Raw genomic sequence first — 72089 nt, forward strand, 5'->3', positions numbered from 1 at the left:
AACCTCGCTAACATCCAGTTTTCCTATCTATAAAATGTAGATTATCATGGTACCTACTTTATAAGATTATTGTGAGAAATATATGAAATATCAAATCTATTTAGCATAGTACCTAGCACATATTAGGAATTCAGTAATTAATTGCTGTTGTTTCATTCTGCTCTTCCCTGCATCTCACTTTTCTAAGTTGCAAACTAAATAGTTGTAGATTGATTAACAAATCAAGAAAGCCCTATGACTGTGTCTAGATCTATGCCTCTCCCCCACCAGATTCCAGGGATATATATGGAGGTGGGATGGGGAGTGGAATAAAGGGGTAAACGTAAAATTGCCCAGTTTGGCACTATCCTGAATATTGTCTCCAGAGAATGAGGCAAACCCAAGCACAGCTGATGAGTTAACCAGATATGATGTAGAAAACATTTCCTTCTGCTTTTTGATTTCACGTCTATTTTTGAAGCCATAGAGCTCTCAAGACCAGTCAGTTTCTGGAGGCAATGAGGGAGATGCCTACTCCCATGAAAGGCCCTGCCCTGATGTGGATAGTTTTGCTGCTATTCAGTAAGTAGAGGTCCAGTTACCCCTGCTGGAGGGTCCAAAATGAATCTGAGGGATACCTGGGGTAGGAATGTTTACAGTTTTGGTGGTGGCTTTTTCTAGGACATGTGCAAATCATGTGGCATTTCCCAGGCACTCTGTAGTGGAGACAAGCTGGAAAACAGAGGAAACTGGGCTGAGCAACACCTATGGGGAAGCCTGACTAAAAGCCTAGTTCTTTGCAGTCACTCTGGCATCTCCCAGAGTGCAAGATTCCTCTCAAGGCGGGGAGGATAGAGGAAGGGGAGAAGCTCCCTCTCCCCCTGGGCCAGATTCTTGAGAAGGTGGTTGGTCCTTAAAATTCTGTGGATGTAGATCTCATCCCCATACCCAGATCCCAGTTCCCTGAAATTCCGGAAGACTGGGCATAGACACTAACTTACCCCCTCTGGACTTTTGCAGCTCTGGATGGCATGTCAACGGGTGAGTCCTCTGTGTTTGTTCCCTCAGTGTTTCAGTGTGTCTTGGCATTGCTTTCTTCATCCCATCACTCCTGTTCTCTAATGACTATGAATCTAGTCCTCCTTGGCCAACCTACTTCCCAGCCCTACCTTGCCTTGTCTTCCCTTTTTTCTCCAATTCAAAAGTTTCTCACATGTATAATTTTTGCAAGTTAGCCCCTCCTCTGTTTAAGTCCACATTCATGTCTGTTGCACATATACATGTCTCAGCCTCTCTCCTAGACACGTTCACCTAATCTCATTAAATTCTTGCATTATTATTATTATTACTATTTTACAGTTGAGGGTGCTGAAACTCAGATTAGTGGTTTGCTGGATGTTACACAGCTAACAAGGGACTGGATTCCAACACAAATCCTTTGGATTCAAATCTGGTTCCTTTTTGGCTATACCAAAAGTCACTCTTTTGTCATCACCATCTAAACACTTCTTTGGTCTCTGTTCAAATTTGTACCACATCCTTTTGTTACTAGAAGCCATTCAAGAATAATTCTCTTGGTGGTTCTGACTGCCTTCCAGAATTGACATATATTTTGCATTTCATGTACACTCACAATTAAATAGTCCTAAATATTTAGAGCTTGGAAAGACCTCATATTTCATCTAGTTCAATACCTTTATCCATGCATAATTCACTCATTCATTTACTCAACAAATATTTAATGAACACTTACTACATACCAGCCATTGTTATTAGCAATGGTTGAGCATGACAGACATTGTCACTGCCTGAAAAGAGATTGCAGTCCTCATTTACAGATACTGAAATTGAAGTTGAGAGAATTAGAGTGAGTTGTCCCAAATCATATAGTAAATTAGTTTGTTTTTGTTTAAATCTCCCGCATTTGTGTCCTGTCTTTTTCCCTAGGTTGGGAGCTCCCTGGGGCCACAATGATGTTTTGTTCATCCTTTAATCCTTCCCCTAGGAATCAGGACAGGGTCTTATCACCAGTATTACAAGGATAGACTGACCATTGATTGTATAAATATTGGTATGTTTGTACTTTTGAACCTGGACTGCTTTCAATGATTTTTTTTCCTTCCACATCTCTTTCCATAATTTTATCTTCAGAAATCATCCAGAAATCTTCATTGTCCATGAAGCCCCAGTGGAATAGAATATTTAAAGGAGAAAATGTGACTCTTTTATGTAGTAGTAACAGTCTCTTTAATGTCAGCTTCACCAAGTGGATACACAATGGCACAATTTCACCAGTGACAACTTCAAATTGGAACATTGTGAATGCCAGCTTTGAGGACAGTGGGAAATATACATGTCAGCATGGAAGATTTAAGCAGAGTAAAACTGTGAACCTGGAAGTCTTCAGTGGTAAGTTCCAGAGATATGGAAATACAGATATCCCATGTGAGGAATGGCTCATCTGAAGGTGGGAAGAAAGCAGATTATTCCAAGGATTAGGACACCAGGATGGGACTCAAGGCCTCTCATTCAAGACCTCTCCACCTCTCTTCTTGTACCCCACTTCTGCCTACATATATGCCTTCTTTCAATATTCTGGTCATCTCTCAATATTATTCCTCTATTCTATTTTTCTCTATCTTTTCTTCCTGTAGACAGTTGTATATTATGTGATCAAATGGCATGATAGATATGTGAACACTTCAAAGTACACCTGGAATAGGATCAAAAGGTTTGATTTAAAGATTTGCTATTCATAATTCATGTGCTATGACCTGAATATTAGGTTGTACTCTTCATTTTGAAAGATATCTGTGTACATTCCTTGTGACATCTATTGTTACTTAAGAACAAATCTTATGTTTGTTTCATCTTTATCCCTCTCCTACAGCCCAAAATTAGCACAGCATGCTTAGGCCATATTGTGGGTTAATCAGTAAATGCTGAATAAACAAGCTAATGATTTCCCATAGTGACCAAGAGGTCACTGTTATACTTTATATTTTTCTCTTGAGTGAAAAGAGATGTTTCAACATCCATGTGCAAATTCCAAATACAAAATAAAGCAATAGAGAATAGCTTCTTTATCCTCAAGGATTGGTCCTAAATAAAATATGCTTGCCATATAAGTTAGTCGTATTTCCATTCAAAATTCTCATTTTGTGACTGCTTTTCAATTTTTACAATGACATTAACCATAGAAGCTGATTCTTGTCTTTTATGGATTCATTATTGACAAATATTTCCTGAATACCTACCAACTCCTAGGTATTATGTGAGGCACTGGGAATGTAATGTAGAATCAAACGGGACTCCTGACCTCCTGGAACATAGAGAAGGGAGGAGGGTAGAGGGAAGAGGATAGTAAATTAAGAATTACACAGTTAATTAAAATAATTAATTTAATTAACTTCAATTGTGAGACATGTCTTGAGGAAGTTTTTGAGCCAAATATGAGTGACAGTAGAACTGGGAAGGTCCTGTGAAGAGAGGACAACATAGACACTCTCTTGAGTAGAGTATATTTATTTTCTCATTAGTGGCTAGAACTAGCAAGAATAGATCTGAAAAGAATTCTGGGTTTCAGGTCTTCCCTGTATGAGCTCAGCGGAAAGGTCCAAGAGACTTTATGGCTCCAGATGGACTTTTCGGGAGAAGTACTTATCAATATAGAAGACAGGCTCTAAGCATTATTTTGCATTTCCTTTTTATTGACCTTATGAGCCAAGAAGTGGGTTAATGATAATTCATGGTTTCTGACACATACTCTATGCATTACCCCTTTTATTTTAATTTTATCTATCCATCCCCCCCATCCCCATTGATTGTTAAATAACATAATTAATGCTTTTCAGACTGGCTGCTCCTTCAGACCTCTGGAGAGGCTATAGAGGGTAAGCCCCTCGTCCTCAGGTGTCACGGTTGGAAGGATCGGAATGTCTACAAGGTGACCTACTACAAGAATGGCAAAGCTCTCAAGTACTGGTATGAGAACCACAACATCTCCATTCCAAGTGTTACCACTGAAGACAGTGGCACCTATCACTGCAACGGCATCCTTTGGAGACTTAATTATACCTCTGAGCCCCTCAATATTACAGTTATAAAAGGTGAGTTGGCAAATGAAAGAGGAAAAGTCCATATCGGGGGAAGGAAAAGAGGACATCTCAGCCTTAAGTGGCTGTAGCTTGTAGAATAGGGATATGTAATATGCTGGAAAGGCTACTACATTTGCCAGAGGGAAGACCTGGGTTATAGTACCTATCTCAATCTCTGTCTTAGGGTCCTTATTTGTTTATTTGATGGTGACAGTAATACCTGCTCACACTATAAAATTTTTATGAAGATTAATGTGGCAATATTTGTGGGATGGCTTTGTGAACTGTTAAGCACTACTCAAGCATAGCAGATTGTGATGACTATTTTGATCCCAAAGTCTTCTGTTCATCCTGGGGAGAATACTTATATTTATCAAATTAAAAGAAAGTTTTAGAGTTGAAGGAACCAAGTATGTGAACAGCTGGAATGGTCCATTCCAGCTTAGGAGGGCTGGGAAAGGAAACCAAGTCAGTTAGCTGAGTGCCAGTGTATTGGGGGATGAGGAAATGGGATTGATCAGGAGAGGGCAGGCCTCTATGGCCTATTAAAAAACCTGTTCTTTCCAAACACCAGGCAAGAGAGGGAGACTTTGTAATATTTGCTTTGCAAGGAGAAAATCAGACATTTTCCTTGGCTCACTTTGTTCATACTAATGTTTAAAATTTAGAATTGAGCCCTAAATGGCAGTTTTCTGTTAATTAATTTGAGACCAAAATGCTACTTAATTTTCTTTAGACCTCTAGTATCTTCATCTATAAAACAGAGAGTTTGGTCTAGACTCCATCAGAATCACTGGAGGAACTTAACAAACTATTGATGTCCATGTCTCATCTCTTGAAATTCTGATATAATTGGTTTGGAGCATGGCCTGATCATCAGTGTTTTTTAAAAGCTCTTTCAGGTAATGGTAATGTATAGCCGGTGTGAGAACCACTGGTCTAGGTGATCCTAAGTGATTTCGAGTTGTAATATTCTGGTGCTTTATAATTCTAGAATACTCACAAAAACCAGTACAGTATAAATAAAATAACAGAATCACAAAATATTAGAACTGAAAGGCAACTTAGCTAGTCTAACATCTTCATATCACCTAGTATGCATGCAAGAAATGATGATTGTTTGAGAAAGAAGCCACTGGTGACCCCCTCACTCTGTCTCCTTCCCACACCCAAATCATATGTAGATGCTGGTCTTGTTAGCTTCAAGAAGGGGGTCATCTTCCCTATGACCTTCACCCTTGGGCACACTGGATAGAGTAACTGTTAGACAGGGGTTATGGGGGAATGCTCAGGACTCCCCAGGGCTCCAGGGAGTTCTGACTGAGGAACTCAATCTGAGTGCTCCTGGTTGCCACATAATGCTACAAATGGAGGACACTTGGTCCTTCTCTTAGGGAGGATGAAGCTCTAAAAATCATTCTTCAATTACTAATATGAATTATGTTTCTTGTTGTATTTGTGTTCCACTGTAGCTCCCCAAAGCGAGTACTACCAGCTGCAATACGTTATCCCATTGTTGGTGGTGATTCTGTTTGCCATGGACACATGGTTATTTATCTCAACCCAGCGGCAGTTCGCATTTCTCTTGAAGATTAAGAAGATTAAAGAAGAAAAGGCAAAAAATTTCTGAACCCACATCCTAAGCCCAGATCCCAAAAAGGACTGATGTCATTACTCAAGAAACATTTGCAACATCAATTTTTTTTCCAGCATCAGCAATTACTCCTCAATTGTCAAACACAGCTTACAATGTACGTAGAAAATCCTGTGCTCAAGGATTTATAGAACTGCTTCATTAAACCAACCGGAACTGGTTAAGTGGCATGTAATAGTAAGTGCTCAATAAACATTGGTTGAATAAATGAAAGATCAAATAGATTCATTTAGCAGCTTTTGTAAAAGAGAAGTTCAATTTGAATAAAATAAGTATGAAACCATATAACAGGACGTGTCTGCAAATTCAAGGGCTAGTTTGTTGTTTTCTTCTAGAGGCATGAACATGAAGTTCTAGATTAGAAATGTCTTCTCTTGATTCTTGTAAGTATTATAGGAATGAGAAGACATGGTAAGGTACCAGTGAGGTTGATAATTTTTATGCTCTCTCTTCACCTTACTATGAGCTTTTGGTTCTTAGCAGAATCAGAGGCAATCTTGAACCACAGGACTCTAAAAATGAAGTCTATTCTAGAATTTCCCTATGATTGTTTCTTCCCTCTAATATCTCCCAAACTTACATCTTGGGCTTATACCTTGTATCTCAATATAGCATTGAAGTAAGCATTTTAGAGAAATTCCAAAAAATTATAATAATCAGATCCTTCATCTGTGAAAAGAGTCCAGGACAGAATAAGATCTCAGGCAAAAGAGCTAGACAATTTTGGTTTGTGTATTTTCCCTTTCATTTTATATTTTCACCACATTTAGGCTTCTATCATGGAGTAAATGGGATTAAGTTTCTCCTATTATAAAGCCATATATTAGAAAGAGACTCAACCATACAGAAGAATACATAAACTCAAATCCTGACTCTCCAACTTCCAAAGTTTGTGATTTGGAAGACTCTTCCTAAACATCCATTGGCTTTAGTATTCCATTTGTAAAATTAAGAATGACAGTACTCATCCTGTCTACCTCCTAAGGTTCTTGTAAGAACAAGTAAGAGGCTGTATCTAAAAGTTCTTTAACAGTTGCAAAGATTTATAAAAATTTATAAACTTTTAGCACCAATATGAGACACAGTCTTTGCTACTACTGCCCCCCCATGCCCCTGCCAATGGAGATAGTCATACTGGGGGCTTAGATAAAGCCTAGAGAAGAGAGGGAACATATTACCAGTGCTGACTATGACCTTGTGGTAGCCAATGAGAGATCAGAGTGCCCATGCTTTAGAAGAGTTAATAACCTGAGGAAGTATATCTGGGGAGAAAATTTGTAAATATCCATGAGTCTTATTTTATCCAAGGAATTTTTCTGGGCCACAAAGCAGAAATAAAAAGTTTCTTTTTATTTTATTGTTTTCTTTTCTTTTTGATTTTTAAAAATTTAAACAGGTATCTGGTATGACCCTTCTTCACACTCTCCTAAATTAAAAAAAAAAAATATTTCAAGGAGATGAGAAATGGCCTCATTCCGAGTGAACAGTCTTGTCACTTACCTTCACGTAGTAAATAAGTCTAATGAATGAAGAGATTTCTTCAGCAACAGCAGTCCAGAAAAAGTTTCCATAGGAGGCTCCCTGGTGGTGTTCCAGGACACTTCCTCTGCCATCTCCCCAACACCTACTTTAGGTTACAGCCTTGGGACCAGTCCTGCCACCATGTAAATTAATCAGACTTCACTCCACACACAATGATACAGTGTGTCAGCATCACAGGCATTGGGCTAGAGAGCAAGTTTGTCCCTTACTTTAGACAAGGGTCTGAGGCCAAATGACACAGAATGAAGAACAGGTACTTGGCATGGGTAGAAAGTCCAGGCTTTATCAGCTTGAGACGCATTTTCTGAGAGATTTTCTAGTTTCTTGAGTACCACAAGTCACTTTTACCTCCCCATTTATCCTCACTCCAAGCTTGAGGAAGCTACAGATAGAACACAGATCTTGGAGTTCAAGCTTCTAACTAGCTGTGTGATTGAGCCAAGTTACTTGCCAGTCTCTGAGATTCTATTTCTCAGGTCCCTTGGAGCCCAGGCATTTTGTCATTTATTACCTTGTCATTCTGTTTCTATGTGGTGATTACCCAGGCACAAAGGCTCAGAATGCATTCCCCAAGAAGCTCCAGTGTGACTGTTTCCTTCATCCTCCATGCATTGGTCTCTCCCTTCACTGTGTTCTTCCATCTTCCATACATCTAAATTCCACTTTTTTTTTTTAGACAGAGTCTCACTCTGTCACCCTGGCTAGAGTGCAGTGGCCTCAGCATAGCTCACTGCAATGTCAAACTCCTGGGCTCAAGTGATCCTCCTGCCTCAGCCTCCTAAGTAGCTGGGATTACAGTTGTGCACTACCACGTCTGGCTAGTTTTCTTCTCTTATTTTTTGTAGTGATGGAGCCTGCAACTCTTGCTCAGGTGGGTCTTGAACTCCTGGCCTCAAGCAATCCTCCCACCTCGGCCTCCCAGAGTGTTAGGATTACAGGCGTGAGCCACCACACCCGGCCCACATTTTCTTTTTGATAGTTATACATCCCCTGCTCCCAAAGGAATGGGGAACATGAAGTTGGAGCCTGAATATTTTGTGGATCCCAAAAATATGGTATTTATAAAGATGTCTTTATATATTAATGTATGTGAAATATTTTCTACTATGCCAAAGATGGAATATATACATTATAAAGATGATTCATCCTAGATGTACCTATGGGGATGCCTCCATCACCTCTGATCTCTTACCAAATTGGTCTAGGCCAGCTCATAGAGCAGATTTTTCTCTAGGCAGACACAAATCATCATGAATTTACAATAGTTAGGGATCGGTTTTCTGAATATCAAGTTAGTAGCTCCCTATTGACTTGACCAAGTCCCATGGCCACCTCTAAAGTGAAGACTCAGATAAATGATCCACCTTGTCAGTATACTGGGGAATTGAGACTTGAAGAAAGGCTCTACTCTTTCCCTCTTCTCATTAAATGGGAAATGGACAACAGGAGTTGTTCCTTGAACATAGAGATGGAAGCTTTATGTTGAAGATGGCAGAGGCACCTCCAGCCTAGGTCCCTAGACAACCTCTGAGAGTGGAACTGTCTTCCTGCCATAGATCATCTGACTAGCTCTGGACAGTCCCTTACTGAGCCCAAGTCCCCATCTGGTGCTTTCACTTCCACAACATTCCCACCATGAACATTTAACTCTATAAATGGACCCAGGATAGCAATCAAATTCACTTGTATATTTCACTTATGGCACCTATTCTCTTTCCTTCCATGAAAATTGGAATGACATAGTCCCACTTTCAGTCTTTCCTGTTATTTTCAATTTTTCAAATACCACTGACAGTTATCAGCAATCTCACTGCAAGGTAGTGGCATCAGGCTGCAATGAAACTGAAATTGCTCACAGAGAATTTTTTGAAGAGAGAAAAAGTGACGTCTTGCGGATTCTGAGAGAAATTCAGATTTTAATTTTTTAACCAGTTTCCAAGAAGATAATACTACACTTCTGCCAAGTAAATTGAGTCACAGTAAATACAGCTCAATAAGTAGGATGAAATTAATTTTTAAAGTAAAATATAGGCCACTGATCTGCCTTTATTAGAATGTATCAAGGGTGAAAATTTGGGTTCTCTGCTATGTGACTTGCAGTTCCACAAATGGGATCTTAAAATGTGGCAGGTTAGATTCCCCAGAAAACAGACTCTGAGACAGAGATTTGGACACAGTAAGTTTATTAAGGAGTGATCTCAGCATCTACACCTGTGAGGGAGTGAAGGAAGTAGGATTAGGCAGAGAGACAAGTCGAAATGTGATGTAGTCACAGCAAAAACTGTGACCATCTCACAAATGAGAGCTAGGAAGCTGGGAGAGGCCTTCATAATTATCTTAAAGTGACACAATAACCTGAAATAGACAAATCATTGGAGGCTTTGTATCCCTGGAAAGGGAATGTGACCTTTCCTTTGGAAGAAGCAGCTCTTTATAAGGACAATTCCTGAAGAGGGACTCAGCTGAGAGCTGTCAGCCCAAGGCACTCCCAGAAGCTGGGGGAATGGATGTGGGGTCCGGAAGGGGTGCCATCCAGTGATGTGCCACAGACCCATGAAATACAACTTCAGATAAAAGACAGGATGTTACTGGCTGCCAGACATTTACATAACAGCTTTTACCTAGAACTGCTAAGCACATTTTCTAAATTTTTTTTTTTTTCCAACTTCACGGAAATGCACTGTCACTATCATTTCTAGAAATCTGGACACTAAAGCAAAGATATCTTTTATCCCCAGACTTCACATGACAGTGTTTTTTGCAAAGCAAGACATGTTAACTTGACTTGAAGGATGTGTTCATTTCCACTGACTTGCCCCACCCTTCAGCCCCCAGCAGACTTCATGACACTCTCGCAAGTGATATCTTGCCTTTGAAGGATCACTCAATTGGATCGGATGGATTCTGGATACTGCAGGAACTAGGTTTGAGACTCATGACATGCTTGTTCCTCACTATTGAAGGCCAGAGTGGAGTGAAAAGGATGAGAGAGAGGGGATCCTTCCTTGCTCCAGAGCATGCACTTTTACCTTTTGTGATGCTCAGTCATGCAGTGCTGTTTTAAAGTCAGGTTTAAGTTGGGAGTATACAAGAAGAAATTTCTAAAAATTTAGTCCAACAGCCTTAGAAGCTCACTGGAAAATTTTTAAGTCATTCTTCAGACTTCTGTTCATTAAAAATTTTTTCAGAAGTTGTAGTTAAAGTGCTTATGTTTATAACACTATTTCAGAGAATTTTACGTCTACCCTGCAAAATAAACTATACTTTTGCTTGGCCCCTTCCAACATCCGTCCTCTTCATCTTGTGTTGAATGTATGAAATGTTTTGAGCTTTTCATCATGATGTCTTTTTCAATCTGAGTTTTCTCATCTGGGCATGTAAGAACTGTGGACAACACACCTCTGTGTTCTCTGTAGCTGATGCTTTTTTGCTTTCCCACCTTTGCATTTCTTATTCCCAACTCAGGTGGGGCAGTTCAATTGACTTGCAAGGTGTTACTCCAGCCTTTTAAAGATCCCCCAAGCTGTGATGAGATATTAACAAGCAGAAAATACAGATTACAAGAAATCCTTCAGTGTTAACAGAAATGTATATGCATGTGTATCTCCTCACTAACTTGTAAAAAGTTGAACAAATCACTCCACAACCCTTAATAACAACGGAAAAGTTTTTCCGAGCTGGTTCCCAAACCCTTTGTTCATTAGCTTTTTAGAACCCTGCTGGACTTTGTGTCTCAATGGATTTGTGTAACTCAAAATATTCTAAGAATGTGTGTACCTGGGTGCACCTATGTGCAAGTGCACCGGGTATGCATAAGCCAGACACTTACATTTTTTCTCTACATTCTTAAGTATATGCCAAGTCAGTTTCTAACTGCTCTGGAGGAAGGCACAGAGAAGCACGACTACCTCAAAAGGAAACCTCCAGTTTTATCACCCAATTTAATTTAGTATAGTATTCTTGATCCCATATTTAAAGGTATTATTGAAATTGCATTAAAAAGTAATACATATTTATAAACTCAAAGAAAAAGCTTTCACAACCTCTCTTCATTAAGGGAAGAGGGGCTTTTGCCCCATGGCTCTTTGCAGAGCATCCTTGACCTCCTTGTTCCTCAGGCTGTACACGGCAGGGTTCAGCAGGGAAGTGATGATGGTGTAGGTCACTGAGATGAGTCTGTCCTGCTCCAGGGAAGCCTGGGACTTGGGCTTAAGGTAGATGATGGAGGCACAGCCATAGTGGATGATGACCACTGTGAGATGGGATGTACAGGTGGCAAAGGCCTTCTTCTGACCCTCAGCTGAAGCAATCTTAAGGATGGTGGAGATAATGAGGACATAGGAGATAAAGACCAGACCCATTGGTAGGACAAGGACACAGACACTGACAACGAAGTTGATGATCTCATTGACAGTGGTGTCTGTGCAGGCCAGTTTCAGCAGGGGTCTCACATCACAGAAGAAGTGGGAGATGACAAAGCCATCACAAAACAGAAGGCCAAACACAGATGTTACTTGGACAATGGCCATGCCCAGGCCAATTCCCAGTGATCCAGATGCCAGTTGGACACAGGTATTCTTACTCATGATTACTGAATACCATAGGGGGTTGCAGATGGCCACATAGCGATCATATCCCATGGCTGTGAGCAGGAAGCAGTTGTTGATGCCAAAGGTGAGACAGAAGAAGAGCTGAGTGGCACAGCTTTGGGTGGCAATGGGCTGGTGAGGATTCAAGAGGCCAGAAAGCATACGAGGAATGATGGCCACAGTGTAGCAGGTCTCAGAGATGGATAACATGCTCAGGAAGAAGTACATGAGGGTGTGGAGGTGACGGTCCAGGTGAATAATGGTCACAATAATCACATTTCCAGAGAAAGTCAGCAGGTACAAAGTTAGAAAGACAACAAAGAAGATAAGTCTTTGGTGCCACTCAAAACCAGAGAAACCTTCAAAGAGGAACTCAGTCACAAAAGTGGAATTTGGCTTTGACATTGAGGTAAGTCTAGGTTTGAAAGAGCTGGGCAAAGGAAAGGAAGATATGATGAGTCAACCATGAAACAAAGTAGGCTGGACCAAGACCTTCAGTAAAGAGTGTGTCCATCCTCTGAGCAAGGCCCAGACCCCAGGGGTCACCAGTGTTCAGCTCTTGGACAATTGTTCAGAGTCCTCACCTTGGCCCACCCTCTTCTTTGGTATTATAGAAGGTTACCTTAGGATACTGGGATTGAGAACAGAAGGAGATGAGAGGGAAAGTAGAAACATATTAAAAGGGATTTGTAGGTAAACTACCTGATTTTAATTTTTTGATTATACACCCAGAAGTGTGATTGCTGGATCATATGCCAGTTCTATTTTTAACTTTTTGAGAAACCTTTTGTTAGCTTTTAATAATAGTTTTTTTTGACACTAGCCATTCTAATATTGTGAGGTGATGTCTCATTGTGGTTATGATTTGTGTTTCCCTGATAATTAGTGATGTTGTGCATCTGTTCATCTACCTGAATGAAATTAGAATCTCAAAGACATATTTGCACTTCTATGTTCATTGCAGCACTATTCACAATAGCCAAGTTATGAAAATAGCCAATACCCATTGAAAGATGAATGGATAAAGATGTGATATATACGTAGAATGAAGTATAATTGAGCCTTAAAAAAGAAGGAAATACTGCCATTTGCAGAAACGCTGATGAACACGGAGGACATTATGCTAAGTGAAATAATCCAGTCATAGAAGGACAAATACTATATGATTTTCACTTATATGAGATAACTAAAATAGTCAAATTCACAGAAGCAGACAATAGAATGGTGGTTACCAGGGGCCAGGGAGGGGAAAATGGAGAGTTGTTGTGCAACTGGTATAAAGTTTCAATTATGCTAGATGAATGAGTTCTAGAGATCTGCTGTACAGCATGATGCCTATAGTCAATGTTACTGTATTATGCACTTGAACACTTGTTAATTTTTAACAGAGTAGATCTCATGTTAAGTGTCTTACCACAAAACAAAACAAAACACAAAAGGACACACGGAAACTTATAAAGGTAATAGATATGTCTATTACCTTAATTGTGGTGATGGTTTCATTAATGAAGGTGACGATGTATGCATATGGCCAAACTCATCAAATTGTATATATTATATATATATATATATATATTATATATATATATATATATATATATATATATATATGCAGTGGATTGCATATAAATTCTATTTCCATAAAGCTGTTTAAAGAAAGAAAGAAACAACTACCTGGCCATTGAAGAGATGGGTCTAGTTCAGGGAAGAAGCAGGTGATACATGGAGTGTGCCCAGCTCTATAGTTCCTCCTCAATACACTCTTGGATTAGTCCCCAAGGATCCATTGAGGAACAGTGACCTAATGAAAGACAAAAGATCTGAGACTGATATCCTTTCGATACTGTCAGCAGCATTCAATACTGAATACCCTGTGAGAGTCCTTAGAATGAATTCTCCTCCCCAGAACACTAGGTCCTAGTCTTTACTTCTCTAAGCCCTGTATCCCTGTGATCATGAAAGACTAGAAAAGGGAGCACTTCTACTGTCTATTCTTCCCAGAGTTTCTGCAACATATATCCTCTAAGATCATGAAAATGGATTTGATAAAGCCCTACAGTAGTTAGCTTATCTCCTTGAATCTTAGCTAAAGGCAGGAAAGATGACAAAATGAATCTGAAGCTGTCTGTTCAAACAGGGAATAGGTTTTCCTAGTGTGAGAGCAAAGATAAAATTCATTTAAACAGAGAAGGACCAAACATCCTATTTTTTACTTCCATCATGCATATTCCAAGCTGTGTTGAAGATAGAAATGAGCTGGCCCACCTTTTTGTCTTATGCCAAGTGAGCCCAGCATGGGAGACCATACTGGGGCAGATTTAACCTTGTCCCTTAAGCCCATGTCTACCCCTGATAATAGCCATCACATTTAACCATAACCTACATTCAGAAAACTAAGAGCCATGCTAATTACCTCCCTTCCCTTTTCTACCCAACGACAATGCCTCCCAAAATTCTCTCTTCTCTATCCCTACTCTCCATGCTTTCTACTAACGCCCAGCTTCTGACCACCATCACCATCCTCTATGATCACTGCAGTGGCCTCCTAAATAATCTCCCTCATTTTGAATGACTTTAGTCTAAGACTTCCTTCTAGATGTTGTCATTATACTCTTTCTAAAATACTGCTCATGAGGAGCTCTCCTGTGTAAATTCCATCAGTTCTTCCTCAGAATTTTAAGCATAATATTCAAACTCATTTGTAAATTGACTATGGTAATATTCCATAGAGTTGCCATGAGAATTAAATGAATTAATGTATTTGAACAGTTCAATCTAGCACTCGGCTCATAGCAAATAATAAAGAATAATTTTATTGATAGTTATTCCTTTTTATTTTTCACAAATGAGCCAGTTTAAATTGCTAAGAGGAGAAGGGTAGGGATGGAGGTGCTTCAGTTTAACATTCCTAGATTTGTAAACAAAGGTGTGATTATCCCAGCTTTGACTTTATATGTTATTCTTTCCCTTCCAATTGCTCACATGGACTTTTTACTCTCTTTAAAAATATTTCCTTTTTTTATTTCAGCTTATTATGGGGGTACGAAAGTTCAGGTTATATATATTGCCCATGTCCTGCCCATCCCCCCAAGTCAGAACTTCAAGTGTGTCCATTCACCAGACACTGTGCATTGCACTCATCATGGAGACACCTTAAACAGATTCAAGTAGACCTACCATTAGATCCAGCAATCCCGTTATTGGGCATCTACCCAAAGGAACAAAAGTCATTCTATAAAAAAGACACGTGTACCTGAATGTTTATAGCAGTACAATTCACAATTGCAAAGATGTGGAAACAACCCAAATGCCCATCAATTCATGAGTGGATTAGTAAATTGTGGTAAAAATATTTCTTGAAGTGTATTGACCACACCCATGCACTGCTGCATGTCATGTGTTACCATAACACAGGTGTGGATTAGGTAGAATATGATTTTCAGTTTTGTTTCTAATGCCCTCACTGAAGATGCATAAGATTTTACTTCTCCATTGGGTCATAGTAGCTCATCCAACTAATATATCTAGGAACAATCTGCAATGACATCTAGATCCCTTGTCTGGGCTATAATTGATAGTATGAAGCCCATCACTATAAAATCGCAGTTTCCATTACATAATTACTTGCATATATTAAAATTCATCTATGTTATTCTTATAACTTAATTTCACTTTATTAACCAGAAGACCTTACTCATTCCTGTGGCCTAGAATATTTGCTTCCTTCCTCCTCCAAACCATTAATCAACTCTAAATTGCTAATGCCCAAAAAACTCTATGGTAATACCATTTTACAGGAGGCTCTAACAGAATAATCTACTGAGTGGGATGGGGAAATTTAAAACATAAACAAGAGGAGGATTACTCCTCCAGGGTCTAGGAAATGTAGGTGAGATGGGAAAGGTGAGAAATAAAAAAGTAGAGAGGATACAGATGGACAGAAATCTCAAAATTCAGATAATGTTTTTGACCTTGGAGATTCTATTGCCTTTCCTTTCTTTCAGAAAAATGATAAAATAAGTGAAACAAGGTTTGTCTCTGACCCAATCCTAGATTAGTGTACTGTTTACATTTTTTCCCTATAGAAGAAAACTTATGTATCTTGTTGTCTCCTGAATTTTTAAAAATGTCTTCTACATTTTCATTCTATGCATGCATCAAATATCACATGTACCTCATAAATATGTACAAATATTATGCATCAATTTAATAAAAGAAATAAGCTGAGCACAGAAAGACAAATATCATATGTTCTCACTCATATGTGGTAGCTAAAAGAGTTAATGTCATGAGGTAGAGAGTATAATAATGGTTACCAGAGGCTGGGAAGTAGGGGATGAATGAAGAGAAGAAGGTTAATAGGTACAAATATACAGTTAGATAGAAGGAATAAATTCTAGTGTTCAATAGCACAGTCGGGTGACTATAGTTAATAATAATTTATTGTATTTCAAAATAGCTAGAAAAGAAGTTTTGAAATGTTCTCAACAGAAAGAAATGATAAACATTTGAGGAGATGGATATCCTCATTACCCTGATTTGATCATTACACATTGTACACATGCATCAAAAATCACATGCACCCCATAAGTGTGTACAATTTTTATGTATCAGTAAAGCAGCTTTTGAAATCTCAAAAAGAAAAAATCCCCCATGGATTTTGTTTTGCTTAACCAGTAGTTCAATGTATTGGGTAATCACAATGTATAAGTATTGTGTCAACTCTAGGGAGACAAAGATGACCAAGATGGTCTTTGCTCTCATGGAGCTTAGATTCTTGAGCAGCCTTTGGTATAGGACCTAATTATAGGCCTTTCAAGTATTGTATGTCTCTCTTTTCTAGCCTATTCATCCACGTTTCCAAAATCTTAGAAATCACATCCTTCTTTATGAGAGTCCATGTCCCCACTACGTCTACAGACTATCACTGGCTATGTGATAACAATATATTCTATAATAAGCATTCTCATCCCAACATGTACTGAAGTGAAACTCACCAAGTAGCCCATTTGTTGAGTGTTGTAGAGAGATGTGTTCATATCCTGAATCACATTCACCACTCTGGAAATTTGACTGACTGCAACAATAGAGTATGGATTTCTACTAATAGTTATAAAATATTTTCCAAATTTTTCATCAATGCCTTTCCTAAAATCACTTAAAACACATCAGTTATTTAACTTTAGATAACTTTATAGAAGTATGCTATTTTACTGAATAGTCTATGAATTTCCTTATCAGAGGGTCACTAATGTCATATTGAGCAGAACTATGGTTTAATAGGAATTCCCCTTTCACTGACAAATCTTTAGACACCATATAGAATGCAATACCTAAAAGAAACCATTTAGAAGGGAAGGAAACAATGCCTTTCTCAGTCTCCCTGTGTCTGAGACCAAAAATGAAAGAGAAAAAGTCTTATCAGGTTTCCCTAGATTCTCATAGCCTTACCCACTGGAAGAAGATCGTCTTTGGATCACAAAGCAGTAACTCTGCCTTGCGTGTTCTTAATAAGGGACTATATTGGCTGTCCCAAATGTTGGGTATTTTTCTTCCCAAAATAGTACTTACTACTCCCAAGTGATCAATGGCAGAAGACACAATCCAAACAGCAGAGTGCCTGGAGACCTCGTTAGGTAACTCATTTCCTAATTCTGAGAATAACACCTTGGAGAGCAAAGTTGACTTGGCTGTTAGGAACAATCTCTGGGGTGAAATGACTGATTTCCCTTGTTAGGGTGGGCCATTGCCCTGCTAAGATCCATATTATATTTTCTGTCCATTTCTCTGGTGCCAAGGGAGAGGAGCTTAAGGAACCTTATGGAATGACTCTTCGTATTTGAGAGAGTAGAAGCAACAGTTGTGAAGTAGGGTTTACACACGGATCCCTGCTGTCAGGTACAGAGAGAGCTGACCTTCAGGGACTCTGACGCTTGAAGCCAGTTTAAAGTCTCTAGGTAAAGTCATCAATCCTGCCCCTAAATTCTATTTTACGAGCTTTTAATACTTTTACACCGATCTTTCTCATTTCTGCAATACTTGTCATAGAACCTATGTACACTTTGGAGCCCTTGGCTCACCTTGGCTCACGGCCTCAGCCTTGCCAGCTCATCTTCCACATAGTAAATCCATCTCATTATCCATAGCCCAAATCAGTGTTAATGAGTGTCTGCAGTCTTAAAATGTGTAAAAGTTGCCACTCAAATTGTCATCTTTTTAAAATTTCAAAATATTAAGCGGGTACAAATATTTTTGTCACATGGATACACTGTATAATGCTTAAGTTGAGACTTTAGGTGTGTCCATCACTAGTGTTCATTGCACCTGTTGGGTAAGTTTTTACCGCTCATCACTTCCCCTCTTCTTGTTTTCCAGTGTCCTTCACATCTCTTTGTTCCTGTGTGTGCCCATCATTTAGCTCTCAAGTATTGCAGAGTACATGTGGTGTTTGTTTTCCCATTCCTGAGATACTTTTCTTAGGATAATGGTCTCCAGCTCCATCCAAGTTGCTGCAAAAGACATTATTTCATTCCATTTTATGGCAGAGTAGCAGTACTCTGCATTATATATACATGCCACATTTTCTTAATCCACTCATGAATTAATGAGAACTTAGATTGATTCCATATCTTTGTGATTGTGAATTGTGCTGTGATAAACATTCAAGTGCAGGTGTCTTTTTGATAAAATGACTTCTTTTCCTCTGGGAAGGTACTCAGTAGTGGCATTGATGAGTCTAATGGTACGTCTACATTTATTTCTTTGAGGAATCTCCATATTGTTTTCCACAGAGGTTGTACTAATTTGCAGTCCTACCAACAGTGTATAAGCATTCCTTTCTCTCTGCATCTATGCCAGATCTATTGTTTTTTGACATTTTATTAATGGTCAGTTTGACAGGGGTAAGGTGGTATCCCATTGTGGTTTTAGTTTGCATTTCCCTGATGATTAGTGATGCTGAGCATTTTTCATATGTTTGTTGGCCATTTGTCTATCTTATTTTGAAAAATTTCTGTTCATGCCTTTTGCCCACATTTTAATGGGATTGCAGGTTTTCTTCTTGCTGATTTGCTTGAGTTCTTTGTAGATTCTGGATATTAGCCCTTTATCAGATGTATAGTTTGTGAATATTTTCTCCCATTCTATGGGTTGTCCCTTTACTCTGTTGATTATTTCCTTTGCTGTGCAGAAACTTTTTAACTTAATTAAGTCCCATTTATTTATTTTTGTTGTTGCTGTGATTGCCTTTGTGGTCATCTTCATAAATTCTTTGCCTAGGCCAATGTCTAAAAGAGTTTTTCCTATGCTTTCTTCTAGAGTTTTTATGGTTTCATGCCTTACATGTAAGTCTTTTATCCATCTTGAATTAATTTTATATATGGCAAGAGATAGGGGTCCTATTTTCAATTGTAACATATTTTTAACTCCATCATTTCTTTGTATTGATTTTATATTGCTAACTCAATTGTAACACCTTGTAACACCTTCAGAGACTCCTTCTTCTTCATCTTTTTCTCTTTCAGTGTACCTATAGTTACTACTTCTACAAAAAATAATTGATAACACTTAACATATGTTCTTCTTATATGCTAGTTACTAAACTATGCAATGTATACATATTAACTCATTTAACCCTAATAGTAATCCCATAAGATAGCATTATTGTACTCTCTTTTCAGAAGACAAAACAGGAACAGAGATTTTATATATCTTTCCAAAGACACTGAGCTGATAAATGTGAAACCAGGACTTAAATACAGGAAATCCAGCCCCATAGGTTGTTCTGGGTAGGTAAGATCAAATTTAACTTGAAATTCTGTTCAGTGGTGCTTCTGGTAGTGGTAGCAATCTAAGAAGGCACCTTGATAATACTGAAGAAAAACATTAGATTAGTGATTTGGTTTACGCAGGTTTTAGTTCCACGTTTGCCACTAACTTGATGAGTGTTTACATTGACACTTATCTGGGCCTCTGTTTATTCATCTGTGATTGATGATATGATAATGTGCTGGTGTTGGTGATGATGATGATAATCTACCAGATTTTGCCTTTTACTCTGCATTGTTCATATTGTTTTATGTCATCTCACCATAACACAATAAAGTAGACATGTATGTAAATACTATTATCCCTATTTTATAAATGAAGAAACTGAGGCCACGTGAGAGAACTTCTCAGCCTCCATAACTGTGTGAGCCAATTTCTGCAATAAATCCCATTTATCCTATTGGTTCCACTTCTCTAGAAATCTGACCAATACAGATAGAATTTCTGATTTTCTTCATTCTCTCTTGTGGATATAAGTTACTGAGAGCTGTGGTTTCCTTTCAGCCTGAAGAATTCCTCTAGTATTCCTTGGAGGATAGATATGTTAACAACAAATTCAATATTTGTTTATCTGGGTACAACTCTATTTTGCCTTCATTTTTGAGGGATATTGTTCCTAGAGGTAGGATTCATTATTAAAACTTTTTTTTCCCTTCAACAATATGAATGCCATTTTGCCCTATATATTTTTGTTGTTGTTAAGAAGTTAGCTGTTAATTATATTGTTTTTTTCCCTGTACATTATGAGTCACTTTCTCTGGTTGTTTCCAAGATTTTATCTTTGTATTTAGCTTTCAGCAGTTTGATGTGTCTATACATGGCTCTCTTCCCATCAGGATTTATTGAGCTTCTTGAATCTATTATGTTAATGTTTTTCATCAAATTTAGGAAGTTTTCAGCCGTAACTTGTTCAAATATTTTCTACCCATTTATTTATCTTATTCTTTATTTCTCCCACTACATTTATGTTGGAATGTTTTACTTTGTTCTACAAGTCTCTGAGACTCTTCATTTCTCTTTATTCTTTTCTTTCTTTGTTCTTTGGACTGAGGAATTTCTATTGATTGATTTTCCAGTTCACCATTCTTTCCTCTGCCATCTCAAATCTGCCATTTATATCATCTAGTGAAATTTTAATTTTGATTATTATAGTTTTTAACTCTAGAATTTGCATTTTTATAGCTTCTATTCCTTTTTTGAGAGTTCCATGTTTTGGATACGTGCCATTATATTTTCTTTAAATTTTTTGAACATAAATTCATTTAATTCTATGAACATATTTATAAAATCTATTTTTCATGTCTCTGTTTGCTAAATTCAACAGATGGACCATTCAGAACGATTACTATTGGCTGCTTTTTCTCCCCTAACTTTGGGTCACACTTTTCTGTTTCTTTACATGACATAATATTTAGTTAAAAGCTGAACATATTGTAGCATATTGGGTTTTGTTTTATATTTTTCAAATGTCATTGTTGTTATTTCTCTTTTTTAGTTCCTTTCTCCATCTAAACTGCAGAACCTGCTGTATATGGATACTGATGTCTTCTTATTTTTTTATAATTTTAACCTTTTTTAACCTGGCTTCCTAGGATTTTCCCTATGATTACATAGCTTAGGGGTTAGCCAATAATACAGGCAGAGACTGTGCACAAACACTCGGAGCCCAGAAGGCCTCACCCTCCGCTGATAACCTGTGTGCAAGTTGTGGTGTGCGTTCAGAGTTCCAGCCAGTTCTCAGGTCTCACTTGGCTTTCACTTTTAGTCAGGCTCTCTTGGGTCTCCTTTGTGCATTCATTGTTTCTATGAAGCCAGAAATATATGAGAAACTTGTCTCAGCCCACCTATGGTTCTCTTATTTGTGGGACTTCACAGTTAAATTTATGGCTTATTTATTTGCTGTTTTCTCAAAATGAAGACAATACATCAGAGTAGCAAAGCTGTGAGTTTTTCCCATCTATTCCCAAGTGAGTTTGCTACACTGCACCAGGAAAGCTTCAGTTTTTCACCTAACCTGCACCCCAAATATAGCCTGACCCCTCTGATACCAGAGATATTGTTTTTCACAATTAACTTCAAGTAAATAAAGCTAAAGTTTCTATCCACTGAACATGGAGGTAAGGAGGAGGTTGGGATCACCCCCCAGACAAAAACCAAGCAAACAAAAAAACTAGTGACTCTTGCTATTCTAACCTGAGGCTTTAGGTGTTTTTTAAGCATAAATGTTTCTTAATTTCTTATCTGCTTTGGTCAATTTTCAGCATCCTGAAATGGTTATTTATGATAATTTCATTTAGTTTTCTTCTTATTTTTTTTTTTTTTTTTTTTGCAAAAGGGAGTTAATGGTCTCTTCTTGCAACCATTACTAGAAGTTCTGTTTACTACACTCTCCTAGCCTCCTAAACCATAACTAAAGTCAGATCCCAGAAGACCCCTAATTCATAGCATCAGGAACCTGGTAAATGTGTATAGGAATTGATTCTAAATGTGTTAGACAGAAAAAGAAAAAAACATAATGTTCAGGATAGGCAACATGTGTGCATACTTAACCAGAATTATGGGCTCAATGTATCTGCTCAAGGAGATCAGAGTAGCTCTTACAGTTTGCTCAGTTGTTTGACTGAAATGTGGATTCAACAGGGGAAAACTTACTAGTGATTGTTCTCTCCAAACTGTGGTTGAATATATGAGATGCTGCCATTGAATGGCTCCTTGATTTCAATAAGGAGAATGAGATCCCAATAGGTCAAAAACTGAGAGGCACCATGTATGTATCAGATATAAAGAGTATATGTGGTTGATAAAACGGGTGGCAGTAGTAATCAGAATTGTTTGCTTGCAGAGCTCTTTGGTGCTATGTAATTTACCCTGGTGTTTATAAGACTAAAATAGAATGGAAAATTGATTTAAATAACGGTAACAATATGTTTTTAAAATCTCTAGCACTGGTGAACATAGTCCTGATTTTAGTCACCATAATGGAGAATCATGACCTCTCACCTAATTCCCAGACAGGAGCCAGTTCATGTTCCCAGAACCTCTTGATTGGCAATGTCCCCTTGTGGATGCACTCTGTGACAGTGCTGAAAATACATATTACAAATTTTCTCTGTAGTCTTCTCTAGAGGAACCTGCATCCACTCACTAGAGTGAGTGATTATAAGGGATATGCCCACACTTTAGGGAGATTACTGGACACTGTCCGTGAACTAACACTTATCCCTGGATACCAAGCACAATTATCTTAGTCTGTTCTCTGCTGCTGTCCCAGAATACCACAGACTAGGAATTTTTATAAAGAATAGAAGTTTATTAGACTTACAGTTCTGAAGACTGAGAGGTTCAAGAGTATGACACCAGCATCTGGCAAGGGTCATCCCATGGTTGAAGCTGGAAGCAAGCTTTTAACAAAGAGAGAAAATCAGGCCAAACTCATTCTTTTTATTAAATGCCCACTCCTGTGTTAACTAAACTACTCCACTGATAACAGCATTAATCCGTTTATGAAGACAAATCCCTCATGACCTAATCATCTCTTAAAGGTCCTACCTCTCAACACTGTTACGATGGAAATTAAATTTCAACATGAGTTTTGGCAGGAACATTCAAATCATAGCAACAATTAAGCATGGAGGCTCATGAAAGTTAACTAAAAAATGAAATTTTGGCCTGAAATTTATTTCATAGTGGTCCAGATTTGCAAACACACCCTGGGTTGTTTCCCCATCTCCAAATGTATAATTTGAATTAGACACAATTGGCAACATATTGCACTTCAGCTACTTCGACACATTTGATGAGTAATCCATGATACCATCAGTTCTGAGTAGGGCCCAGAACTAGAGAAGGCTCTGAAGTTAGTACAGGATACCCAGCAACCACTAAAGCCTTACAAATCAGTAAATCCAATGCACTCGAGACATGGCCACCCCTTCATTCAAGGGCTCTCGTCTGAAAATTGGGTGAGAGGCTATGATGATTCGCAATTATGGTGAATCAAGTCAGTATTCTGTCAAAGTGCAGTAAGAGAATCACAATGCAGACCCTTCCAATTTCTGTTAAAAGTTGCACTTTCTTTCTCTAGATAAACATCTGAGAAATGACTCTTGAATCACTACAAGGTTTGGCAAAGGCAGGTCTCTTGACCATGTATCCTAGGATGCCTATCACGAGTTGATATTACGTGTCCCCATGAGACAAAGCCATCTCCATGTGGCCATCCTAGTTCCAAGCTCCCATAATGTTTTCATCGGAGAACTACAGTAGCCTCCTAATTGAATTTTCTGCCCCAAACTTGCTCTTGCTCCCATTCATTTTTCACATTTCAACTAGACTTTTTGAAATGAACGTCTGTGCTATTAACCTTTTAAATAGCTTTGCTGGCTTCACGTAAGCCTTACAATAAGCTTGAAGTGGTATAAGACCAGGTATGAGCTCATCTCCTGTTACCTTCTAATATCATTTCTCCCTTAGGCTCTCTGTGCTCCATTTGGCCTCTTTTACTTCTTGGAATGAGTTATTATTATTAAGCTACCAAGTCCTTCACTCATGCTTTTCTCTCTACCATATATTCTCTTCCCTAACCCACATTCATCTTAAAGATTCCAGCTTGAATATCATTCCTCAGAAAAATATTTTAAAACTTCCTAGACTAGCATAATATTTCCCTTCTGTAATGTGATTTCATAACAGCTTGCATTTTTTTCTCATAGCATTTATTTTTGTTTGTAGTAGTGTATTTATTTGAGAGAGTATTTGTTTGAAACATGTCTGGTTGAGTAGGCTGCACAATGCACAAGTGCACCTAATCACAGAGAAAGTGAAGGATAAAATCTAGCCCACAGTCTGTTCGACAAGTCATGCATCCTGATACAGAGCTCCGTCTATTCCATCTAGGAAGGAATGCCCTCCTAGCAATTGTGTAAACACACTGTCTTATCACCAAGCTGTGTGCACATGTGCTGTATCTGCCCAGTAGAGGCTTCATTTTCAAATTTGCATAAAGATCCTAATGGATTAGCTACAGCTCTGTACACCTCCCTCCTAGACAAGCTGAACGAGAGCAAATACCATGACTGTTTTTGTCATGCCAATATCCTCAGTACTCAGCATACTGCCTGGTGAATAAGTAGATGTTCATTAATATTTGTTAGTTCAATAAATGAAGGAATGATTCTCAGACTAGAATGAGAGACAGTTATTTTATTTTGCATGTTTCTTCTGGGTTCTTTGGTTTGTTAACAAAACACATTTCAGTTTCTAAGATGCAACATGCTCCTGTGAGTCACTAACCAAAGGCAAAAAGTTTTGTTCTACTAATTGCCCAAATTCCTAATCAGACCCCTGGGATAGAGCATCAGACTCTTTCTCTGTTGCGCCCTGTGCCCTGGAAGGATTCTCAGGGGGCAGTCCCCAGAGTCCTGGAGTAGATGGGTCTGCTTCTCTTTTAGGAGTAAATAGACAACGTCCCTGGATTTGGAGTTTCAAGAAATTTCAGCTCTGCAGAAAGACTCTCCAGACCAGAGAGGTCAATGTTCTGGGCCTTGAATTAGTCACCATATTCTGCACTGAGGAACTACCTCCTAGGCTCGAGCTTTCTGTTTCTCCACACAGGCCTCTTGCAGAAAGTCTTATCTCAGTACTTTTTTTTTCCAAGTTCAGATACACCAGCTCTGAAGAGAATTTCTTTCATCACTTTTGCCAAGTTCGCAAGAAGTAAGTGGTTGTTGCTTAAAAAAAGGAAAAGAAAATTGATTTTAAATTTTTTGATTTTCTTCGTTTTTCAGTTCTGGTTTTCTGATGATTTTCTTGAGATTAGAATTTCATACTTTCCTTGTATCTTGCAGATGGCTGATTGAGACTTGATGCTTATAAAGTGGAATATAGTATTCTCATAAGTTTCATTTTTAAATAATAGACGAATCTGCTGAAAGTCATGTAAGAAAGTGAATTCGACAACTTTCATAACTCCAGAGTTGTCATCTAACACTAATGTCCCTGGTATTTGAGTCAATAAGGCTGAGAGTCAGGCATTTTTCATACAGCTATTGTCTCCTCTCTTATCCGAACACCTTGTTTGAATTTTCATTCAGTAGGGTTTTGATTCAGTGGCAATGTATGGGATCAGGAGTCAGACACTAGGAGTTGGGTTTCATACCTTTTCTTCTCAATTACTAGATATTTGATTCTGACAAGTAGCTTATCCCATTGAGCCTCAAATTCTCCACGTATAAAATAGGAATATTTTATTTCCTTGCAGAGTAATCACTAAACTTTTAGGCCATCAGACATCAACCAAATGTTAGTTTCTGCATTTTGTTTTCAAATGACCTCAGCCAGTTAGAGTATGAGGGCCAACATTATCGTTTTTTTTAGCTTTTGGAGTCCATATGCTACTTTGACTCTCCTTATCTGTTATGCTCAGTCCTGGATCAGATTATATATCCCACCCTTTATTCAGCAACATAGCCTGGAGGCATCCAAATCACTACTTTAAGAAAAATGTGCTTGCCATAATGTGTGTGTGTGTGTGTGTGTGTGTGTGTGTGTGTGCGCGCGCGCGCGCGCGCGCGCGTGTTGTGTGATGTGGATGTGAACTGGATTGGAGCTGGGCATTCTAGACAGATGCTAGACTTGCAGCAGGAAACATCATTTTCCTCTGAGCGTTGCCCTCCTACCAGATGTTAGTGGCTATGTCAGGAACTAAAAGGAAATTGGGTAGCACTTATGCTGTCCACATCCCTGCCTCTTCACAGAGACATCAAAACCAACTCAGAACAAGATACAGTGAATTTTTTCTGTTTTTTTAAATGTCTTCCTAAAGAAGGTTTAGTCACTTCCGTGTATCAGTGTTACATGTGTCAGTGTCTCAGCTGAAACAGAAAGAATTTCTTGCAATAATGAGATTTTTCAAGAGCAAAGGACTCAGGGTACAGGGTCAAGAGAGCTGGGTTTCCAAGTTAGCTCTACCATGAATTAAATATGTGATATTCCTTTATACTTTTTGGAATTAAGTTTCCTCACATTTCTACCACCTAGCTATTTTTGAGTAGTAGATTTATTATTACTTTGAAGAATAAAGAAAACTGTAAAATGCAAAATATTTCTATACATTTCTGCTATCTTTTTAGAAAAGAGAGCTGTTCACTGAATTGGAAAACTAACTCAAGATTAATTGTCCTTGTCCCTTCTTAATGATAGAGATTTTCCAACATTTAGTTCATCCAACACATCTTTTTCTGTATTGACCTTTCATGTCTTTTCTTTCTAGCAGCTGCTCAAACTTCTGCAGCTTGAAGCTTTATCCTTTCCTCTCTATCTGTATGAGTGTTTCTATCTTTCTTTTGCTGGGGTGCTTCAGATGCTCCATATGCCTGCAATGTTCCTAAAGGAAGAGACCACGTTCTCTACCTCTCACTGCTCTAAAGCTCTAAAGCCTAGATTCCCACTTAAATACTTTGTCCTGGTTTCTGTGTGCCCAAGGAAGTGGTTCTGTGCATATCTGGCAGAGGTGTGGGTTTCCTCTTACAGACTAGAAGTACCTCAAGAGCATCCCTTCATTCATTGCTTCATTTAAGACATACTTATCAAAAGCCTAAGATATGGCAAAAATTGGGCTGGGCTTTGGGGATGTGAAATTAAGTAATTATAATCGCAATCACCAAAAAACTTAAAATCTATTTGAAAAGTGAGATAATAAATAATTCTAGTTGAATGTGACAAGTGCTATGACAGAAGAAATGAAATGCCAAGAGAACCAATATGGAGAGATGGTTATGAGAATGGCCTCAAGGGAGGTTTAAAAAAATTGAACCTATCCACCACCCCACTGCATAAATAATACATATTCATCAAAGAAACTTTGGAAAATTTAGGAGACAGTAGACTTTTACGTATAATTATACCACGCAGAATCATGTCCTACTAACATTTAGATGATTTCCCATTCAGGCTTTTCTCTACACACATTTTCATATAATTGAGATCATTCTGTTTATAATACATCATATCCTGCTTTTTCACTTATTACTTTTCATTGAATTACAAAATTTTCATGTGTATTATTTTTTAAAGCTGCATAATACATATCGAAACATAACACTGCATTAGTTTTTGTTTAAAAATGTCACATACATTCATTTATGAGTCTTCATAGTCTTTTTTCTGTGTATACATATTCACATGTAAATGGATATATATCTTTGTTTTCTTTACAATATTGGGATCATATGACCTTTACTGTTTTGGATTATTTCTTCCATTTAACATTTAACAATATCATGAACACTTTTCTAAGTGTATAACATTAAAAGTTTTGTTATAAAATATAGTATGTATTAGAAAGAGTATATCAAAAATGTACATTTTAAGAAGAAAAACAAAAGAAATACCCAGATTCGCTCACCCAAGCTAAGAATTAGAACATCATAATAAGTGTAGAAGCCTCATTTATGCTTCTTTCAAATATAGGCCAAATATTCAATAGTTAAATGAACTTTAGGTAAAAGCATTTCATATTTTTTAAAAATGCAGATTACTCCTAGACAATACATTATTTTATTGTGCCTTCCTTTGAACATTAAATGAATGGAATAAAGACACACACACATGCACACGTACACACACTATATATATACATATGCATATATATATGATTTGCTTTTATTATTCAACATAACTGTAAGATTCATTCATGCTGATTTGTAAAAATGTAAATAGTCCCCTTGATGACTTTAAACAGGAGTCAGCAAACTTTTTTTGGTAAAGGACCAATTAGAAAACATTTTAGTCTTTGCAGGCCATGTGGTTTCCCTCACAACTACTTAACTCTATTATTGTAGTGCAAAAGCAGCCATACACCATGCATAAACAAATGGATGTGACTGTGTTCTAGTAAAGCTTTGTTTACAAATACAGATGACTGACTTGTGGGCTGTAGTTTGCCCACCTCTGCTCTATAGTCATTAATTCAGTACTCTATAATATTTCACTGTGACAGTTTACTTCAATTTAAATGTTCTTTCTACGTTTGAATAACATTTGGTTTGTTTCTGTTTGTCTTTTATTATTTTTCTTTTTTAATAAACAAGGTTACTATACACTTCTTACATTTGTCTTTTGAATTTTTCTGGATTAAATATGTAGTGGTGGAATTTCTGGTTCATAGGACATGTTCATTTTCAGCTTTAGCAGGTAATGTCAAACTATTTTCCAAAACAATGTTATCAATTTTCTCTCTGGCCAGTAGGAATTGGAGCTTCCATTGCTGTGTATCTGTGGCAGTTTTGATTATTTGCAGTCTGATAAGTATGGAATGGTCTGTGGTCTTAATTTGTGGTCTGTGGTCTTTTTTGTCCCTGGCTAATAATGATGTTAAAAATCTATTTACATGTTCATATGTCATTTGTGCTTCTTCTCATATCAAAATCCATTATCAGATTATTTATCTTTATTAATAGATAATAATGATCTATTAATACCTATTAACAGAATTTTTGATTGTTCTGAATCAATTAGATACTATTTTATCTGTTATTTTTACTGCAGATATCTTTCCCTCTTTCTGTCTTGCTTTTTTCTTTTTTGCGATTTATTTTGAAAAATAGAAGTTAATTGTTATGTTATAAAAGTTATCTTGTTTATGTTTTATATCTTATTTAAGAAATCTTTTACTACCCCCAAATTTTAAAATATTCTCATATATTGTCTTGTAAACATTTAATAGGGTAATAGGATATTTTGTTTGTTTTTAGGTTTTTAAACCATTTGAGATTGACTTTTTATGGTGCAAGCAAATCTAATTTCATTTTTTCTCATTATGGGTAAACAACTATTCCAGGACCATTAACTGAGTAGTCTGTGCTTTCCACAGTCTGCAATGCCAACCCTGTGGTGAAGAATTTTCCTATTTCAAAACTCCATTGTCTTCCCTTGATCTGATGGTTTAACCCTATAAGAATACCACATCTCTTTAATTACTATAGCCTTCTCATAGGTAATGATATTTGAAGGACAAATCCTCTTTATCTGCTTTTCTTCTTCAAGAGTGTTTGACTATTCTTGCACTTTGTACTTTTTTAGTATTAGTTGTCAATCCAACAAAATAGTAAAAACAAACCCATTTGGGATTCTGATTGAAATGTATTGAATCCATAGGCCAATTTTGGATTAATTGAAATCTTCACAATATTAGATCTTCCAATGTATAAGCATAACCATTTATTTCATTCTTTTTTACTGTTCTCATTAAGGTTTTGCAATTTTCACCATAAAGGACTTTATTCATGGGTACTTTATATTTTTTAAAGCTATTATTAATGATAGCATCTTTACATTTAATTTGCTATCAGTTTGTTGAAGTACAGACACACAATGGATTTTTATATGTAAGTTTTTCATCAGAAAGCTTGCTCAACTTTCTTAATTCATCAATAGGTTCTTTTGGATTTTCTGTGTACACAATCACTTTATCTGTAAAGCATGTCAGTTTTATTTCTTCCTTCTCAATCCTTATATCTTTAATGTATTTTTCTTGCCTTACTGCTCTGGCTGGAACATTCAATACAATGTTGAAGAGAAGTGGATAAAGAAGTCAGCCTTATCTTCTTAATCTTAAAGGGAATCCTTCAGTATCTTACCACTAAGTATGATGTTGGCTGTAGATTTGCTCTACACATACTTTTATCCCCTAAAGAAAATCTTTTGCAGTCCCACCAGCAGTGTATGAGTGTTCCTGTCTCTCCGCATCCACACCAACATGTGTTGTTTTGGGACTTTTTGATAAAGGCCATTCTCACTGGAGTTAAGTGATATCTCATTTTGGTTTTTATTTGCATTTCCCTGATGATTAGGGATGTTGAACATTTTTTTCATATGTTTGTTTGCCATTCTTATATCTTCTTGTGAAAAATTTCTATTCATGTCCTTTGCCCACTTTTTGATAGGGTTGTTTGATTTTTTCTTGCTGATTTTCCTGAGTTCTAAATAGATTCTTGTTATCAGCGCACCATCTGGGGAATGGTCAGGCTTGAAGGTGCTGACTCGGGGAGGTGGGGGATGGGGGGAGGAGATGGAAGTATGACTACATGGTGAGTGCCAGGCGCACTGTCTGGAGAATGGACACGCTTGAGGCTCTGACTCAGGGGGATGGGTGGGACATGGACAATGTATATAACCTGAACTTATGTACTCCCATGATGAGCTGAAATTAAAAAAAAAGAAAGAAAATAAAAAAAGAAAATCTTTTATTCCTAGTTTACTGAGGGTTCTTCTCAAAGTAGGCATTGAATTTTAAAAATCCTTTTTTGGCAACTATTGAAATAATCATATGAATTTTCTCTTGAAACAGTTTATTTCAAGAAATATGTAATTAGGCCATTTAAATGTTAAATAAACTTTGCATTCTGAAATAAAACCAACTTGGTCATGTGCCCATTGTATACACTGTTGAAATCAATTTGGTTTGTTAACCCAAGCCCTCTCTTGGTATCCAAGGTGAATTGGTTCCAGAATCTCCTGTAGATAAAATCCACAGATGCTCAAGTCCCTGATATAAAAGGGAGAAGTATTTTCATATAACCTATGCATATCCTCCCATATACTTTAAATCATCTCTATCTTACTTATAAAACCTAATACAATGTAAATGCTATGTAAATAGTTGTTATCCTGTATTACTTATGAAATAATGAGAAGAAAAACAAGTCTGTACAAGTTCGGTACAGATGAATCTTTTTCTAGTATTTTTGAACCATGATTGGCTAACTCCATGGATGCAGAACCCACAAATATGAAAGGCCAACTATATTTTGTTTAAGAATTTTACATCTGTATATATGAGTGAGATTGGTCTTAAGTTTGGTTAGTATCAAGATAATTCTAGCTTCATAAAATGTGGTGAGGAATATTTCCTCTTTTTCTACTACCTAAAATAGTTTGTGTAATATTGAAATTAATTTATCATTGAATGTTGTTTAACACTTATTGGTAAAATTGTCTTGGCCTGGAAGTTTGTTCATCTATAGTTTTTAAGTGTGTTTATTTCTTGATATAGCTACAGGACTTTTCAGGTTTTCTCATTCTTAATTCAATATTGGTAAGTATTTTTTCTATAAATATATCTATTTCATTGAAGTTAAAAAATATATTGAGATAAAATCATTCATAATGTCACTTTTCATCCTTTTGAATCTGAAACGTCTGTGTGTGCCTTTATTAATTCATAATATAGTTTATTGATATCTTCTCTAGTTTTTTCCTGGCCAATTTCACTAACAATTTTCCTAAAGTTTATGAACTTTTACCTGTGTGAATTTCCTATATTTTATCCTTCTTTTATATTATTAACATCTGTTTCATTGCTATTGTTTTTTTCCTTCTACTTTCTTTTTGGTCTTGCTGTCATAACCTTAGAATGGATGCTCAGCTCATTAATTTCCAGCCTTTTCTTTTCTAACAAGCAAGCATTTAAATTATAAATCTCCTTCTGTTATGCTCTAAATGCATTGAATATGTTTTGGTATATGATTTTTTAATTATTGTTTAGTGCTAAATATTTTCTAATCTTCATTATGAGCTCTTCTTTGAATCGTGGGTTAGGTTATCAAACATTTGCATTTTTTCAAGTTATCATATTTTGTGTGTGTGAAATTTTCTACCTTAATCATACTATATTCTGAAAATATGGCTATGTTTTAAGAAAATCCAATTATTAAATTTTTGAAATCAATTTCATGGGTCATAGATGATCATTTTTTAAAAATGTCCCAGGTATACTTAAAAAGAATGCTTTACATCAAAATTTTTAACAATGTTGCTCAAATTTTGCGTGTCTTTATTTTCAGTCCAAGGACTTAGTCTGTCATGTCCCTGAAGAAGGAAGGAAGTTGATTCATTGAGTTTTGAACTGGGCCTTTGCTCTATTGCTCCTTTAATCTGTGCTATGTGCTCTGGGGCTGGGTGGTCTCTGTTGCTAAAACACGATGTTGACCTTCTCTTTATCTTTTGGACCCCGGATCCTCAATGAAGACCGCAAACCACACAGAGGTAAGAGAATTTGTTTTCCAAGATTTCTCCAATTTTCAAGAATATCAGCTCACACTCTTTGTGGTCTTTCTCGCCCTGTGCATCCTAACTTTGGCTGGCAATGTCATCATTGTGACTATCATTCGTATCGACCGTCATCTTCACACCTCCATGTACTTCTTTTTAGGTGTCCTCTCTACTTCAGAGACGTTTTACTCCCTAGTCATTATCCCACGCATGCTTTCCAGCCTCGTAGGCTTGAGCCAATCCATCTCCCTGGAGGGATGTGGGACTCAGCTCTTTTTTTTCCTTGGCTTTGCTATCACCAACTGCCTCCTGCTGGCAGTAATGGGGTATGATAACTATGTGGCCATCTGCAACCCACTTCGCTACTTAGTCATCACGAATTGGAGGGTCTGTGCCATGCTGGCATCCTCTGTCTGTGCCGCAGGAGGGTTCTCGCTTTCACTGGTTCAAGCTGTGGCCATTCTCAGACTACCCTTTTGCAACTCACTGACTGAACATTTTTTCTGTGATGTTCGACCTCTATTGGACCTGGCCTGTGCCACCCAGTCATCAATGATATTCTGACCTTAATTATCAGCTTCATGGCCATCACAGCTCCTGCCACCTTCCTCTTCATCTCCTATGTCCTCATTATTTCCACCATTCTCAAGATTGTCTCAGCTGAAGGCCGGAAGAAGACCTTTGCCACCTGTGCCTCCCACCTCACTGTGGTCATTATTCAGTATGGCTGTGCCTCCATTGCCTACTTCGAGCCTAAGTCAGAGAACACAAAGATCAGGATCAATTAATCTCAGTAACCTACACCATCATAACACCTTTACTAAACCCTGTTGTGTACAGTCTGAGAAATAAAGAAGTCCAGGATGCTCTACGGAAAGTGGTGTGTAGGAAATCCCTTTTCTAAAACGATAAATTCTACCCAAATACTTGTGTATGCCTTCCAGATGGAAGCATAAAGGTACAGTTATAGAGCAAGGATGTCATGTGATCAGCGAAGTCTTGTACATTCCAGCCAGGGCCCAAAGCAAAAGTAAAGCTGGGAGCTAGGCTCTGATATTAATTGAGTGTCATTTCCTCAACACCTTTGTTAACAGAATAAAAACACAGGTCACTTGACAGACCTTACACAGACACCCACTGGCCCTACTCCAAAAGATAATTATGAGGTCAAAGTCTGATATAGTGTTCATATCAAGCTTAAGTTTAAAGAGATCAGTCCATTTTGCTGAAGTATAAACCACATTAAAATCGTCACGCAACTGAATCTTCTTTTAACATGAATTGGATGCTTGAACAAGTGGTTACTAGAAAGGATGTGTGCAGGAATCCAATTGCCTTCTGTTTTAATAAGATAAGCGAAGCAAAAATAAAGATATCTTTTAATACACGGGTTTGGAATGAGCTGAAAACTTTCTAGAGAGAATATTTTTAACCAACCCACTGCACATTTCCTGTCACCCACATGTGGGACTCCAAATGAAAGAGAACCAAGGGCCAGGATGTGGGGAATGGGAGGGAAATTGAATGGAAAAGAATCCTAATCGGCATACAGCAGACATTTGATTCTGGTCACATGAACAGAGCTCAAGTAACTTGGTCTAATCCTCTGCTTCTTCTGGCTACAGATAAGCAACATGAAGGAGAAGGCCTTGTGGGGCTAGAAGCAAAGCTTCCTTCATGGGCAAGATAAACACAGGCTCAGAGGAAGAGGAGGCCACTCAGGGAGCAGATTGCTGAAAAGTGCTATGAAATTAGCTCAGAAGAAAGAAAAATTAGAAACATCCAAATTGAATCTTCCAGTGTTAAGAGAGTAGGGGAAGGGAAAAACAAGGACAATGTAGGGGCTGAAAGGAGAAAAAAAAAAAAAAAAAAACAAAATCTAGGAAAATGTCCTTCAGCTTAGGTCCTCTCCTTCCCTTTGTAAGCTAAGTCACAAAGGCAAGGAAAGAGAATTAAACAAAAATATGAAAGAGTCAACATAATACCTTTCTGAAAAATTGGGTAATTTTCTTATTCCTGAAAAACTGAGCAAAGTCAACAGTAAGGGATTTTGACATGAAAATGTCCATAAAATTAAAGCAATTGAGTTAGAAATGGAATAATAAAAGACTATTTACTGTTCCTTACCTCAAAAAAGAAAAAATAAAAAAGAGTCAGGGTGAATTTTAGACTCAATTTGTGAAACAAAATAGGTGATAAATAAAGAGTAATAATTATGAGTTATAATAACTGAGCAAATCAAAGTTATAATCCCAAGATATTTATGAAAAGATGCACAAGAAATACATAAGCACATAGTATTCTCATTGCAAAATATTCTTAAAATACAGAAATATCAAATAACATGGGTAAATCAATTGTGAATTTTATAGGCTCTGTATCAAGTGCATAAAAAGCTAACTTTAAGAAAGCTCTGCAATCCAATCTACTTTGTAATTCTGAGCTCCTAATCTGCCTGATGAAAAAAAAATCATCTGGACTTTTTCATGTAAACTCAAGCAATTAATGATTAAAAAGTCCTGTTATGAGTAAAAACAATAAAATTCAACGTTCTGCTCCTCCTCCTTCATACACTTCTCCCCCATTATCTTTAGGGTGAATCAAGTTCTGCTCAAGGCTTGCAGCTTTCTAGAAGAGGAAAACATTTGACTCATGGTCATTTTCACCTCCTCGAATTGGGTTCTATGGAGATACAGGAACTCCGAGGGCTATCCTTCTTGGCATTCATTGAGCTGACTCTGGTCTTGCCACATTCTTTAATCAGTGTGGTCCCTGGACTTCATATCTTCCTTGAGACCGTTTTGAGGCTACTACTCTAGGTCTACTGGCCCTCTCTTGGACAATTCTTGAGGCCACCTGGACATTCAGCTGCACCCTTGATCCTGTAGGGGAGTGAATAGGACTCAGTGAAGTGTCATCAAGCCATCACCCGATTCCTCACTCACCCATTTCTGCTCCACAAGTATTCAAGCCTTTTCTAAAAGGCTCCCCTGGGAGGTGAGGGGTATACCCCCTCTGTTTCTTTCAGATCCCTCTCCTCCTTTCCCACATCAGGGTTTACCTGGGGTAAGATCCAGATTGGGCTTTCCACAATATCTAACTAACTGTGGTGCTGTTTCCTTCAAAGGCTGAATGCCTTTATTTTTATTTTAGCAAAAAAACAAAACAAAACAAAACAAATCCCCAAAACCCTGAATTCTTCTCAACTCTATAATTTATAGTACACATTTCAAATACAAAATACTTTAGTACTTAGGCTTTCGATATTCAAAATCATTCTTTGTAAACCAAAAGAGGCTTTCCTCTCTAGAAGAGCTTGCTAAACTTAAAAACTATTTCAGCTTTTCTATACAAATATTTCAGTTTTGAGTTTTAAAAAATCTTTTTGAAATTCACTTGACTTTTTTTCCTGGATTGTCTTTCCCTGGGGCAAATGCATGTCCCTTGGAACAATGTGGAATAACAAAACTAGTTTTAAAAAGAGGAGAAACTTTAGCTTATTGTCTTATTATCACACAATATTTCTTCCTAGAGTATATTTTTGTGAAAATTCAGGAATCATTGACTTGTCATTTGGGACCCACAAGAAAAAATTGTCTGTCATAAATTGACTTCTCTAGAAGAGAAATTTCTATTTTAAGAGTATGGCCTTCAAATAATAGCTAAGTCTCCATAAGGGATGGAGTTCTCACCTCCCTAGACTGGAGGGTACTTATGTCTGCCGGTGGCATCTCCCTCCTCCATGTTGGGTGAAGTCTTCACCTATTCAGAGGGAGAGGGGTTTTCCTCTGCTTGCACAGGTACAGCCCTTCATAGTGGCCAATATAACCATTGGGTAAGCCAAGATCCTTAGTGCCTTCCTTGAAAATTGAAGAGGAGTAAGCAAAAGTCTTTACTGAAAGGAGCAGGCGCTGTCCACAGGCCCCAAAGCAGCACCTCTATCCCTCAATCCCTTTTATTTTTTTAAATAAAAGAAACTAATATGAAGTATATTTGGGACAAGTACATTCAAGTATTCAGGTACAATCTGGTAATGCCCCTTAGGGACATTCTGCATAGAGAGTTACTCCTGATTTTCTGGAAATTTCTGAGATCAGTCCAATGGCCTTAAGAATGTTTCAGTAAGTGTGTGTGTATGTGTGTGCGTGTGTATGTGTGTGTAAAAAATATATATATGTTCTTTTTGATATTTTTATTGATATGTCCTAGTTGTACATTATACATATTTGGGGGTACCTATAATTTAATATATGTTTATACTGCGTAATGATCAAATCAGGGCAATTCGGATATCGGATATCCATCATCTAAAATATTTTTCTTTTCTTTGTGTTGGGAACATTACAATTCTTCTCTTCTGTATATTTTGAAATATATAATAAATTATCGTTAACTACAATTTCCCTAATGTACTATCCAATGCTAGAACATATTCCTTCTATACAATTGTACTTTTGTACCTCTGAGCCAACTTCTGTCCACCTCCTTCCTCCCCACTTCCCTTCCCAGCCTCTGATAAGCATCGTTCTACTCTCTACCCCCATGAGATCCACTATCTTAGCTCCCAAATATGAGCAAGAACATGCAATATTTTTCTTTCCGTGCTTGGATTATTTCAAAACATAACGACATTTAGTTCTATCCATGCTGCTGCAAAGGACATAATTTCTTAGGTTGATTCCATATCTACTCCACACTTGTCTCCAATTTCATTTATTTGGGTTTTCCCCCTTTTTGTCTTAGCTAGTCTATCTGATGCTTTGCCAATTTTGTTTACCTTTTCAACAAAACAGCTTTTCATTTCATTAATATTTTGTATTTTTTAGTCTCAATTTTATTTATTTCTGCTCTAATCTTTACTATTTCTTTCCTTCTCCTAATTTTGGGTTTGATTTGTTCTTGCCTTTCTAGTTCCTTGACATGCATCATTATGTTGTTTATTTGGAGTCTTCCTAATTTTTTTTATGTAGGCATTTACTGTTATAAACTTCCCTCTTAGTACTGATTTTACTGTATCCATGGGTTCTGGTATGTGGTATTTCATTTTTATTTGTTTCAAGAAATTTTTATATTTTCTTCTTAATTTTTTTATTGATTCATTGGTTGTTCAGGAACATGTTGATTAATTTTCAGGCATCTGGACAGTTTCCAAAGCTCCTCTTATTGATTTCTAGTATTTTTCCATGGTGGTCAGAAAGAATACCTGATATGATTTTGACTTTTTGGATTTGTTGAGACTTTTCTTAATGACCTAATATATGTTCTATTCTGAAGAATGATCCATGTGCAGATGAGAAGAACATGTAAGCTGCATCAGTTGGATGAAATGTTCCATAAATGTCTGTTAGGTTCGTTTGGACTACAGTATAGTTTAATTCCAATACTCTTTTGTTGATTTTCTGCCTGAATCATATGTCCATTGCCAAAAGAGAAGTGCTGAAGTCCCCTATTATTATTGTATTGCAGTCTATCTCTCCCTTTAGATCTATCCATTTTTGCTTTCCATCTTTGGGTGAGCTGATGTTTAGTGCATATATATATGCTATTGCTATATCCTCTTGCTGAATAGACCCCTTTGACATTATATAATGACCTTTGTTTCTTTTTACAGTTTTTGACTTAACATATATTTTATCTGATATACATATAGCTACTTCTGCTGTTTTATAGTTTCTATTTGCATGGAATATCTTTTCCCATCCCTTCGCTTTCAGTCTGTATGTGTCTTTATAGGTGAATTGTCTTTCTTGTAGGAAGCATATAGTTGGGTCTGTTTTTTTAATTCATTGAGCCACTCTGTCTTTTATAGAGAATTTAGTCTATTTACAACCAATGTTATTATTGATGGGTAAGGCCTTACTGCTACCATTTTGTTGCTTATTTATTAGTTGTGTAACTCTTCTCTTTCTATCTTCCTTGCTTACTGCCTTCCTTTGTGTTTAAGTGATTTTTCTCTGATAGTATATATTAATACATTGATTTTTGTTTTTAGTGTATATATTATAGCTTTTTGCTTTGTTGTTATCATGAAGCTTACAAAGAAATGTCTTGTTATAACAAGTATTGAAAACTGATACCCAGTTGAATTTGATCACAAAAAGGAAAGAAATAAACACAATAGACTGCACACATTGAATCTTCCCCCACATACACATTTTGAATTTTTGATGTCACAGTTTACATTGTCTATCTCTTAACAAATTGTTGTAGTTATTATTTTAATTGTTTTTCTGTCTGTTTACTTACTAAAGATATAACTGATTTAAACACCAGGATTACCATGTTTGTATAACAATCTCATTATTGCCTTTTTATTTTAGCTTGAAGAACTTCTTTCAGTGTTTTTTGTACAACAGGCCTGTTGTACAGATAAATTCCCTTGGCTTTTGCTTGAGAAAAATCTTTATCTCATCTTAATTTCTGAGGGATAACTTTGCGGGGTACACTATTCTTGGTTAGTATTTTTTTTTTCCCTTTAGCACTCCCACCTGGCCTATAAGTTTTCTGAAGAGGAGTCTGCTTCCAGGCATATTGGATCTCCCATAAATGTTATTTGTTTCTTTTTATTGGCTGCTTTTGGGGTGCTCTCTTTGTCTTTTACCTTTGTGAGTTTGATTATAATATGTCTTGGGGTACTCTTTTTTGGATTGAATCTGTTTGATGACCTTTGGCCTTTATGTACTTGGATATTTATATCTTTCTCCAAATTTGAAAAGCTTTTCATTATCTATTTTAATAAGATTTCTACCTCTCTGTCTTTTTCAATTCCTTCCTTAAGTCCAACAATTTGAATATTTTCTCTTTTGATTTTGTCCAGTGTATCCTATAATCCTTCTTCATTCATTTTTATTCTTTTTTTCTACTCTGGGTATTTTCAAATAGTCTGTCTTTGAGCTCACTGATTCTTTCTTCTGTTTGATCAATTTTTCTGTTCATATTGTGTACTGCATTTTTTAATTTTACTCATTGTATTTTTCAGCTTCAGACTTATGTCTGAACTTTTTATTATTTAAATCTCTGTTAAATTTCTCTGATAAATGTCTGAATTGATTCTCTGTGTTTCCTTGAAGTTCTTTCAGCTTCCTTAAAACAGCTATTTGAAATTCCTTCTCTGAGATATCACATATCTCTATCACTTTGATGTCAGTCTCTGGTGACTCTTTTTCTCTTTTTGGTTAGATCATATTTCTCTGAGAATGTTCTTGATGCTTGTATAAGTGTGATGATGTCTGAGCATTGGGGTATTAGTTATATGTTTTAGTCTTCAGTGTCTGGCTTTGTTCATGCCTGTCCTTTTACACAAGGCCTTCCAAGGATTCTAAGGTGATTGGCTATTGGTCAGAGCTTGTAACCACTGCAGCCATCTCAGCAGTAGAAGATGATCTAAGCTGAGGCTTGCCATGAATCTCACAAAGGCTCTGAGGTTGATGTGGCTTTGTGGCTTAGATGGACCTGGGAAAGACCCAAGGAGGGTAAGGGGGCTGTGTGAAATGATGGCCAGGGACATGAATCCAGAAGACTGTCCTGTTGGCACAGATGGGCATGCCTATCAGCAGATCTATGCCCAGGTGGGATAGGTCTTGGACTGCAGTGAAAGAAGATGGAGTTGAAACTGGACCCCTTTAGGATCTACTGTGGGAAGGAGGCTGGTGGGTCAATCTCATTAGCTCAGATGTGCATGCATTATCCAGTAGGTCCCTGCACAAGAAAGGTAGTTACTCGACTGCAACAGGAGGGGCAAAAGGTAAGACAGGGCCCCCTCAAGATCTGCTGCTGGATAAAGGATGGTGTGTCTATCACATTAGTTCAGATAGGTGCACATCTTCCCTTTGGTTGCTCTACAGATGGGATAGTTCGATGACTGCAGCAGGAGGGCCTGGAGCTAAGACTGGTCCCCCTTGCATGGCTCCAGAAACTGGCACTGTTGCTCATTTTTGGATATGGATCTAAACCCAGAGCAACTGTAAACTTCACCCCTCTATTGTTCTCACATCTACCTGTGGGAGGAGATATCTTTCTACCTAGCCTAGTCCATGACGTTTGGAATGGGTGACTCCTTCTTCAAATGTGAAGACAACAACTCAAGTCTACAGGACACACAAACAAACAAACAAACAAATCAGCCAGGGAAACATGACACTACCACAGTCACACAATAACCCTTCAGTAACTTGACCCAAAGAGGTGGATAGCTATGGATTTCCAACAAACAATTCAAAATAATTGTTTTAATGAAGTTCAGTGAGTTATAAGAGGACACAAATGGACAATTCAATGAAATCAGGAAAACAATAAATAAACAAAGCAAGAAGTTCAACAAAGCAATATAAAACATAAAAAAGAACCAAACAAAAATTCTGGAGCTGAAAAATACAATAACTAACATGAAAAATATAATAGAGAGCTTCAACAGTAGACTTGATCAAGCAGAAGAAAGAATAAATAAATTCAAATACAAAGCATTTGAAATAATCCAAACATGGAAGAAAAAATAAGTAAGTAAGTAAATAAGTAAATAAGACAAGAAAACCCATAGGATTAATGGGACACTATAAAACTAACACATTATGGGAATTCCAGAAAGAAAAAAGATAAATAAACAGGCAGAGAGTTTATTTAAAAAATAATTGCTGGGGATGGGCGGGACATGGACAATGTATATGACCTGAACTTATGTACCCCCATGATGAGCTGAAATAAAAAAAATAAAATAAAATAAAAATAAAAACAGCCTTGGATAAAAATAAATAAATAAAAAATAAAAAATAATAAAAAATAATTGCTGAAAACTTCTTGATTCTTGGGAGGGAAATTGACATCCAGATTCATAAAGCTCAAAATTACCAAAGAGTATCAACCCAAAGGCCACACCAAGACACATTGTAATTAAATTATCTGAAGTCAAGAATAAAGAGAGAATTTTCAATAATGGCAAGAGAAAAGCTGCTCATCACAAAAAACCCCAAAAAACAAAAAAACAACCAAACAAAAACAAAAAGCTCCATAAGACAGTCTTCAGATTTCTCAACAGAAACCTTGGAGGCTGAAGGAGAAGAAGGATCATATATATTCATAGTTATGAAAGAAAAAAAAGCAGTCACTCAAGAATTCTCTACCCAATAAAATTATCCTTTGTATATGAGGGAGAGGTAAAGTCTTTCTTAGACAAAGTAAATCCAAAAGAGTTTGTCACCCTAGACCTCCCTCATAAGAAATGCTTAGGGTAGGTCTTCAAATTGAAATGAAAATACACTAAACCACAATCTGAAGACACATGACAACAAAAATCTCATGAGTAAAAGTAGATATAAAGTCAAATACAGAATCATATGTTACTATAATAGTGTAAACTACTTTAAACTTTAACATGAAAATTAAAAGACCAAATATTAATAGTAACTATAATCACTGAAGTTTATTAATGGATACACAATATAAAAAGAATTAAACTCTGAATACAAGAAAAGAAAATGTACTTGTTTGTGTGGAGTAAAAGTGTAGTTTTTGTATGCAATTAAATTCAAGTTGTTACCAACTTAAAATCAACAATTATAATGGCAAGACATTTTATATAAGTATTATGGTAACCACAAAGATAAAACCTATAATAGATACTTAAAATATAAAAGCAAAACAGTCAAATAAAATCAATATTAATATATATAACCTGAACTTTTGTACCCGCATGATAAGCTGAAATAAAAAAAAAAAAAACAGTGGAAGAGAGCAAGAGGGGAACAAAGCAACAGGAAAACAGACAGAAAACTATTAATAGTTTTCTGCAGTAGTAAGGCTTCATCTATCAATAATTATTAATACTTCAAATGCAAATTGATTAAACTTTCTAATCAAAAGGCTTAAAGTGGCTCAATGAATTTCTTTTTTTGAAACAAGCCCAAGATCCAGCAATTTTCTGTCTACAAGAGACTCATTTCCAATTTAAGAACACATATAGGACAAAAGTAAGGGATGGAAAAAGGTATTCCATATAAAAGGTAACCTAAAAAAAAAAATTGGGGGTTGCTATACTTATATCAGACAAAATAGACCTTAAGAAAAAAGTGTCTCCAGAAATTATGAAAGTCATTATGTAATCGAGAAAAGGTTAATTCAGTAGGAAGCTATGAAATTATAAATATTTACACAGCCATCATCAGAGAACATAAATATATAAAGAAAATATTGACAGATTTGAAGGGAGAAGTTGACAGCAAGATAACAATTATAACTCTGCTTTCAATAATGGATAGAACATCTAGATATAAAATCAATAAAGAAACAGAAGACTTGAATAACACTATACAATAAATGGATCTACCAGACATATTTAGAACTTTCCATCCAACAGTAGAATACATACTCTTCACAAATAAACATGGAACATTCTCTAGGAAAGATCACATGTTAGATCATAAAACAAGTCTTAACAAATTTAAGGAGATTGAGAGCATTTCAAGTATTCTTTCAGACCACAATGGAATAAAACTAGAAATAAATAGCAGCAAGAAATGGGAAAATTCACAATTATGTACGAACTACACAACAAACTATAATTAAAGAGATCCAAAGGAAATTTTAAAAATATCTTGGGACAAATGAAAACAATAAAATAACATGCCAACATGTATAGGATGCAAGAAAAGCAATTCTAAAAGGAAAGTTTATGGCAACAAATGCCTACATTTAAAAAAAAGACGTATCTCAAATACACAACCTAACTTTTCACCCCAAGGAACTAGCAAAAGAAGAAGAAACTAAGTCCAATGTTAAAACAATAATAATAATAATAATAATAATAATAAAGATTAGAGAAGAAATAAATCAGAGAGTAGAAAAACAATAGAAAACTAAGAAAACCAAGGTTAGTTTTTAGAAAATTTAAATAAATTTGACATTCCCTTAGTTAGACTAAAAAGAAAAAAAGACAGAGAACTCAAATTTAGAAATGAAAGGAGAGATATCACAACAGATACCTCAGATATATTAATAAAAAGCAACATGAGACTTTTATGAACAACAAAATGTCAGTGAACTATATTTTCATAACCCAGAATAAATGGATAAGTAAATTCCTAAAAACATACAACCTATCAAAGTAATCAAGATGAAATAAAAAGCCTGACTGGACTAATAACAAATAAGGAGAGTGAATCGGCTATCAAAAACCTTTCAACAAAGAAAAGCCCTGGACAAGAAGGCTTTGTGTGTGAAATCTACCAAATAGTCAAAGAAAAGTTTCTACCAATCCTTAAGCTCTTCCAAAAAATAGAAAAAGAAACAGTTCCAAACTCATTTGATGAGGCCAGCATCACCTTGATACCAAAGCCAGACAAAGACACCACAAAAAAGAAAACTGCAGCCAAAATCTCTGATGAGCATAGATGCAAAAATTCTCAGCAAAATACAAGCAATCTACATTCAAGAGCACATCAGAAAGATTAGACACCACGGCCAAGTGGGCTTTATCTCTTTCATGCAAGGTTAGTTCAACATGAGCAAAGCAGTGTGACATACCACGTTAACAGAATGAAAAATGAAAACCATATGACAATCTCCATAGATGCAGAAAAAGCATTCACATCTATTCATGATAAAAACTCTCAACAAAATAGGCAAAGAAGGAACTAATCTCAACACAAGAAAGGCTATTTATAAAAAAAACCCCACAGATAATATCATAATCAATAGGGAAAAACAGAGTTTTTCCTAGAAGATCCAGTACAAAGCAAGAATGCTCACCCTTGCCATTCTATTAAACATAGAGCAATTAGACAAAAGAGAGAAATAAAAGGCACCCAAATTAGAAAGGGACAGGAAAAATTATCTCTGCTTAAAGATGACATGATCTTTTATATAGAAAATACTAAAAACTCCATAAAAGAAAGAAATGGTTTGAACTAATAAATTCACTAGAGTTGCAGGATATTAATTCAATATACAAAAATCAGTAGCATTTCTTTACATCAAAAATGAACAATATAAAAAGGAAATTTTAAAATACTATTTACCAATAGCATCAAAAAGAATAAAATGCTTAAGAATAAATTTAATGAAAGAGCTAAAAGATCTTTATACTAGAAATTATAAGACATTGATGAAAGAAATTAAAGAAGACACAAATAAATATAAAGATATCCTATGTTCATGTATCGGAAGAATTGACATTAAAATGTCTACGTTACCTAAAGTGATCTATATAATCAATGCAATCCCTATCAAAATTCCAAAGGCATTATTCACAGAAAGTTTTCAAAATTCCAAAATTTGTATGGACCCACAAAACATTCCAAATAGCCAAAGTAATCTCGATAAACAAGAAAAAAGTTGGAGGTATCACACATCCTGGTTTCAAATTACATTGCAAAATTATAGAAATCAAACAGTAAGGTACTGGCATTAAAACAGACACATAGACCAAAGGAACAGAATCAAAAACTTAATACCATTCACAATAGATACAAAGAAAATAAAATACCTAGGAATATACTTAACCAAAAAGGTGAAAGATCTCCACAAAGAGAACTATGAAACATTGAGGAAAAAAATTGCAGATGATACAAACAAGTACAAAAGCATATCATGCTCATGGATAGGTAGAATCAAAATTGTTAAAATGTTCATATTACTCAAAGTGATTTACATATTCAATCCAATCCCCATCAAAATACCAATGTCTCATTTCACAGACCTAGAAAAAATAATTCTACATTTTATTTAGAACCAGAAAAGAGCCTGAATAAACAAAGCAATCTTAAGTAAAAGGAACAAATCTGGAGGCATCACATTACCAGACTTCAAATTATACTATAAGGCTATGGTAACCAAAACAGCATGGTATTGACACAAAAATAGAGACATAGACCAATGCAACAGAACAGAAAGCCCAGATATAAAACCATCCACATACAGCCAACTGATCTTTGACAAAAACAGACAACAATGAACACTGGAGAAAAGAAGCCCCATTCAATAAATGGTTTATTATTTTTTCTTTGAATTTTTATGTCTTTAATTATAAAGGAGGCTGAGTATCTTTTCATATGCTTATTAGCCTTTCTTACTTCATTTGCTGTTAATGTCCCTTTACATATTTTGGTCATTTTTCATACTGTGTTGGTTGTCCTTTTATTATAAGAGTTCTAAGATAAGAAGATATGCATTGTATCATACATGTTGCAAATATTTTATTCCATTTATCATTTTTACTGAGCTTGTGCATTTGAATTTTGTCAGTTATATTTATCTCCATATCAAACTTTATTGCTTTTGCATTTTGATTAGTGCTTAAAAAGAACTTCTTAACTCCAAGATTATTTTAAAAAGTACCCATGGGTTCTTCCATACTTCTTATGCTTCAACCTTAATTCCAGATTTATCTGAAATTTATTCGGTTGTAAGAAACAAAGTTAGGTATATATTCATCCCTTTGTATCCATGAGGATTGGTTCCAGGATGCCCCATGGATAACAAAATCCAAGGAGGCTCAAGTCCCTTAGATAAAATGGTGTAGTATTTGCATACAACCTACACACATCCTCCCATATACTTTAGCACTCCTAGATTACTTATAATACCTAATCCAATGTAAATACTATGCAAATAGTTGTGATACTACATTTAGGGAATAATGACAAGGAAAAAAAGTGTTTACATGTTCAGTACAGATGCAACCCTTCTTTTTTTCCAAATATTTTTGACCTGCAGTTGGTTGAATCCATAGATGCAGAATGCACAGATATAAGAAGGCTAAGTTTACTTCCTAAAACCAAGTAGGATGTACATTTTTTATTACCAATAACTAGCCTATCATTGCAACACCATACATTTAATGATAAAAATGTCTCATACTATTACTACTTTATGCTATCGTATGCTAGATTTTATCCTTTATTCTTCCTTAGAATTTATTTTCATTGGTTTATCATTGTATTCATAGAAATTTAGCAAGACTCATCATCTGTAGTCTTTAAATAACTGAAGCTTTGTGTCCAAAGTAAGCTTTAAAATGTTTGTTTTTTATGTTCCAGTAGTTTTAAAATATTCTTCATATAGAATTTGCACACTTCTTTTTGTTTGTTTTAAAACATATAGTAATATTTATATTAGACCAAATAGAATTTACAGTAAGCAGCATTAAAAGAAAAGTGATATTTTGTATTAATTTAAGATGATATACAAATTTTAGTAGTATATATCAGTAATGGTTCTTCATGGAACAATCAAAATAGTTACAATATATACAAAGTGAAACTGAAAAATATACAAAAAATTGAAAAATCCACAATTACAGTGAAAAACCTTTTTACAAATATTTTTTGGATTTTACATATATTTATTTATATTATTTAAACATTAGAAAATATTTGAATGTTTACCAAAATATGTCCTATTAAATGCTTTTATCTTATTTTTATTAATATTTCAAAGTATTATGGAGGTACAAATGTTTTTGGTCACATGGATTGCTTTTGTAATGCTTGAGTCAGGGTTAAATGTGTGCCCATCACCCAGATAATGTTCATTGTACCTGTTAGGTAAGTTTTCCCCCTCCCCTTCTTAATCCTCCTCCCTGTTTGATTTCCACTGGTATATATATACCACATTGTGTTAATCCACTCATGAACTGATGGGCATTGAGTTGATTTCACATCTTTGCAATTGTGAATTGTGCTGCAATAAACATTTGAGTGCAGATGTCTTTTTGATAAAAAATGGCTTATTTTCCTTTGGGTAGATACCCTGTAGTGAGATTGCTGGATAGAATGGTAGGCCTACTTTTAGTTCTTTGAGAAATCTCCATATTGTTTTCTGCGGGGAGATAGCTATGCTCCCTGCAAAGAGGTTTTTCTCTTTCTTCTGATCAATCTCTAAGTTGACTATGCCAGTTTGCAGGGAGTTAGCTACGCTCCCCGCAAAGAAGTTTTTTTCTTCCGATCAGGTCTCTCAGGCAGGGGTCATCGCAAAGGATGAAAAAATAGTAGGAAAGAGAAATAAAAATAAAATAATGATAATAATACACAGAGCCAAAGATATAGTTTATAAAGTAAAGGTTTATGAAAATAGATGAAAGGAGGATGTCCAGATGGATATATTTCTTTCCTGCAAAAAATATATCAAAGACTGAAACTCCACACAGGTATTTTATAGGGTAGATACAGGCTCATTTACTTACTAACAGGCAGTTTGGTTTAGGGTCAAAGTCTTCTAAAAGGCTGCTACAGATCCTTTAATTAACTCTATCTAGGGGAACAATGAGTTACAAAATCTTCTTGGGGCAAACTTCCAAGTTTTCTGATAAGGCTATTACTTTAGCAAAAAACAGAGACATCTTGTCTCTGATGATTGTGTTCTTGGAGACAGAGATGATCTCAGAAGTCAACATGAGCTGTGCTTTGTGTTAATTACTTTAACTGCATGGGTCCATCTGGGCCTGGCTCGGGCATTAGCATATCTATCTGGGCCCGGCTTGGGCATTAGCATATCTATTTGATCAGCTCTCATCTCTGGGGGCTTTGTCTGTCAGCTCTGGCAACCTTTTGGTTCTAGGTGAAGCCTGTCTTGTCTTTCAAAACAGGTGAGAACCATAGGCCTAGTTTATAGCTGTCTCCTTGAAGTGCAGCTGTTACTGACCAACGAGACACACTCCTGAGGTGAGGCAGCTTTTGAACTTACACATTTATTTTTTCTTTAAGGCAAAGCCTTATTTGACTTCTGAAATCAAATCTTGTCTCCAAAAATACAGGGGGCATTTCTATAACTCAGTATTCTTAGGCTCAACAGTTTTCCACAGAGACTGTACTAATTTGCAGTTCCACCAACAGTGTATAAGTGTTTCTTTCTGCATCTATGCCAGCATCTATTGTTTTAGACTTTTAAATAAAAGCCATTCTAACAGGCATAAGGTGATATCTCACTGTGGTTTTAATTTGCATTTCCCTGATGATTAGTGATATAGAGCATTTTTTCATGTGTTTTTTGACCATTTGTCTATTTTCTTTTCAAAAATTTCTGTTCATGTCTTTTGCCCATTTTTTAATGGGGTCCACATTTTTCTTTCTTCTTGCTGATTTGTTTGGGTTCTTTGTAGATTGTCATTATTAGCCCTTTATCAGATGTGTAGATTACAAATATTTTCTCCCATTCTGCAGGTTGTCTATTTGCTCTGTTATTTCCTTAGCTGTGCAGAAACTTTTTAATTTACTCAAGTCACATTTATTTACTTTTGTTGTTGCTCCAATTGTCATTGGGGCCTTAGTCATAAATTCTTTGCCTAGACTAATGTCTAGAAGAGTTTTTTCCTAAATTTTCTTGTAGAATTATTATGGTTTCATGCCTTCCATTTAAGTGTTTTATCCACCTTGAATTAATTTTTGTGAGTGTTGATAGATAAGGGTCCTGTTTCATTCTCCCACATGTGGCTATCCAATATTCCCAGCACCATTTATTGAATGGGGCTTCTTTTCTCCAGTGTTCATTGTTGTCTGCTTTTGTCAAAGATCAGTTGGCTGTATGTGGATGGTTTTATATCTGGGCTTTCTGTTCTGCTGCATTGGTCTATGTCTCTATTTTTGTGCCAATACCATGCTGTTTTGGTTACTACAGCCTTGTAGTATAGTTTGAAGTCTGGTAATGTGATGCCTCCAAATCTGTTCTTTTTGCTTAGGATAGCTTTTGCTATTCAGGCTCTTTTCTGGTTCCAAACAAAGTGTAAGATGATTTTTTATTATGTGGACAAATAAACAGGCAAATCACTAAGGGTGGTTTCTTGTCTGCCTAGCCAGAGCTTTGCTAATTTTGAAATTGTTTAGAAACTTGTTTGTATTTCACAGTCATCATCTAGTCCACTAAATGTATATCTCTTAACATTTTCTAACTCAAATTAATATAATCTCATTTCTAATACTAGATTAGCAGGCAATCTTCCTTTTGGGGGACTTACGTTTCCCTTTCATTTTTCTAAGAATCCCTGTAACTTAAGCATTACAAAAGGGGTAATTGTCTTTACATAAACACCTAGTTAGAGAGAGTCTAGAGTCTGATTAGTTTAATTTTTATTTTTCTTTCTGTTTCCCTTTGAGAACAACTGGTATAAACTGAGAAAATACTGATCTTCTGCTAATTTCACTGTGGCAGACTGTATTTTCAAAAGGTGGATATATATCTCTCATTCTACATGCACTTCTTATAGTCATCCATTCTCCCATTAAGAGTCTGTACTCCCTCATCTTGAAGCTAGATGGGTCTTTGTTACTGATTGACCAAGACAGCGAGGAAGTCCAGGCCACGCAAAAAGACTATGTGTAGGTATTTCAGTCCAGGTCCAATTCCAACTGACTGGTATGTAAGTAAGTAAGTAAGCCCTAGCCACCTCCTGACCAAAACTACATGAGAGGCACTGTGTGAGAACAGCCTAACTGAGACCAGTCTCCCCTAGAGAGATAATGACAAATGACAGTTGCTAATTTATGCCACTAAGTTTGGAGTAGTTTGTCATGAAGCAATAGATGATAGAAACAGCTGGGTTTCAGTACAAGCAATTATGGACATATACAACTATAGTTACACACCTAGATAATTAATTCTACCTACTCAGTGCTAGGCCAAGGTAAAGACCCAAGCACAGATCCCAGGGACATGGCCCCTGCTAGTGGTCAGCCCTGTCAGTTGTTTATGCAGTCAGACCTTGAGAAACCTGCCAACTGGGAGTCAGAGGTTGTTTGGCCATTAACCTCCTAACAGATCCCTAACTTTCATTTCCTGGTTATTTGTAAATATAGAATTCTGTTAGATTTTATTTCTTAACCCTTGAAACATGAAAAGACACCCTCTTTACTGGAAAATAAGGTTACTATAAATCCGTCTCTAAGATGGCCTCTTAATTTTTTGACAGGGAGCTTGGATCATTGCAATATAGTTTTCTCTATCCTTTCTCTGTGTTCTTAGAGCTGTCCTAATTGTCCCTGCTGAAAGGGGATTTATGCACACTTCCCATTTGGGGGAGGGAACCCCTTTCTGCCTCAGTGCTGATTTGGGTAACAATTTGGCCCCTCTCACTAGAGCAAAGAAAGAAAACTACACATTTAATCAACAGGGGGGTGGAAAAATGCAGGACTATTATATCATAATTAGACCCCTAAAACACTGCAGGTTATAATACCTGTGAAGATACTACTTAGTTGCAAATAATAAAGGGAAAAAAAGTGGGATGTTAACTTTATCAATGATAATTTAATTGAAAATTTTCAAGTTTACTAAGAAACTCCAGTTTGGGTGGTATTTTCTTTTCTTGCACCTCAAAAACTTATAAAGATAATAGCAAATGTTATTAGCATTCTTATATTTGCTATAAACTTTTTAACTTCCTAAATTTAAAATTTACCACAAATTCAGAGAAAGAAGAATAGGAAACACAAACAAGCAAAAAGAATGGGTATATAGGGCATTTTTCAAATTTATCAAGGTATGAACGCAGGCACTTCATTTTTTACCAAGTGTGGAAAAATTAACCTAGAGGAGAATTGGCAGGATTTCATAATGAGATAGATATGAAACAAAAAATCTAAAATAAAGTACTTAGGGTTGAGGAGGGGAAACCAGTGTCAAGATAACCCCAGAGTAACCTCATGAAGCCTAGTGTGTTTAACCATTTGTCTACTGGTCCCTTAGGATGAAATCCTGATGGGTTTTTGGGGCACTAACAATGGTTTTCTAGACTTTTAGAGAGGTTTACGTAGTCTACAGAGATTTGATCTCCCATTTCTGAATCCTTCAGGACAAAAGCTATAGCTAGAATTGACTTTTTTAGTTCAGGGAAGGAAAAAAAAAAAAAAACTCTTCTCATATTGAGCAAGGTTCTTAACTACAGGGAGAGCCAGATAGTTTCCTGGAATCCAAGAGAGTGCTCACAGCTAGAGCTCACTTGTTCTTTGTAACCATGGTTTTCCAAGGCTGAAGTGTATAAAAATAGAATATTTATTTAAAAAACAAAACATGACAAATAAGCTACCACTGTTTCTACTTGCAGTGAAAACTGTCTCAAGACTCCCAAAGCACAAGTCTATATAATCTGGTAAATGTATCCCACACTTAACGAGGTCCCGTGGGTCTTGCTGTCTGCCTCCTCCTGGTCCCAGGCTGACTCTCTAGGGTGCTCAGGGAGTGGCACTCAGAAATCCTGAAAGCTGCGCCTCAGAGAGACTTTCTTGGCATCAAAAGCTCCTCCTCCATCTGGAGGGAATATCTAGTACCCAAAAAGTCTTCTGTAACTTTCCTTTTACTTTCTTCCTTGGACTGGCCCTATGGCAGATTGAATGATCACATTCTGATGCCTTTTCTTCATGGCCTTGATCTGTGAATACTTGTGATCAATGGGGCACATCTCTGACTTCTATCTCCATTTTTCTGTTAAGCCACAGATTTGCAGGGAGAGAAGTAAGTGTGGTTTGGAAAAAAGACTGCAATGGTTAGCAGAGGGAGCCATAAGAGGAATAAAATACATGTATGGGTTTTATTATTGTTAAGGGGCAAATTATATTAAGCTGGAAAGGATCCTGGTATCTATGAAAATTTGGTTTTGTTCCTTGTTCAAATATATCTCCTGTTAATCCTGAGGACTCAGGATTTTCCAGGATTAGAATATCTCGACTAAGATGGTTAAAAACAAAACAAACAAACAAAAAAAAAAAAAAACTGGCTCTGACACTTATCAGCCATGCTCCCCTGTCTATATTCTCGTCTTAAGACAATTCATAGTCTACAGAGACACAAATTATAAAGCTTTATAAAAAATGTTTACAGTTACTTACCATGCTACACATATCATGAACAACTTTCTCTGTCAAGAAATGGTCTCAGGTGTCTAACACAAAATTTATTTTTTGCAACCCCATCTGATTTCCTTTCATATCATGCTCTGAGGAGTTGAAGTACAAATGTGCACCAATCCTTTATAGATACTTTTTTTGGTAGATTTTCTTTATGAAAAGTGGTGTATTTCTGAAAAGTAGACAAAATACATTTAATTTTAAAAGCACGAAAGAAGTTTGCCTTTGAATTTTATCTGATAGTAAATCATTTTGTAACGAGGTTCATTTGCTTTGTGTCCAGCAAAATGTACTTTTGTGGCAACTCCATCATTCTGTTACTGAATTTATTTTTGAACAACTAACCTATTACATAATTATGTCTTGGTTATAATGGGATAAAACCTACTGGAAAAGTTGCACTACCAGTGTATTTTCCAATTACATGTTACCAATGTATGCCTTCTTCCATTGTTATAATATTATAACTCCAATGTTAAAATTTAGCCTGATTATTTAGTTGTTGGTTGCTGTCACAGGCATAGACATTAAGAAAAAGCAGACAAAGGTTAAAAATATTTATGCCTTCTCCTCTTTGAAGAAAATCTAACTGTAGTGTTCCAGTACTCTGCTTCCTGATGGGCAGTTTGTGTGATGGAGCAATGACTTGCAATGATGCTACCAGAAGATATTTGCGCCCTATCTTGGAGTGGTTGCCCTGGTATCATAAAAAGAAGGAATGCATGGTTCCTGTCTAGCTGTGGAGGGGACAGCTGTACCATGCAGTCTTGTGTAGTTGGAGGAATAATGGACAGGGGGTCATAAGACATGAGTTCCAGTCTTGGTTTAGTCCTTTGACACTTGTCTGTCCATGAGTAATTCCCTAACCAGAGCTAATCCTAATTTTTTGCATTTGAAGAGAAACAGTAATCTTTGTCCTCCGTGCTCCATTAGAAATTAAATAATATATGTGAACATATTTTGTAGTCATAAATGCACTATAATGTGCTTACAATACCAAAAAAAAAAAAAAAAGCCAGTATACAGCTCTATGCTACCTACATGTGCAAGAACATATAGGCCTCAGAGAGAGAGAGAGACAGAGAGAGAGAGAGGGAGTAAGGAGGAAAAAGATTTTCTAGAGGACCTGGGCTTTGTTTGACTTTGAAAAATGAGTGATATCTAGGGAAAAAGAGTGTAGAACAGAGTTGAGAGCAGCAGTACCATCAAAGAGAAAAGACTGGAATGAGAATGCAGTGTGGAAGTCACAGTAACAAGAGCTCTCCTCAAACTCTAGAAGCTCAGAAATTAGTAGGGACATGAAGAGCCTTTAATTTCTTCATGATACCACTGAATTTGAATGTATTCAATACTTTTTAAAATTCTAATATAAGTATTATACTTAACAGTATACAATTCTCCTATCAACAATTCTATGATGTTATCATCACTATAAAGATGAGGAAACTGGTCTTAGAGATGTTAAGTCCTTGCCCAAGATAAATTAGCACATGATATTAATATAACTAGGAAATGAGTTTACAACTTTTGGCTGTAAAAGCCATGTACTTTATTCTTACTTAGAAAAGAACGTTTCTCCCCTGTCTACTCCTAAAAGAAATAAGCATGAATGTAAATATAAATAAGCAGAGGCCTAAGGTAGATTAATAAGAAGAATTTGCCTAGCCTACTATTTGACAGAAATTAGCCATCTAGGATCCTTATGCATTTTTTTCTTTCTTAGATACCATTTATGATTTAATGAAGAAAGAGAATCACACTTTGGTAAGTGAGTTTATTTTTCAAGGTTTCTCCAGCTTCCATGAGCACCAGCTCACCCTTTTTGTTGTGTTCCTTGCATTGTACCTATTCACCCTGGCAGGCAATATTATCATTGTGACCATCATTGGCCTTGATCACCACCTCCACACCCCCATGTACTTCTTCCTCAGCATGCTGGCAGTTTCAGAGACTGTGTACACACTTGTCATTATACCAAGGATGCTCTTTAACCTCTTAGGCCTGATTCAGCCAATTTCATTGGCAGGTTGTGCCACTCAGATGTTCTTCTTCATCACTTTGGCCATCAATAACTGCTTCCTGCTCACGGCAATGGGGTATGACCGCTATGTGGCTATTTGCAACCCCTTGAGGTACTCAGTCATCATGAGCAAGAGGCTGTGCGTCCAGCTGGTGTGGGGGGCCTGCAGCATTGGCCTGACTGTAGCGATGACCCAGGTGTCCACTGTGTTCAGGCTGCCCTTCTGTACCACAAAGGTGGCCCACTTCTTCTGTGACATCCGGCCTGTGATGAAGCTGTCCTGCATTGACACCACCGTCAATGAGATCCTGACTTTGGTCATCAGTGTGCTGGTGATCCTGATTCCCATGGGCTTGCTTTTCATTTCCTACATCCTCATCATCTCCACCATCCTCAAGATGGCCTCTGCTCAGGGCAGGAAGAAGGCCTTTGCCACCTGTGCTTCTCATATCACTGTGGTCATTGTCCACTATGGCTGTGCCTCCATCGCCTACCTCAAACCCAAGTCAGAGAACACCAGGGATCAGAACCAGCTGATCTCTGTTACCTACACTGTCATCACTCCCCTTCTGAACACTGTGGTGTACACCCTGAGGAACAAAGAGGTCAAAAACGCTCTGTGCAGGGCTATAGGCCAAAAACTCTCCTGACAGGATGGGCCTATTGCAAACAGGGCCTTAGAAGAATTTCTAGACAGGAAAAAGTGGAGGAGTACCCACAGTCACTAGAGTTGAAATTCTGGGCCCTAATAAGCAGTGGTTGAATGAGAAAAGGAGAGAGCAAAGGAACAATAAATTCAGCCACTTGAGAATGGGAGAAAGTCCACCAAAGCACAAGCAAGCTTGCATCTCACAAGAGAACAGGCATAGTATGGAGTACAAATACAGAAGAACTCAGTGGTGTTGGGAAGGAGATGGGCAGTCTGGGCAGTCTGGGACAGAATAAGATCAGGATAGCAGACAGAAGGAATGAAGGGAGGCTGCTCTAGGGCAAGGCTAAAGTTTTAAATATATTCTATGACACCCTTTTTTGGATATGGTGTTTCTGCCTACCCATTTAGGGCCACATAGATTTAACACCTAACTGAAGTCATTCTTTCATGGACAATTCAAGGTTTTTTGCATCTTAGACACCATAAATAAAAGGGATATCAGAGATAATAAACATTTATAAATTTAGCTGCCCTTGAAGTCTCGGTAGTTTTCAGAGAAGTTCCAGGTGTACCATATGGGAAAATAGATATATCTAAGTCTTCAAGATTGTGTAAAAGAAATATTTTTGGAAAGTGATTAAAATCCCTTGGTGATCTAGTTAAAGAAAGAGGTAATTGGATCGGTGTATATATTACAAGAATATACAAAGGTTGTTGGTATATTCTATTTGAGTATCTGAACCCAGGGAAAAGAGACTGGGATTGCCTTTAGAGATCCTTGGAGAATAGATTGCAGCAGTGAGGTAATGGGAGTCAGAGAAGGAATCCACAACAGGGATTAGGGGAGTGAGAGGATTTCAATGAGTAGGGAGAAGGTTGCCTTCTGGTCACTCAGTGACTCAACAAAAGGAAAAGACTCACCAAACCATTGATCCTAACATTTCAGATCCCCTAGGATCTGAATAAATACATCATCTTTCACTTGTCATCTCCACTTCCAGGAACTCCCTCCCCTACAGTCTTGTCCACCTCCACATAGTCCCCAGTTCAGCAATACCCAGTGACTTAGGTATTTCCCGTGGCATACTCTCATGCCTTTCTACAGCTGGTTGGCACTTAATGGAAACCCCGTACTGCCACCCTCACTGCCCACTCCCACGGTGTTCTCCTACTCATTGTGAAACACTGACCCGAAGCATCTCTCTTTTTATGAATCATCTTGAGAGATACCAATGAAGGAAAAAAAAATCAGTCCTTTTACTCCCTCACACTCCAACCTCCAAACTTATATATTGATATATACGACCGTAGTGAATATTATAGCTAAAGACACAAAATGGGCCATGAGTGGTGTTGTAACTAGGCGAAGTCTTACCTAGGTAGACAGTTACACCTACTGTTTAATGTCTCTCTTGTCCCAAGTGATGAATTTTTCACAGGCCACATTTTCCTTTATGTTCATTTTAATAGTTAGGGCTGTATCCAAATATTTTAATTTCTCAAATAGCTCATTATGGTTCAGTCTTACACAGATTCAATTGCATTTTGGGAGAAATTTATGATGAAATGCATCATAACCCAAAGTGAAATTACCTCATATTTGCCAATGGTCACTTTCACTTTTTACTCAGTAAATAAAAATACTTAATTTTTATTTTAGACTGTAGCCTCAAAAATGCTGCCTTGTCCCTTCAACCTTTTCAGTAATAGATAAACTATATTTGAAAACTTAGCTACTTAAAATGTTAGGTAGCAGTTTGTAGAGATCAGAAGAATGAAGTGGATGGGAGGTGGGAGGGAGAGGAGGGGATGGGTAAATCCACACCTAACAGATGCAGTGAGAGCTGTCTGGGGCACGGGCACACTTGTCACGCAGTGCAAAGGCAACTGATTAATATATAACCAAAGCATGTTTGTGCCCCTGTAATACTCTGCAATTTAAAAAAAAAATTAAAAAGGAAGAATGAAGTGGAAAGAACATAAAATTGAAAGAAAAAGACTTCATTTTAAGTCCTGGCTCTACTTTTTATTTACCATATATATTTGAAAGAATTATTTAATTTCTCTTATATCCAAAGTTTCCTGTCAAATCTTTGAGACAATAACAATAAAAATCCTTTGGAAATGACAAAACAGGGACAAATATTTTTTATTCTTATTGGAGTAAGAAAATAGCTACACTCCTCATAAGCTGAATCTTTCCTTATCTGCAAAATGAGTTTAACAATCCTTGCTCTGTTTTTTCTCTTGGACTCTTGTAAGAATCAACACTAGAATAAACATGTTAGAAGTTGTTGTGATAACTGCAGGAAGTGTTAAGAAATATAATGTATTATTATCATTATCATAGTTATCATTACCTAATGTAATCCCTATGGTCTTACCTCTCTGATTTTTCCTGGCCATTTTACGTTACTTACTAATTAATATCTGACTTTTAACTTCCTCCTATATACTCTTAACTTCTAACTGCTATTGCATCTTTCATCATGTTTGAAGTTCATATAATTTTTGTCCCTTATAAAAGAACATTTCTAAAACTTTTCATTATTATCTTTTGTTAGCAATTCTGGCAGTTAATGCCTATCCTTCTCCTCCAAATTGAGCACCTTGTTTACTTCTATTTCTAGTTCAATGAATTTTAAACTCTTTAACATGACCCATGGCCCCCAATACAAAAGGCCATTATAACATAATCCAGTAGGTTTGTATACATCTGTACACAGATACAAACTAAAATGCAACATTCACAAAACAGTACTTAGCCTTACCACATGCAAAGCATTCTCATGTTTTCCAGTCTAGTCTATTCTGTTCTATTCTATTTCATTTTATTTAGATGATGTTATTTAATAGAAGTGCATCTACATTTTGATCGAATGCTCAGTGGACGAGAGTTAAAATCTGTATTCAACTGAAGTCAACGCTGAAGCCCAGCATCAGCAGACTGTATTTCTGAGATACTAAAATAAAATTAGAATCTTATTTAAAAACATTGGAATTTAATTATAAAACATTTAGGTAATTGTATTTACACTTTGACATTTTAGAGGAGGTACATTCAGACTCCATTACCAGCTTCTAGATTGTTCCAGTAGTCACTGAAACACATTCATGCTACTAATTAGATGTTCACTTTTCAACTGAGAAACTGAGTTGGTGCAGCCATAAAATATCTTGGGGAAAATTCCTCATTTTTCTCTAATACTTTCTTCTTTTCTTCATATTCCTTATTAAATACGGGTTAGAGGTAATTTATCCTGGATATTGCCCTGCATTATTTTGGTGGCAAAATTGAAATCCTGCTGTAAATTCATCTATAAAAGTTGTGAAGATTCATGGCTTAAATGGAATTAAGAAGCTAAAAATTAACACAGTGCTTAAAAGTTGTCTAATATTACCAAACATTTTTTAATTTTATAAATATTTATTAGTTTTACAAGGATATAGTGTTCTTTCTAAAGCTATCTAATAACCAACACATTATCTCTTAATATTTATATAGTGTTAATTCATTTTTCTATTTATTTAACAATAAAACTGTTTAAGTTTTTCCAGAAAATTAATAACTCTTGAAATTATCATAAATTATTCTTGCATATTGTTCTTTTAATAATAAATATACTGTATATTTCAATTGACTGATAAAATTTCAACATATAAAGCCCATAAAACTAATTTAGTCTAAGTCACAGAATGACTAAACTTTATTTGAAAATGAATATCCAAATTAAAAAAAATCCAAATGACTTACATTGTTCAGATTACTGATGCTATTTGACTGATTAGAGCTAATAATCTATGCTATCATATGATCATTGTTCATCTAAAAATTTAAGGATGCCAAAAAATGGCAGAGAAGAAGGTTGCCAGCCATTGACTAAAGGCCAAAGCCAAAGTTGCAACAAAATAGCAAATTTTGTCTAAATATCAAAAGCAAATTAACCTTTAATGTATTTCTAGTGTGACCTACCAACCTCAGAGAAAACACAGGGAGATACGGATGGGGTAAGAGAAAGTTACTTGTGTGAGTAATTCACTGAGTTGACTGAAATGGTAAGTAAGCTTTCAAGAAGGTCCCCTCTTCTTTTTCTGTTTTGTTCTAAAATGATGGCATATTAATCAGTATTTTTCTGATACAAAAGCAATACATGCTCTGAGAAAAAAATTCAGAAAGTTCTAAGGAAGAAAATGAAACCTCAGTTTGTAGATGTTGACTTATGGCACAATGAGTACATATATCATTTCCCCTCTCTTCACTCCCCAACCTTATCCCTAAAAAACCCTAGAAGTGATAGAAAAGATTTTTTAAGTAGGATAATAGCCAGTGCTCAAAAACAAAAATGGAATTTGTAGTGGACCAGAAACTATCAGACTTGAAATAAAAACTCAAAACAAATGCAATTATCTAGGTAAGCTATTAATATATCAGAAGTATATGGGAGTTAAAAGGAGAGTCCAGTCACAAAAGCTGCGAGCACACAAAAGTTACTTCATATCCTGAGTTGGAAAAAAAAAAACAAGAAAAATTTAAAACTCCAGGGAAATTAACAGGGGATATTAGCTCAGAAAAAATGATCTTCCCATCAATTCTTGTTCCCAGACAGGGAGTAGCAAAAACAGTGTTCGTGGTTTCCAGTTACAAGTTATGCTTGGAGAGAGAGGCACGGCAGGGACAGGAGTCTGAGAGTAACAAAGATCAGGGGGACAAATAAAAGGACACAAATATAGGAGGAAGCAACTAGATACTAGAGGTGTTAAGCTAAAAAGTATTAATATCTTATTTTTTATAAAAGTATTTATTTTAAGAAAAACTCAAATCTCCCTTTCGGTATAAAGCTACACATACTTTAGCACTAGTCATTATTTAAAACAAACCAATAAAAGTTATAGAAATTATATTAAATATGGTTTAAGGGTAGAGAGCATTCTGATTAAACAGATTTTACATACCTATTTACATCTTTTTCCTAAAACACTACTAAATTTGAATTAAGAAGGAAAATAGATTCACTTCCATATAAAAGGAGAATAGGAGATTACAGCAAATGAGATCTCAACCAAATTTTGGAATCTGGAAAGCAAATTAATAAGGTTTTATTGACTCAGCATATAGGAGAATGCTGATTTAAGCCAAGTTATCACCTAGAATACCAGAAGTTTTCAAGAGAAGTAATAAGTATCTCTGAACATAGGAGTGTAAAATTAGTTTCACAAAATAGAGCTGCTTAAAAGTTTCTAAGATTTTATACAGTCAGAACCTCACCTCCACTTCAGCAAAAGGCTGGAGGGTTACTTTCTGGAGAGATTTATAGAGATGAAGTGTGGCAGGGGGTTACTACAATTTTTTAAAAAGGTGAAGAAGAAGTAAAAGGATATCAGCAAACCCAACAGGAAACTGACAATAACAGTTATAGTTTGCAATTAGAATCTGAAGGATTTTCCCCTGTGGGAGTCAGCATTTCAAAAGTAAATACATATAAATCTGGTTCAATGTCCTATTTGGAAAAAGTAAGCTTACCCTAATAAAACCAGCTTTATCACATTACCCAATCTTATTACTAAAGTAAATAAAGCCCACCAGTTCACATACCTACCCCACTATACACACACATGCAAGCACACAGAGTTTCCTAATGCTTTGTAATGCATCACTCTTAGTTATGAATGGACTTACAAGGATCAACAAGAATTTGAAGAAAGCCACTAATATGAACAGACATCAACATAACAAACAAATAACAAAGAAACATGGAACAATCAGAAACAGTGCAGGGGGTAAATTAAAGTCTTTTCAAAATATATATTTAACATTTTCACAAGTATAAGACAAAATAATGGTGAAATAAAAGCAGAGTACTATATAAAAGCCAAGTTCTGAGAAGCAAAAAGGGATTTTACAAATGTAAAAATACATTGGCAGAGACAGTGTGAGGGGAAGAAGGCAGAGTAGGTGGTACCAGGAATCTGTCTTCCCATCTAGAAAACAACTGTACTGGCAAAATCTGTTTGATGTAACTATTTTGGAACTTTGAAGTCTATTAAAGGTTGGAAACTTTCAGGGGAAGGCATGGACTGTAAACAGTTAATGTGGATCAATTTCACCTCTTAGCACAGTAGCAGCTACCCATCCTTCACCACCAGCCACCTGGAAGAGAGTTGTGCAGGTGTGCCTGGAGCAACCTACATATAGCTTGCAAAAGCCAGAGTGATCCTGTCCTTCAAATATCAGGGATCTGTGCTCTGATCACTGATTGCTACTTGTGATCATGGACATGCAAACAAAGCAATAAGAGTTGTTACATCTCCCCTATGTTGTTGCAAGCCACCCCCTCTCTAGCTGATGTGACTTCCATGAGATTTAAAGGGTCAGAAATCCTTCTTCCCTTTCATTTGTCTCTTGTTCCTCTTTTGGAAACCAGATATTAAAGACTAGCGCATTCAAAAGCAACTGCATATACAGGGAAGATTAGAAAGTGACTATGCATGTCCAGGGAAAGAGGCAGGCTCAGAAAAGACCTGAGAATGCATTAAGTTTACATGCCAGGCTGATTTTTGGCACACAGTCTATAATTTAAAAAATAAAAATGATAAAAAACAGCAAACCATGGAGAAGGGAAGAATCTGATTTCTAGAGTTACTACATTATTACATTATTAGCTTCATGTTGAATTTTTAACAACAACAAAATCAAAAGGTATACAAAAGGAAAAAAGATAAACAAAAACAGGAAAGCATGTCCCATTCAAAGGAAAAGAAAAAATCAACAGAAAGTTTCCCTGAATAAGATCTAATGGCAGATCTACTAAACAAAGACTTTAAAACAATTTAAAGAATAAAAGGAAAATATGGAGAAAGTCAAGAATATGATATATGAGAAATGGAAATATTAGTAAAGAGATAGAAAACTTGAAACTAATAAAAAATTCTGGAGCTGAAAATTATAATAACTGAAATGGAAAATTCATTAGAGGAATTTGAAAGCAGATTTCAGCAGGCAGAAGAAATAATCAGTGAAGTTAAAAATAGGACAATGGAAATTACTGAGTTTGAGGAACAGAAAAAAAGCTGACCAGAACCTAAAAGACCCATGGAACACCATCACACAGACCAATATATACATGTTGGGAATTCCAGAAAGAAAATAAATATAGAAAGGGGTAGAAAGAATATGTTAGCAATAATGGCTGAAAACACCCCAAATTTAATGAAAGACATGAATATAAACATCCAAGAAGCTTAATGAACTTTAAGTAAGATGAATTCAAAATCAGCCACGCCAAGTCACACTATAATCAAATTTTCAGAAGACAAAGACTAAAAAAATTCTATAGCCACCAAAACTGTCCTTCAAAAGTAAAAGAAAAATTGATATATTCCCATATAAATAAAATCTGAAGGAGTTTGTTACCACCAGACCTGCCCTGCATGAAATGGTCAAGGGAGTACTATAGAGTTAAATGTAAGAACACTAAATAGTCACTCAAAGCTATATAAAGAATTAAAAATTTAAATAAAGGTAAATACATGAGCAATTACAAAAGCTGTTATTGTAACAATGGTTTGTAACTCCACTTTTTTTATGTACGTGATCTAACAGACCAATATATTAATATTTAAAAAATAATTACTCATCTAAAAAGTAACATTGTTGTAACTTTGATTTATAACTCCACAATTTGTTTTCTAAATAAATTTGTTTTCCAAATAATTTAAGAGACTAATGGATTTAAAATAACCATTAGTTTAGGTTTGGGGGCACACAATGTATAAAAATGAAATTTTGTGGCATCAACAACTGAAAGGCATGAGGATGGAGCTGTTAAAGGAGCAGAATTTTTGCATGTTATTGAAGTTATGCTGGTACAGGTGAAATTAGGTATTAAAACTTTAGGTTGTTAAATGTAAACCCCATTGTACCCACAGGGAAAATACAGGCATACCTCAGAGTTATTGCAGGTTTGGTTCCAGACTACCACAATAAAGTGAATATTGCAACTGAGCAAGTGACACAAATGTTTTGGTGTTCCAGGGCATATAAAAGTTATATTTACACTACACTGTACTTTATTAAGTATGTAATAGCATTGTGTCTTAAAAACATAGTACAGATTATAATGAAAAATACATTATTGCTAAAAAGTCCTAAGTATCATCTGAGCCTTCAGTGAGCTGTAATCATTCTGCTGGTGGAGGGTCTTGCCTCAATGTTGATGGCTGCTGCATAATCAGTATGGTGGTTGCCAAAGACTGAGGTGTCTGTGTCAATTTCTGAAAATAAGACAGTAAGTTTGGTGCACTGATTGACTCTTTCTTTCACAAAATATTTCTCTGTAGCATGCAATGTTATCTGATAGCTTTTGACCCACAATAGAACTTCTTTCAAAACTGGAGACAATCTTCTCAAATCCTACCACTGTTTTATCAACTAAGTGCAATAATATTCTAAATCCTGCATTGTAATTTCAACAATGTTCACAGAATGTTCACCAGGACTAGATTCCATCTCAAGAAACTACTTTCTTTGCTTACTCATAAGAAGTAACTCCTCATCTGTACAAACTTGATCTTGAGATTGCAGTGATTCAGTCACATCTCCGGGCTTCACTTCTAATTCACTTGCTCTTTCCACATGTGCAGACTTTCCTGAAATCTTGAACACCTCAAAGTCATCCATGAGGGCTAGAATCAACTTCTTTCAAACTCCTGTAATGTTATTATTTTGACTTTCTCCTATGAGTCACAAATGTTTTTAATAGCATCTAGAATAGTGAGTACTTTTCAGAAGGTTTTCAATTTACTTTGTCTAGATCCATCAGAGAAATCACTATGTATGGCAGTTATAGCCTTACAAAATGTATTTGTTAAATAATAGGGCTTGAAAGTGAAAATTACTGATTGATCCATGGGCTGTAGAATGAATGTTGTGTTAGCAGGTGCTATAGTTTGGATATGGTTTGTCTGACTCCTGCAAATCTCATGTTGAAATCTGATTCCCAGTGTTGGAGTTCAGGTCTAATAGGAGATGTCTGGGTCATGGTAGTAAATCTCTCATGAATGACTTGGTGCCATCCTCACAGTAATGAGTTCTCTCTCTATTAGTTCCCATAACAGCTGGTTGTTAAAAAGAGACTGGCACCTCCCTTCCATCTCTCTCTTGCCTCCTTTCTTTTGATGTTATCTCTGCACATGCTGGTTCTACTTGACCTTACACCATGAGTACAAGTAGCCAGGTTCCACGTTTTTTGTAAAGCCTGTAGAACCAGCTGTGAATAACATTCATTTAATCATTATTAAACACTAAAAAATGACAACCAAAAATTAGAATATAAACATATTTTGATAATGGTGTAAGAGGAAGTGTGTGTGTGTGTGTGTGTGTGTGTGTGTGTGTGTGTGTGAGTAACTAGAGAGTTAGGATGGAAATAGATAAAGCTATTGAGAATGGTAACGTGATGGTTAATTTTATTTGTCAACTTGGCTGAGTCATGGTGCCCATATATTTGTTCAAGCATTATTCTGGATGTTTCTGTCACAGTGTTTTTAGATGACACTAACATTTAAATCAGTGGACTTTGAGTAAAGCAGATTGCCCTTCATCATGTGGGTGGGCTTCATTCAATCAATTGAAGGCCTGAATAGAACAAAAAGACTGACCTCCCTTCCCTGTCTGAGCAAGAAGTAATTCTGCCAGTAGACAGCCTTCAGACATGAACTGCAACACTGGATCTTTTTTGGGTCTCAGCCTGCCAGCTCACCCTATAGATTTTGGTCTTGCCAGCTTCCATAATGAGCCAGTTCCTTAAAATAAAGGTGATACACATACACACACACACACACACACACACGCACACACAATTGGGTCTCTTTTTCTGGAGACCCCTAAAATAGATAATATCTAAAAAGCAGAAGAAAATGGTAGGGAAAGATATTTTCATCATTTTAACACCTTTTAGTAATATTTGAAATTTTAAACTATGTGCACTATTTCTACAAAATAAAAGTAATTTTTAAAAAATTATTGAGTAATCACTAGGTGAATAAATGGAGGATGCAAAACTTTCAAACTAGTATAGATAAAAATAGAGCATATAAAAATGGATCAGTCAAATTAAAGACTGAGACAGAGGGAAAGCAACAGGAGAAACATGGTTAAAGGGAAACTGAAAATAAAAAGGCAAGAATAAATTTATAATAATTATATAAATATCAATTAAACTAAAATTCATAGCAAAAAACAATAAAAGTAATAAAAAGTCACATTTAATTAAAATAAAAATATTCACCAAGAACATATATAGCTGCCATCTACTGGTATACACCTTGTTGCTAATACATCAAGCAAACACTAACAAAATGACAAGGATACATTGATATTGTAAAATCACTTGTGACACGTTAACAAATATTTAATAGAAACTGATAAAGTAGACAAAATGTAAGAAAATAAGTCTAAAAGGGGTGAGAATAACACAACTAACAATCTTGATTGAAAATTATTTTCAAATACACATTAATTCTCACAAAAATTTGACCAAACCAAAGAAAACCTCAACAAATTTAAACACATACATACTACTTACACAATCAGTGTGACAAACTTAGAAAGCAGCCACAGAAATTGGGCAACTCTCCCATCTGTTATCCCCCTCCCACTACTCTCCATACATCTGCAAATGTAAAAATACCCTTTGAAAAAAATCATAAGAGGAAAGAAAAAGTCAAAATTAAAAAAAAAATTATAAACTATTTGGAAGTAAAAGACAAAAAATATGGACTAGCAAAATTATAGAAGTGTATTTTCTTTTAATACAATAAAAAATTTATAATTGTAAATTCCATTATTGGAAAAAGGATGTAAAATTGAATAAATTTTTAATTCAAGAACTTAGAAAAAGAACAAAATAAGTCCTAAGAAAAATGAAAATAATAATAATATATAAATTAATAATGAATAATTAAGTAAAAATTAAATAAACATCTTAAAAAGAATTTAATAAAAATCTGAATAAAACCAAATTCAATGGTACATTAGATTATTCACAATAATCAAGTGGAATTCATCCCCAGGATGCAAGAATGGTTCAACATATGCAAATCAATGACCATGATACATCACATTTATAGAATGAAGGATTAAAAACCATATGATCATTTTAGTAGATACATAAAAAGCATTTGACAAAATTCATCCCCTTTTCATGATAAAAACTTTGAACAAATTAAGTATAGAAGGAATGTACCTCAACACAATAAAGGTCATATATGACAAATCCATAGCAACATCATATTGAACAGTGAAGAGTTGAAAGTTTTTCCCCTAAGATCTGGAAGAATACAAAGACACCTACTTTCATCACTCTTATTCAACATAGTACTGTAAGTCCTAGCCAGTTCAATTAGTCAAGAGAAAGAAATAAAAGGCATCAAAATTAGAAATTAATAAGTTAAACAGTCTCTGTTTTAGTTAACATGATCTTCTGTATAGAAAACCCTAAAGACTCTTCCAAAAAAACTGTTAAAACTGAAAAAAATTCAGTAAATTTGCAGGATAGAAAATCAACATACAAAATTAGTAGTATTTCTATAAACTAATAATGACCTCTCTGAAAAAGAAGTTGAGAAAAGAATACTATTTACAATAGCTACAAAAAAATTACCTAAGAATAAATTTAACTAAAGATATAAAAGTTCTCTACACTGTAAATTATAAAGCACTGATAAAAGAAATTGAAAAAGACACAAGCAAGTGGAAAGATATTCTGTGTTCATGAATTGGAACAATAAATATTGTTAAATGTCCATACTACCAAAAGTATTCTACAGTTTCAAGGCAATCTCTATCAAAATTCCAATGACATTCTTCACAGAAATAGAAAAAAAAATCTAAAATTTGTATGGAACCAAAAAATACCTGAATAACCAAAATAATTTTGAGCAAAAAGAAGAAACCTGGAGGTATCACACTACCTGACTTCAAAATACACTGCAAAGCTATAGTGATCAAAACAGCATGGTACTAGCAGAAAAAGACATATAGATTAATGCAACAGAATAGAGAACCCAGAACTAAATGTATGTATTTATAGCCAAATGATTTTGACAAAGGTTCTAAGAGCACACAGTGGGGAAAGGACAATCTCTTCATTAAATGATGTTGGAAAAACTAGATATTCACATTCAGAAGAATGAAATTGGATCCCTATATCTTACCATCCACAAAAAATCCTCAAAATAGATAAAAACTTAAATGTAAGACCCAAAACTATGTAATTGCTAAAAGAAAACATAGGGGAAAAGCTCCATGGCAATGGTCTAGGCAATTTTTGGATAAGACCTCAAAACCATAGGCAACAAAAGTAAACAGACAAATGGGATTACATCAAATGTCAAAGCTTCTGCACAGCAAATGAAACAAACAGTGAAGAACCTACAGAATGGGAGAACATGTTTGCAAATTGTACATATGATAATGGGTTACTATCCAAAATATATAGGGAACTCAAACAATGCAATAGGAAAAAAACAACTAAATAAATAAAGAAAAAGTAGGTAAATAAATAAAAAATGGCAACAGACCTGAATAGACATTGAAAGAAGACATACAAATGGCCAACAGGTATATGAAAAAATGTTCATCATAACTAATCATCAGTAAAATACAAATCAAAACCACAATGAGATATCACCTCACTCTAGTTAGAATGGCCATTATCAAACTGACAAATAATAACAAGTGCTGGCTAGGACATGGAGAAAGTGAACCCTCACACACTGTTGGTGGGAATGTAAATTAGTCTGTACAGCCATTATAGGAAGTAGTATGGAGGGTCCTCAAAAAATTAAAAGGCCTTCTTCTGACCCTCAGCTGAAGCAATCTTAAGGATAGTGGAGATGATGAGGACATGGGAGAGTAAGACCAGGCCCATGGGTAGAATAAGGACACAGACACTGACAACAAAGTTGATGGTCTCATTGATTGTGGTGTCTGTGCAGGCCATCTTCAGCAGGGGTCTCATGTCACAGAAGAAGTAGAAGATGACAAAGGGAACACAGAACAGAAGGCCAAACACAGATGTTAACTGGACAATGGCCATGCCCAGGTCAATTCCCAGTGACCCAGATGCCAAAGGAACACAGGTCCTCTTACCCATGATGACTGAATACCATAGGGGGTTGCAGATGGCCACATAGTGATCATATCCTATGGCTGTGAGTGGGAAGTAGTTGTTGATGCCAAAGGTGAGATAGAAGAAGAGCTGTGTGGCACAGCCTTGAGTGGCAATGGGTTGGTGAGGATTCATGGGGCCAGAAACCATACAGGGAATGATGGCCACAGTATAGCAGGTCTCAGAGATGGATAACATGTTCAGGAAGAAGTACATGGGGTATGGAGGTGAAGGTCCATGTAAATGACAGTCATGATTATGGTATTGCCAAAGAGTCAGCAAATACAAAGTTGGAAAGACAAAAAAGAGGGCAAGCCTGTGCTATCACCCAAATCTGGAGAAACCTTCAAAGAGGAGCTCAGTCACAGGAGTGGGCTTTGATATCAGCAGTGAGGACTGTCTGAATCTGAAAGAAATGGACAGAGGAAAGAGAGGGGTGAGGCTCCAACTATGCAACAGATCACACACTGATCTGAGCAGCATTTTGTGTTTTTGTATCTCTCGAATAATGTCCCAGGCACGGGGGTCATCAGTGCTCTTCCACTGACCAAGAGCTCAGCATCTTTGGAAATAAATTTTTAAATTTCTCATGATTTACTAGATGAAGTGCAGGATCAGAGGGAGGGAAACTTTCAACACAAAGTGAACAGTAACATTATGAAAACAACTACCCTCCTTGGCCATTAAAAAGGTGAATTCAGGTCAAAGCAGAGGAGGTGATGAGTGGGCCTGGAAAGTCAGCTTCCTCTGCACTCATCCTTGACCTGGTCCTTTGATGACACATTGAAGAGCCAAAGATCATAAAGGAGGATAAATGTCTGGGATTGATCCATTAATCTCTATCAGTATGAGTTTCCAGCAGAGTGCCCCAGGGGATCTCAGATCAAGCATTCCTTCCAAATATCTGGAGTTCTGGGCATTCCTTTCCTTAGCCCTGCTCCTTTGTGTAGGGAAGATGACTAGTGCAAGGCCAGGCTGTGGGAGAGCAATTCAGGATACCATACTGGCCTTGTTTTCAGAAATGAGTGGCAATGTTTGGTCTTTCTTTTCCCCCAGTTGTTGCCCTTACAAACAATTCTATAACAGAAAACTTTGTGTGTCATTTCACACATAAGTGAATACCAGGAAGTGAAAATGCAAAGTCAAAGGCTATTAGCATCTTCAACTTTGATAAAGTACCATGTTTTTCTCTATAAAATGTTTGCAATGTAATGTCTCACAAAGAAGTGTCAAAATGCAATTTCCCATTGTTACACCTCAAAGAAGAAATAGAGTATAATGGGAAGCAGTAGGACACAGCGATTAAAAGCATGGGCTCTAGAGCCACACTGCCCAGGACTGAATTCTGTTTTCTCCAGTTTCTAACTGTAACCATGGGCAAGTTATTTAACTTTTGTGTGTCTCAATTTCTTTATCTCTAAAATGGGCTTAATGATAGCACCTTCTTTACAGAGTAGTTGTGAGGATTAAAAAGTTAATATATCAAAGTGTTCAGAAAAGTATCTGGAGAGAGAGGGAAGATGGCGGAGTGGAGGTGACCTCCTGGATTTGTGCTCCCGGAGAGGAAGGCGTGGATCTCCACCTGCCACAACGCTAGAGGATTGCTCCTCCACAGGAATGGTCGGGTGAACCCATGGAGAATCACCGTGGGACACAGGGAACAGGAAAAAACAGAGGCGAGTGGGAAATCAGACCGAGATAATTTGGAGAGTGCGGGACGGAAAACAGACAGCAGAGTGCGGGATGGCCATGCCCGCCTCACCGGCGAGTGGGGCGGGTTCAGCCCCACAGCAAAGCGGCTTGATCTCCCCACTGACCCCCACATCCAATCGGTCAGGGATCTGACTGAAATTAGTGCAGAATCTCTGCGGGAGACATGGAGCTCTGAGGACAGGTGACACAGATGGGAGAGAGCTTGGACTCTGGTGGGTTTCCGCGGTGCCCTATCTCTTAAAGGGACAGACGCGGACCTGCACCGAGGCGAGGGGCCGCGAGCCTGAAACATTAAAGCGGGACTTTTTTGCTCTTTTCTTCCACTACAGCAGCTTTCCGGCCAGGGAGCCGCTGTGGGCCCTGGCGCCTGCCGAGCTCTGAACGCTCTCCCCCAGCGCCTGTGACCGGCGGATGCGCGGTCACCATCTCGGTTCCCACAGCTAAGCGGAAAGGACCTTGGACCCTGGCGGGTCTCCGTGGTGCCCTATCTCTTAAAGGGACAGACACGGACCTGCACTGAGGCGAGGGGCCGCGAGCGTGAAATATTAAAGAGGGATTTTTTTTTTTTAATCTCTCTCTTTCTTTCTTTCTTTCTCTTTTCCTTCTTGTTTTCTCTTTCTTCTTCTTGTTATTCATATTGTTTCTCTCTTTTTTTTTTCTTTTTTCCTTTCTTTCTCTTTTCTCCTTTCTGGTGGCCCTCCAGCCCAGGAGCTACTCTATACTCCTGAGTGCTCCAGACCCCCAGCTCTGACTCCTATCGGACCCTGAAAATTGCCCCCCAGTACCAGTGATCTGCGGGTGGGCAGCAGCAATTGTGCGGTCCAAGGTCTAACTGCTGCAGAGCCATAGGGTGCCAGGCGGCTCCCCAGGAGGCTCCATCCCCTGATCCATAGACGCTCTCCAGGTCCCCTTCCCAGGTGTGAACACTGAGTGCTTCCCCAGACACAAGAGTGTGGAGCCCGGACCTTGGGAACACTGGGACAGTGTAGACCTTTGCCCGTGGGAGCTGCAGCAGCTGGGGAACTGAGTGAGTGAGGGCACGGCCTCCTCCGCCTAGCCAGTGTCTTTCCTGCAGAAAGAGACAGAAACCACACATCCAGAGGAAGAACCAAGAGTCTGGGGGGGAAAAAAAAAAAAGAAAAAGAGAGGGAGAAGAGGCTTTCTGCTTGCAAATAGTGTGAATCCTGCCTACTAACTGAAAGTCCAAAACACAGTGATTTAACTTGCCAAACTGGTCTTAGGTCAAGCCAACCCTCTGGGGGTGGACCCATCAGAGGCAGTCCCCCAACTGAGATAGAAAAAAAACTCTAAACAACACACAACAGTCTCCCCCTCTAGACAAAGAAAGCAACATACCTAGACTGTTTCACAGCCTAAGAACAGAGTACAAGATGTGCTGTTAACTAGACTAAAGCTGTGAGAAAAGATCTAATGATAGAGCCAGATGGGAAGGGCTCAGCGGAAAAATATGGGGAGCACAAAAAACCGAACGGAAACCTCGCCCCCAAAGAGAAATACCAACTCTCCTCCAATTGGAACAGGCCAGTTTCAGAATACCAACAGGTTACCAGAAGAATTTCAGTCTTGGGTTATAAATAAGCTGAATGATGTTCAAGAAAAAATTGATATCCAATGCAAAGAAACCGCAAAAAAATTCCAGGATTTGGAAGAAAAATTCACTAAAGAAATAGAATTATTGAAGAAAAACCAAACTGAACTCCTAGAAATGAAGGATTTATTCAGGGAGCTACAAAACAGTGGAAAGTCTCAAGAACAGGGTAGATCAAATAGAAGACAGAATCTCAGGGATCGAAGATAACTCTTTCCAATTAAATAAGACAGTCACAGAGATAGAGCAAAGAAATAAGAAAAAAGATCAGAGTCTACAAGAAATGTGAGATTATGTGAAGAAGCCTAACGTGAGAGTTATAGGCATCCCTGAAGGTGAAGAAGATAATAAGCAAGGGCTGGATA

At 36.6% G+C, this 72089-nt stretch overlaps 3 protein-coding genes and 1 pseudogene across 3 annotated transcripts; 2 read left to right on the forward strand and 2 right to left on the reverse strand.

Moving 5' to 3' along the window:
• Positions 1-407: 407 nt before the first annotated feature.
• Positions 408-6015, forward strand: FCER1A (Fc epsilon receptor Ia). The gene is made up of 5 exons (XM_045546384.1): positions 408-561; positions 1000-1020; positions 2131-2388; positions 3834-4088; positions 5549-6015. Exons 1-5 carry the CDS (start codon positions 498-500, stop codon positions 5704-5706), a joined length of 756 nt encoding a protein of 251 aa, XP_045402340.1. The 5' UTR covers positions 408-497; the 3' UTR covers positions 5707-6015.
• Positions 6016-11175: 5160 nt separating this feature from the next.
• Positions 11176-12366, reverse strand: LOC123634649 (olfactory receptor 10J3-like). The gene has a single exon (XM_045546385.1). It carries the CDS (start codon positions 12264-12266, stop codon positions 11325-11327), a length of 942 nt encoding a protein of 313 aa, XP_045402341.1. The 5' UTR covers positions 12267-12366; the 3' UTR covers positions 11176-11324.
• A 20342-nt stretch (positions 12367-32708) lies between these two features.
• LOC123634811 (olfactory receptor 2M2-like) lies at positions 32709-55231 on the forward strand. The gene is given in 4 exon segments (XM_045546528.1): positions 32709-33276; positions 33279-33506; positions 33509-33637; positions 54285-55231. Coding segments are annotated over 4 exon segments (1872 nt in total).
• A 12844-nt stretch (positions 55232-68075) lies between these two features.
• Positions 68076-68885, reverse strand: LOC123634812 (annotated as a pseudogene).
• Between the last annotated feature and the right edge of the window lie 3204 nt (positions 68886-72089).

Source organism: Lemur catta, chromosome 3 (assembly GCF_020740605.2).
Source record: "Lemur catta isolate mLemCat1 chromosome 3, mLemCat1.pri, whole genome shotgun sequence".
Classification (NCBI taxonomy): Eukaryota; Metazoa; Chordata; class Mammalia; order Primates; family Lemuridae; genus Lemur; species Lemur catta.

What these genes read in the sequence shown, in the direction of transcription:
- LOC123634649 (XM_045546385.1), bottom strand. Translation starts at nt 12,266, where the DNA reads ATGTCAAAGCCAAATTCCACTTTTGTGACTGAGTTCCTCTTTGAAGGT.
- FCER1A (XM_045546384.1), top strand. Translation starts at nt 498, where the DNA reads ATGAGGGAGATGCCTACTCCCATGAAAGGCCCTGCCCTGATGTGGATA. An exon ending in TCTGGATGGCATGTCAACGG is followed by an intron (nt 1,021 to 2,130) that starts GTGAGTCCTCTG and finishes TTTTATCTTCAG; the next exon opens with AAATCATCCAGAAATCTTCA. An exon ending in CAATATTACAGTTATAAAAG is followed by an intron (nt 4,089 to 5,548) that starts GTGAGTTGGCAA and finishes GTTCCACTGTAG; the next exon opens with CTCCCCAAAGCGAGTACTAC.